The 72,089-nt window shown below is 39.6% G+C and overlaps 8 protein-coding genes across 8 annotated transcripts; 4 read left to right on the top strand and 4 right to left on the bottom strand.

Annotated features, from left to right (window-relative positions):
* Nucleotides 1-4,176: 4,176 nt before the first annotated feature.
* Nucleotides 4,177-4,431, top strand: K441DRAFT_570599 (uncharacterized protein; the record flags this gene model as incomplete). The annotated part of the gene is made up of 2 exons (XM_067643928.1): nucleotides 4,177-4,275; nucleotides 4,312-4,431. Coding segments are annotated over 2 exons (219 nt in total), but the record flags the coding sequence as incomplete, so codon positions are not given.
* A 27,766-nt stretch (nucleotides 4,432-32,197) lies between these two features.
* Nucleotides 32,198-32,356, top strand: K441DRAFT_570137 (uncharacterized protein; the record flags this gene model as incomplete). The annotated part of the gene is made up of 1 exon (XM_067643898.1): nucleotides 32,198-32,356. A coding segment is annotated over one exon (159 nt), but the record flags the coding sequence as incomplete, so codon positions are not given.
* Nucleotides 32,357-36,551: 4,195 nt separating this feature from the next.
* K441DRAFT_570538 (uncharacterized protein) lies at nucleotides 36,552-39,033 on the bottom strand (the record flags this gene model as incomplete). The annotated part of the gene is made up of 5 exons (XM_067643923.1): nucleotides 36,552-37,050; nucleotides 37,283-37,680; nucleotides 37,830-37,934; nucleotides 38,022-38,198; nucleotides 38,251-39,033. Coding segments are annotated over 5 exons (1,962 nt in total), but the record flags the coding sequence as incomplete, so codon positions are not given.
* A 3,276-nt stretch (nucleotides 39,034-42,309) lies between these two features.
* K441DRAFT_413266 (ankyrin) lies at nucleotides 42,310-42,930 on the top strand (the record flags this gene model as incomplete). Its single annotated transcript, XM_067641521.1, has 1 exon — nucleotides 42,310-42,930. A coding segment is annotated over one exon (621 nt), but the record flags the coding sequence as incomplete, so codon positions are not given.
* Nucleotides 42,931-43,430: 500 nt separating this feature from the next.
* Nucleotides 43,431-44,679, bottom strand: K441DRAFT_640011 (uncharacterized protein). The gene is made up of 2 exons (XM_067646603.1): nucleotides 44,244-44,679; nucleotides 43,431-44,144 (listed from the first exon to the last, which is right to left on the bottom strand). Exons 1-2 carry the CDS (start codon nucleotides 44,600-44,602, stop codon nucleotides 43,901-43,903), a joined length of 603 nt encoding a protein of 200 aa, XP_067501929.1. The 5' UTR covers nucleotides 44,603-44,679; the 3' UTR covers nucleotides 43,431-43,900.
* Nucleotides 44,680-46,886: 2,207 nt separating this feature from the next.
* K441DRAFT_510389 (ankyrin) lies at nucleotides 46,887-47,330 on the bottom strand (the record flags this gene model as incomplete). Its single annotated transcript, XM_067642091.1, has 1 exon — nucleotides 46,887-47,330. A coding segment is annotated over one exon (444 nt), but the record flags the coding sequence as incomplete, so codon positions are not given.
* An 820-nt stretch (nucleotides 47,331-48,150) lies between these two features.
* On the bottom strand, nucleotides 48,151-50,564 carry K441DRAFT_181760 (uncharacterized protein). Its single transcript, XM_067640379.1, has 6 exons — nucleotides 49,862-50,564; nucleotides 49,411-49,782; nucleotides 49,296-49,361; nucleotides 49,123-49,240; nucleotides 48,399-49,069; nucleotides 48,151-48,322 (listed from the first exon to the last, which is right to left on the bottom strand). The coding sequence occupies exons 1-6, from the start codon at nucleotides 50,378-50,380 to the stop codon at nucleotides 48,290-48,292; spliced, it is 1,779 nt and encodes a 592-aa protein (XP_067501927.1). The 5' UTR covers nucleotides 50,381-50,564; the 3' UTR covers nucleotides 48,151-48,289.
* An 8,392-nt stretch (nucleotides 50,565-58,956) lies between these two features.
* K441DRAFT_663061 (uncharacterized protein) lies at nucleotides 58,957-59,539 on the top strand (the record flags this gene model as incomplete). The annotated part of the gene is made up of 2 exons (XM_067649141.1): nucleotides 58,957-59,115; nucleotides 59,288-59,539. A coding segment is annotated over one exon (252 nt), but the record flags the coding sequence as incomplete, so codon positions are not given.
* Between the last annotated feature and the right edge of the window lie 12,550 nt (nucleotides 59,540-72,089).

Below are 72,089 nucleotides of genomic sequence, written 5' to 3'. Positions count from 1 at the left end.
AACTATATATTAAAGCCGCTGCAATATAAAGGGCGTAAAATAAACGCAACTCTAATATTATAAAGTATATTAAGATACGCCTAAATAAACTATAGAGGGACCCTAGGGCGCCCTGCAGGAGAATAAACTAATAACCCTAAAGTAGGGAAGATATATTAGAGAGGCAGGTAAAAAAAGCAGAAGAAGAATGGTGCTGCTTTAGGGCCTAGGCCTATATAGAGGAGAAAGGGAGACGCGTAAGAGGCTAGCAAAGACAATAGTAAGAGAGAGAAAGGAGCTAAAGTAGAGTACGGAAGAATGCCGGGAAACCATCTACCGCAATGCAATACTGGTTGGACTAACGCTGGAGAGGCGTATAGGAGTTAAAGGTTTAGAGGCTAACCTAGGTAAGAGAAACCCAAGCTATAGCATGGTTAACGCCATAGGGGGTAAATACTTAAGGGCTCTGTAAAGGCCTAATAAAGGCAGAAAATATAATAGTAATACTTATAAGAACAGGAGTAATAGGACTAAAAGATTGGCTCTACTAGGTGGGTGTCCCAGTAGGTAGCCTAAGATGTAAATATAGCTGGCCAAGACAGACACTAAAACACGTAATACTGTTATGCCCCTTACACACCAACTAAGAGGTAATACTCTTAGTAGCTAGCATAGAGAACTATAATACACTGCTCTTAATATAAAAAGGTCTTAAGGCGGTTACCTAGTGGCTTATTAGCCAAAATATGCTAAATTAGTTCTGGGTTGCAAAGGAAATAGTAATAGAAGGTAAAGGGGCGAGCAGTAGGCGCCCCCTAATAACTCTACAGTGGTAGAGTAAAGTGTGTAATACTAGCGCGTTTGTAGGCTTATTACGGCAGCAGTGGTTCCCAAGGAGGTTAAAAAGTAAGGCAGTAGAGCACCACAGGCGACTTATAGGCGCTAAGTTGTTAAGTCCTAAAAGGCGGGGAAATGGATTACGGGGTTTTCTTATTTTCTTAAATAGAGTTTTCTCCCCATATGTAAATAAGGAGTAGTCCGCGTGGGCCCAATAGGGATCCGTATCGGACGTTAAGCAATGAATTATTATTATTATTATTATTATTAACTATTCTATACCTATTTACCCAGCCCATTAATAAGTTTACCGGGGCTCGATGAAATCGGCCTTTGCACCTCCACGCGGTGAAGCCCGGGAACCTAGCAGTTACTATTGATGTTCCGTTTAGATCGTGTTAATAGACTACTAGAGCAAACGCAGAGACGTATGTACGGCTGCGCAGCGCCTGCGCAGCGACGTAGTGGTGGTGGTGTAAAAAAATTTCACTGGGGGGTAAGCCCTAGCAAAAAGTTTGAACATAGCTACCACGTTTATTATATACGTTCGGTTATTCGAATTAACAAGCAATTATCCCTCCGGCGTACCCCCTCCCTCCTATAAATACTATATACACCGCATAGCAACCACATATATATGCAAATAATCCGCGCCCTAAGCGTAGTAGAGGCCCCCTATTTTAACATTACCTAGTAACCTAGGTATCTAGTTATAGGGACTGGTCCCCCCTATTAAATACTAGAGCGTCCTCCTATACCTTATAAATAGGTGTAAGGGCCTAGGTTTAGGCCCTAGGGTAAAAGCAATACCAAGTTATATACACCCCGTTGTAGAAACCTTTTAGTAAAGAAATAGGTAAGAGACCTTAGCATGCAGGCCCAGGCGGAGCGCAAGCGTTATTATTAGGAGATATTTATAGGAGACTTGGAAAAGGAGCTAGGGATAGGTATATAACTTTATATAGGCAATACACAGACGTAGTAAAAATGGTTTAAGTGGCAGATAGGGCAAGATAGGCATTTTAGACACTCCTGTGTAAGGGGGTCTCAAAGCAGTAACCTGATGGTGTTTTTCTCCTCCCGTTAATGTAATACGGATGCTATCTGGAAGTATTACCTCTTACGTTTCCCCTGGAGGTTTTTTGTTTACCTAAAATGGGTTTTCTTAATATAATATAAGCTTTTCCTATAGGAATTAGTCTGCGTGGACCCATTAGGGGGACCGGGTCGGACGGTAAATTGAATCTACTACTAATAAGTTTACCGTAGTTCCTACTATAAGGCTTTATTATATATTTACTACTAAGGTTACAGTAAAAGAAGTTAAATAATATACCACTAAAAGCAGTAGCTATGATAGCGTTAACAGCGGCGACTACTTTAGGATTAGGTAATAACACTAGTATAGTAGATACTAACTCGTAACTAGTTACTGTTGGATAGCTATAGGAAATAGTTAATTAATTAATAGATAATAATAGGATACTTAAAGAAAGTATTAACGGGATTAGAGCGGCTAAGGTTAAGTTACCCTTAATTAAGCGATTCTTAGAAGAGAAGTTAAAGCTTAAAGGATTCCTTATATAAATGCACTTTAAGGTTATATAGGAAGGAGTTAAACTAGGAACGCCTATAAATTAAGTCGCTTACGTAGGATTATTCTTAACGGGAAGGGCACTTAAGTAGTTTAAGCCTTACCTTATAGAGGTATAAGAGCACGGTATAACGACTACTAATTAGGAGGTATAATATATATTTATAAGTTGGAATAGGTTCGCAGAATAATTAACGTAAATATTTAGAGACCTAGAGGTAACTATAACGGTAGAAAAAAAGCTTCAAAACCTAGTATAAAGAACTTTAGTAATTAAGTACACGACGTAGTTTTAAATGTTAGTAATATAGGTTAAATGGAATAATAAAGTGCTTATAGCACAGTATAAGTAAGGACTTAAGGCAAAAGTCTAAGATATAATTATCCTAATAGAAGATACGGATACTCTTAGGGAGTTAATTAATTAAGTAATTAAGATTAATAATAGGATCTACTAAAGAGAGTAAACTAAGAAGGGTTAGAATAGAGTTCTATAGTTATATAAGGCGTAGGGCACGCAATAATAAAGTTAAAGTTAAAAATTATAGTATGGCGTAGAGCTAATGGACCTAAGTAGTATTAAAGAAAATAAGAAATAGAATAAATGACTATAAAAACCTAGAGGATAAGGATTAAGTAATTAAAGGTCTAAGAAGCAAAGGCTAAATTAGGGATTTTAGTAGCAGAAGACGTTTAGGCGGACTCTATAGTAAGAAAAATAGTTTAAAGAAGGAGCTTATATAAATTGCGGAAAATAGGGTTACTATATTAAAGACTATAGAAGTAGTTAGAGTTACTATATAGTAAAAGGAATAAGACTAGTAGATAACACACACGTATAGAGGGATAATAGTATACTATAAGGAATAAAAGAGTGTTTAATTAATAGTTTTATATTTTGTTATAATAACGTATACCAAATTTATAAAGACGCTAAGTATAGCGTAAGCTATTGGCTATAGGAGCTAAAATTATTAGAGTTTAGAGGAACTAACGAACCAGTTTATAGATTGGACATTAAGGATGATAAATTTAATATAGGCAAAACATTCTGTAATAACGAGGCAATAAAGGCAGCTTACTAGGAGTATATAGACCTCGGAGATGTTAACCTAAGGATTAATTGGATTATAGGTTAAGTTAATATTAAGGATACTTAACGCCGTAAGATGCGATAATAAACTAAGTTAGTATAGTACTAAGTAGGAGCAATATATAAAGAGACTAAGCAAAGCTTAAGTTATATACTAAAAAGATACCATAAATATAGCAAGAAACTATAGAGTCTAGAAAGTAAAAAGCTAGTAGATTATATAGCATAGGACTATAAGATAAAGTTAGAACTAGGAATAAGTCTAAGGTTCTTTCTAACCTATAAGCTTACTAAAGAAGAGTCTAGAGCACTTAAAGAGTTTATCTAAGAGAACTTATAAAAGAGATATATTAGACCATTACAGTTATTAGTAGGTTATCTAGTACTATTTATACTAAAGAAAAACGAAAAACTTAGGCTATACATTAACTATAGATAGTTAAATAGCATCACTTAAAAGGATAGGTATCCTTTACCCTTAATTAGCGAAATTTAGAACCAGATAGGTAATGCGCAAATTTTTATAAAGATAGATTAAAGATGGGCGTACTATTAGATTAGAATTAAGGAAGGCAATAAATAGAAAGTAGCCTTTAGGTTAAGAGAAGGACTATATAAGCTATTAGTAATGCAATTTAGATTAATAAATACACCTATAATATTCTAAAAGAGAATTAATAGTATATTAGGAGAACACCTTAATAAGTTTATTATGGCATACCTTAACGATATTATTATCTACTTAATAACTAAGGAAGAGTACGAGGAATACGTTAAATAGGTTTTAAAGAGACTATAAGAAGAGTAGATGCTAGTAGCAATTAAGAAATACGAGTTCTTTATAAAGAAGACCGATTTTATTAGATTTATTATTAAATTAGGTTATATTAGTATAGACCTAAAGAAAATTAAAGCTATAGTAAGTTAGCAAGAACTAGAGAATATAATATAGTTAAGGTTATTTTTAGGGTTTTGCAACTACTATAGAAGGTTTATAGCATAATAGTTAAAGAATATTAAACCATTTACCAGGCTTATAAAGAAAGAAAAAACTATAGGCATAGAGAGACAAATAAAAGAAGTTATTTAAGAAACTTAAGGAGTTGTTTACCTAGGAGCCAATCCTTAAGATCTACTAACTAGGACTAGACACGGTTGTAGAAATGGATATATTAAACTACGCGCTAGAAGTATACTTGCTATAAAAGCATAAGGATATATAGCACCCAGTATTATACTATAGTAGAAAGATAACACTACTAAAGTTAAACTATAACGTCTATAACAAAGAGTTGTTAGGTATAGTTGCAGCACTTAAGGAATAAAGAGCATTCTTATAAGGCGTAGAAAAATTATTTATAGTTAAGACGGATTATAAGAACCTAACGGGGTTCCTAATAATAAAAGAACTTAATCGCAGATAAGTTAGATGGGTAGAAATACTTACAGAATACTATTTTAAGATTTAGTATATTAAAGGAACTAAAAATATAAGGGCAGATGTACTTAGTAGAAAAGCTAAATTATAGAATAACAAAAAGCTATTAGAAGTAATGCTACGTAGAGATAAGGATAGATGGATTAGATATAATTACCCTAAACTAGTAGCAACTTAAGAGGATAATAAACTAAAAAGAGTCTATAAGATACTAGAAAGCTTTTAGGTATAAATAATTCTAAAAGTATAGCTAAAAGATTTATAGATAGATATATACAAAAATTAAAAAGTGAAGTATATCCTAAAGAGTATAGTAGAGTATTTTATAAAAGACTTCTATAAGGGAATAACTTAAGGACACAACGGAGTAATAAGCTTAGTGTTAAGACTTTAGGAGGAATATATTATTAATAAAATCTAAAATATTGCAAGAAAAGTAATAAAAGAGTGTCTAAATTACTAAAGGAATAAACTAATAAGGTATAAGCTATATAGAGGGCTATAACCTATTAAAATACTAAAGAGACTGTCGGTATAACTCTCTTTATCAACGTGCACGAATATCACTTGTAGTGGTACGTATGCGGTGTTGAAGTTGGTAGTTGATTGTTGTCTAGAAGAAAGGGGTTGCTCCAAGGTCAGACAGTTAGTCTCGCTTCGTAGTCCCGTGACTACGTCACGTGATTAATGTTCCGACAGAGACCATAGGAGGTTATATTATGGGACTTTATTGTTAAGTTACTAAAGTGAAAAAACCCTATTACTAGATAAGAGTATAATATAATCCTAGTAATAGTAAATAAGTTAACTAAATAGGGCTACTTTATAGTATGTACAGAAGAAATCTTAGCGGAAGATATTGCTAGAATCTATATTAAAGAAGTATTTATAAGATATAGAGCACTAAGTAAGATTATATTAGATAGAGATCTAAGATTTATAGTAGTATTTTAGAAGGTATTCTTAGCAGAGTAGGGAGTTAGAGTAGTAACTTCTACCGCATATTATCTACAGACAGATGGTTAAATAGAAAGATTAAATTAAACGCTAGAATAGTATCTAAGACATTATATTAACTATGCATAGAATAATTAGGTATTGCTATTACTAGTTATATAGTTTATATATAACGCGACACCACAAGAAGGAATAGGCATATTACTATTTAAGGTAAATTATAGATACAAGCTAAGAATATCATTATTACTAAAATAAGTAAAGAAAATAAGTAGTATAGCTAAGGAAAGAATAAAGATATTAATAAATCTTTATATAGATGTATAATTACAGCACCTGTTATACCAAACGCGTGCTTACGCGTTCGGTATACCAGGTACGCGTTTACGCGTTTAGTGCACCAACCACTCGCTTACGCGTCTGGTGCACTTATAAAGCACTAACTAATTAGGGGGGAGGTGTATTAGTATATAGACTACGTAGTCTGCTTTATATAATTGACAGTTACTATCTAAATAAGTATATAATACTATATGTATTTCGTGCCCGTAGATACAACTCACTTATACTATTAAGTTAGTATAAACACTAATCAGTAAGCGCGCATAGATTAGCAATTACTTAATACCTCCCCCTAAGCGATATATACAACAGCGACCACCTATTTAAACTCCTAGTACGACCTACTAAAAGGTTGGAAGTCGGGGATTACGGACTTATCTCTAACTCTATATACTTATTTAAGTCTTAGTACGGTTTACTAGAAGTTATAAATATAAATATAGACCTATACGGAACCCCTATTCTTAACCCCCTTAAACCTTAAACCTTTTTAGACCTTTTACGGAAACCCCCTACCCTCCTACAAACCATTATAGACCTATTAATTGATTTTACGGACCGTTATAAGACCTCCCCCACCTTTTATAAGCTGCTACCACCTACTACGCACTATACTATACTATAGTATAGCAGACATCAGCAAGTAAGTCAGCGAAGGTTAAAAAAAGTAAAGATAAGGAGTTAACATTACGTCTATAAACAACGTTAACAACTATATTAGTTTTAAAATCCTTAAATATAAATACTTTAAGCTTATAAATAATAACCTGTAGGAGTAATACTAGGAAGACTTTACGGACTTTACAGAAGCTATTCTTAAGGCCTATAACCCTATTACTATCCGTAAACTATAAACCCTTTTACGTAACTAAGGTATATAGGTTAAAAGGAATAAATAAGTCACTATTATATAGTCCTTATATAACATAATATATAAGAAGGACCAAACGGAATGGACTAAAGAGAAAATCCTAGACTAGTTCCAAGAAACTAAGGAACTCTTTACTTCTTTTAAACTTAATATAATTGCTAGCCTTATACCTAACCTACTTAACCAAATTCGTCCTATAAACCTAAGCGGCTTTAGACTTAACCTTATTAGCTAAAATATACCCTACTCTTAAGTTACGGATTATAATACCCCTATAAACCAAAATACGGACTAAATTACCCCCGCTATTTAAGTTACAGATCTATAAGCCATATATCCGCAAGCTATAAATCCGCAAGTTATAGATCTATAACCCACCTAAGTAAAGACCTATAGTAAGGAGCTAGCTAACCTAGCTAAGCTCTATACCAACAAATCTAAGTATAGCGGTGAAAATAATAATTTTAACTTTAAACTAACTATCTTTATAGACCTCTGCTAGAAGGCTAATATTTCTAAATAAGAGTTTAGCTAAGCCTACTCTACTATACTACGCGGCCTAGTACTTAACTACTATTATACTAACCTTAAGAGCAACCCCCTTAGTATCCCCTTTAATAAGCTATATAAAGCTACCCGTAACTACTTTAAAGAACTAAAATATAAGCGTAATATCCTTACCTAATAGAATGCAACCAAGCTACGGACCGTAATTAATAAGAATACCAAAAAATCGACTATAGAGTGTCTATAAATCCTTATTAAAGACCTCTAGCACCTATAGCACGGCCTTAACGCCAAGCTTTAAATAGACGACTTCCTATATAATAAACTTATTACAGCTTGCTAGGAAGTAGAGCCCTATAAATACGCCTATTATAAGCCTATAAACACCTTAGCTAGCCTTATTAATAACCTACGCTCCTTTATTATAACGTACAAAGTCTTAAACCCACTAAGCAGTACTTAAGCCTTCGCTACGGATATTTAATATCCGTAGACAGACTTAGACGTCCACTTTATAGACCGCCGTTACCGCTAGCAGCACCTATACTAACTAAGTCCTACCCATAACCCCCATAGCAACTCCCATATAAAAGCATACCCCTATAGACAAATAAGCTAAAAATGCTTCGTATATAGCAAGGAAGGATATTAGTCTATAAGGCATACCTAAAAAGAACGTAATAGGTCTAAGAAGAGATTTAATAAACGGATTAGCCAGTTTATCTTAGAATACAAAGAAAAGGAAGAAAAGGAGCCCCCTAATAAGTTAATAGAAGCCCTTATAATTAACTTTAACTTAAATAACTAGAAATAAGAGACCCCAGAAACATTCCTAACTACTTTTAGACCTTTTACAGACAGCCAAGCCTTTAATATTACAACTATATTAGCCGACCGTTCCTTTATACACTTAGTTACGCCCAAAAACCATTCTATAAGCACCCCTATTATAAACGTTATAGATTATAAGCAGGACCCATTTGCATATATTACTACAGAACACTATACCCCCAAGGAATTCTACGGTATTATAATCAACATAGGCGCCTCTAAGAAGTCTACTATAGGCTACGGACAATACCTCGTATATAGGACCACCGCAAATAACAATACGGATATTAATATTACGCAAACTAGGGCCATAAACGTCTAATTCGGCATTAGCTTAACTGCATTAATTAAATTAGTTACAGTTAAGACCCCAATTAGCCTAGTTAACTTCTATATAGTAAAAGCAAACACCCCTTTCTTACTTTACCTTACGGACATAAATAGGTTATAGGTTTACTATAATAATATTACGGACACCTTAATCGGCCCTACAACTGCCCCAGGAAGTAAGTATATTACCCTACTAATTATACAACAATTTAGACACCCGTTCCTTATATAGGGAGAGACTTTATAAACCTATATTTAGGAATCTTTTAACTATAACCCATACTACCTTACTAGTACGGAGATCCACCGTCTATACCGCCATTTCGGCCACCTATTAGCTAAAAGGCTATATAGAGTCCTTAAACACTCTAGACACAACAACGTTAATAAAAAGGCAGTTAATTACCTAACTAAATACTACTCCTTTTGCTAGAAATACGGACGTTCCCTAGGCTAATTTAAGTTTACCCTTTATAAGGACCTTAACTTTAACCACTTAGTATACGTAGACATTATGTATATTAACGGTAGCCTAGTATTATATATAATTAATAAGGCAACCCACTACTAAGCCGCCTGTTAGTTGTAAAATATATTTATAAAGCATACTTAGGATATTTTACGGACCTACTAGATTAACACGTATATTAGACCTCCTAAGTATATTACCCACAACGCTAGTAAGAACTTTATTAGTAAGGAATTCTAGTAGTATACTATGGCCATAGCTATATTAACAAAAGCTATTCCAGTTAAGGCGTATTAATCCATTAGGCTTATTAAGTAAGCTTACCCAGCTCTATAAAGAGCTTATTAGATTATTATAGATAAGTATAAGGATATCTAAAAGGAACTAGCTTTATAGATGGCCGTAAAAGCTATTAATAATACCGCTGGCCCTAACGGACTAGTATGGTGGGGTAAAATGGGCCACTGCTTAGTGCCTTGGCATTTTCCTGTATATATCGAGCCTTCGGCTTCTCTCCTTCTCTCTACCACGACCGACCGGGAATACATTCTTTCCTTTCTTCTTACTGACTGCTTTCCTACTGATTGATTACGACTAACTGACCGACTGACCGACCGACCGACCGACCGACCGACCGACCGACCGACCGACCGACAGACAGACAGCACTGTGACTTTCCTATCTGAGAGTGGTCGTACCCTCCCACATATTTTATGGCATTCCACGTAGGGACAACGGCAAGCTCTTTGGATTAAAAGTCTGGCACTCTACATATAACTATATACGCGCAGGAACATACCAGCTGTAGAAGAATAACCAGCTGCAGAAGAACCGCCAGCTAGATAGATAAGACGAAAACAGAGAACCAGGCAGTATCGGACAGTAAGGGGAACCAGGTAGTCCCTAAACAGAAAGATAGCGGAAAAGACGGACATTAGACTTAACGCACAGGCTAAAGAGTGGCAAAAAGGAGTGGCAAAGGTCTTGGAAAGTTACGTGTAAGGACGTCCAGCAAACAGGCGAGCCAATTAGACGACTTTGACCGGTTGGAATTACCCGATATTTCTACTACCCGCGCACGAGCATGGCCAGAGCTTTATTAAAGATGCAGAGACGACAAGTAGCTAAGGGCCAACAAGATCTAAGGTATTTGGCGGCGAAGGAAGTTAGCGCTACCCTTTAGGAACAGAAGAGAGAATACTAAGAAAGGCCGCAAGCATATGAGATTGGATCTGTCCTTAAAAGCTTCCTATTCTGGCTCAGCTTTATCTTCTTTTAAGTTATTTGGATTGTATTAGTGGTGGCTATAGAGGCGTTCCATAAAGACGTAGATATAAGTAGAAGCCCGAGGCTTAGTAGTACCCTACCGCGCGGAGCAACGGCAGGCTAAAACAGACGGACGTATTGAGACCCGGCAGTAGTAGAAGATGGTAATTCTGTGCTCTCCTAGGAAGACCGACCTCTAGGCGTTAAGAAGCATTTAGAAGGAACCGAAGCCTATACTTCTTTTACTAAGTATAAACTAATACTAGGATAGTTATCTAGGACACCCTTACCCCAAGCAGCAATGCAAGTAGATCAGCCGTAGCATTTACCTGTTTAGGCAGCAAGGGAAGTACGCTACGTGTTTGTTCTAACGGTAGCAATGCCAGATCCTTTTGGGTAAGGGGTTCCACGGTTTAACGGAAAGAATATCTCTAGGTTTATTAAGGACTATAAGGGCATATATTGAAGGTACTACGTAGGTAAAGACCGCAGGCTCGCGTGTTTCCCTGACTATTGCGAGGACGCGTACGCGGAAGTCATTCAGATGATGCCGGAATTTAAATAGGACGACTGGAGCCGACTGGTGACTAAACTCTGAGCCGAATATTGAGCTGAGGACTACTACCGACGCATGGAGATAAGAGATTTTGTGGAAGCATTTATTAGGAAGTCAGCGGAGCAGCTAGGCGAATTACGTCACTATATACAGGACTTCACTACTATCTCAGCCAAAGCAGTAGCCGTAGGAAACCTTACTAAGCAAGAGAAGGGGCAATGGTTTGTACGAGGACTCCCGATTGAATACCGCAGGCACGCAATAGAAAAGACAGGGGCCGTAGCAGACGAGCCTAGAACCCTTATTTTTGAAAGACTGAAGGAGGCCGTAGAGTCAAGGATAGTGGCTGTAGAGGGCGCCAAGCGAATAGATGTCCTTCCGGAAGAAGACGCCCTGAATATCCAGCTTATACAGGAGCTACGGCAGCAAAGGGATGGGCTCGACCCCAGGAGAGAAGGAAGGCTTCTAGACTTAGGTGTATATAGAGGAGCCCTAATGCAGCAGCAGTCACCCGCTATAGATCAGGCTGCAGTTTAAGGCCTAGCATAAGGATACAAGCCAGCACCAGGACACAAAGACTGGCAGAACAGCGCCCGAGCTCCCTTTGCTCCGCAAGACTTTCGATATCCGCACAATTTTCAATATCCGTAAGACTGTCGACCTCCGCAGGGCTCTCAATATCCACAAGATTCTACTGCCTTTAGACAGCCACAGTAGAACGTACGAGGTCAGCAAGGTACGCGAGGACAAGGCCGGCAGACCTGTTTTAGGTGCGGAGGAAGTCACCGTTTCACTAAGTATGAATGTTAAGGTTTAAAGGATCTTATTTAGCAAGGACTTGTACACCTGTCTAATTAAGGAAGACTAGTAGCTAGGATACGCGAACGGCCTGGACCTGAACTACCGTGGCTCGGCAATAAAGGACAACTAAAAGGTATTAAGAACTGGCTCTGTATGTACTAAGGAGTAGACCTAGACAGACCGAAGAAAGAATAGACGCAGTAGCGGGCCTTTCATGATAGAGCAGCGCTAAAGATCAGTGATGAGAAAAGTATGAACTTAGGGGACTACTATTAGAATTACCTGACCCTTAAAGATAGCCGTGTAACTAGGACAGCTATAAAGCCGTAGAAGAACAATATACGACCAGGAGATTACGTCTAGATTAGGTTACGGCCTACGGATAAGGTAGCTAAAGCTAGGGAAGACTATTATTAAGTGGTACCTATAGATGGATTGTCTAACCCTTGGCCGCGACCTTAGAGATGACTGTGTAACTAGGCTCCGTAGTAAGCTCCGCAATAGGCTCTGCTAAGGGGTAGGATGTTTAACTAGGGGACAGTTAAGTTCTAAGGTGGGGGAGGGGACGTAGGTGATGGCCGTAAAAAGATTTCTATTTTTCTGCTTAATTACTGTATTTCCTAAAGCTCCCTTATTTACTTTCTTAATCGCAACGTGTTAGGACGCGTTAGTCACGACGACCTACTGCTGTAAGGATGTTAGCTTAGCTTACCGCCTGTTACTAAGCCAATAGCAATTTTCTATCCCGGGGATGGAAAATCCTAATTGGTCTATTCAGCAGTAGAACCGGCAGAACTCTACACCGCCCCTAGAATTCGATGATGCGCCAGCTGTACGACGAGAACGGCACCAAGAGCCTCAATTGATTGCACGGATACAGAGCCGATTATATGAGCCAGATGCAGAGCTATACGCAGAGCCTTGATCGAACGACTGTACGGAAGCCTTGGTCTCGAATAACCGCACAGAAGCTATGGTCAGTCAAAGGATCGAATCAAGCAAGAGCCTCAATATCAGCACGTCGCCGTCACTGAATCGAATCAGTCGAATGTCGTCAAATTAGAGCCTTCGACCGGGCCGACTTTATTCCTTATTTGAACGACAGCTAATTGCAGCTCTGCCCTGCTACCTGAATTTAGTACTGCACTGGCTGCACGATAAGAACGGATACCGCGATAAGGAAGGGACTTATACAAAGGCAGCAGCATAATATCAGTGATAAAGTACCGCGTGCTTAAGCCATTTTTATGCGACTAAAGACAGGATAAAGCCGTATCTGGTTAAGCTAGTAAAGGACCTTGTCGAGGATTATAAGGGAAACAGGAATTGGATGTATAGGAGCCAGCACTTCTTAGAGATTGTCTTGATGAAAGGACTGTATTATGGACGTAAGGGTAAGGGATATGCGATGGAGGTAGTTATAGTAGCTGAGAAGCTGCCACCGGATGACAAAGAGACTGGAAGCAGAAGATAGTCCCTAGAAGGTTCTTAAGCTAGAAGAAGATTAAGGATACGCGAGCGTACTGCTAGTAGCGGGAATAAAGAAGCAGCCGTAAAAAGCCTAAGGATGCACTGAAGAAGCTAAGAGTAAGGATGGTTTAGGAAAGGAAGAAAGCAGCTGTTAGGGACGTCCTATAAAAGCGCTAGGCCTGTTGTAGTGGTTCAGAGGAAGCTACCGTTAGTGCTCGTAAAGGAGGAAGTCTTAAGACAGGTCTCTAGATTGGACGTCTAGTGGATGCCGAGAGCCTTGATTATATAATGCGAAGCCTTAATCAACTGCATGGATATAGAAGCTTTAATAGAACGACTATACAGCTAGAGTCCCGATCGATTGTCTGCAGATATAGGGCCTACAGATGCAGAGCCCAGGTCGTACGTATAGTAGAAGACGCCTTAAGTCAAGCTAAAGCCTTAGTTAAATCCTGAGTAGTTGAACGCTGCCTCTATAGTCAAGTTGTTAAATTAGAGCCTTCGGTCGGGCCGACCTAATACCTTATTTAAACGTCAGTTGATTGTACGTTGTCATAGTTAAATTGAATCAGTTACCGTCGCCATTAGACGTCTTTGATTGGCAGTTAAAGATGCATCACCGCAGGCACACGGGCACGCAGGCACTAGACCTAATTAGGAAACTAGTATACGGCCGGAAGAACGTCGGAAATATGGTTAATTAACGTTTTGGAGCCTCTGCGAGAGCCTCTTCCCTTGGCTGTCCCCCCCTTATTGATTAATTGCCGCCCGTCTCGACGCTTACGGATTGGTTAACTAGAATGATCTTTCCTGTAGATATAGATACGGAGCTTTATATGGAGTCTCACACGGAGTTATATAGGGAGTCTGTGGATATGGAGCATACAGGTGCAGAGCCTTGATTGGATAATAGTACGGCAGCTTAACTGGACGCCGATATATGCGAAGCCTTGATTGACGACAGATGCGGAGCCTTAATCGATGATAGATGCGGAGCCTTAACCGACGTACGTCTACACGGAAGCTTTGATCAACTGTCTACGGATGCAAAGCCCCAGTCGTACATGTAGTAGAAGACACCTTAAGTCAAGCCGGGGCCTTATTAAATCTTGATCAGCTGAACGCCGTCTCCGCATTTAAATCAGGACAAGCAGAGCCTTTAACTGGGCCGACTTTCTACCTTAATTAAATGACCGAATGATTAGTTGCAGCACGTTGTCGCCGACTAATTAGATAGTCTTTGGCTAGTAGTTAACGTAGGTATATAGGCACGCACGTAGACATGGACGCAGAATATGGAATGTAGAGCTACTAATGCACGGCCAGATGCACAGCCAGATGTACAGCTAGATGTAGGGCCTGATGTAAAGCCACGGATAGAGCCTAACTAAGAAGTCGTGTATAATGTAGACTAAGGCAGACCGAGGCAGAGCTAGATGCAGAGTCTTAATATTAAAAGGCTAACCGAACAATTAAACCAAGCCGGAGTCTCTGCTATCTTGATTGACCGTCCTGCCACCGCCGCTGCTGCCGCTATCCCGTCTAGCTATTTCGTCCTTGCTGTCTTAACTGACTGCTGTCTCTACCGTCCTAGATCTATACCGCTGCTAGGTCTATTTACTGCTGGATCTGCTAGGTCCGTTATGCCGTTCTATACTGCTATTCTAACTAATCTATTCTACTGCTGCCGACCAGCTGTTCTACCGCTGCCACTACTGCTATTGCTATTCTGACTGTTCCGTTCTATTATTCTGATTGTTCTATTGCTACTAACTAACTGCTACTAACTAACTGCTACTAACTGACTGCTACCGACTGTCTGCCGCTACCGAGATTTCTGCTACTAAAAGTTCTGCTGCTAGATGTCCTATTGTTTACTAACTGTTACCGAATTCTTCTACCGAGTATTCTACCGCGCTGACTGTCTGCCGTATTACTATTGCTACTACCGTTACTGTTGCTGCTGTTACTGCTATTACTGCTATTACTGCTGTTGCTACTGTTACTGCTACCGTTATTGTTTCTAGTTTACTGCTGTCCTAGTTACTAGGTTGGATCTTAGCTATGGGTAATAGAGGGGCACTATAGAACAGTTCTATAGGAGAGCTAAGGATAGGGTTATCTGAGTTCTTTTAGGGGTGTACTTTCCTTTTTTCTATTCTGCTTTTGCTTTACTTTTGTTTAGCTATTCTTCTATAGTATAGAACGTTAGGGGACAACGTTCTTAGTGGGGGAGGTATATGGTGGGGTAAAATGGGCCACTGCTTAGCGCCTTGGCATTTTCCTGTATATATCGAGCCTTCGGCTTCTCTCCTTCTCTTTACCACGACTGACCGGGAATACATTCTTTCCTTTCTTCTTACTGACTGCTTTCCTACTAATTGATTACGACTGACTGACCGACCGACTGACCGACTGACCGACCGACCGACCGACCGACCGACAGACAGACAGCACTGTGACTTTCCTATCTGAGAGTGGTCGTACCCTCCTACACTAGTACCTACCCTTTTAGTTTACGGAGCCTATCTAAGGATAAGTAACCTAGGCCCCCCTATTCTATCTATTACGGAATAAGCAGCTATAATATAGAAGGCAATAACTAAAATAGTCAAATTATGGGCTAAATAAACTATTAATAATGCCCTATACTACCGCAACGGACCTAATACAACCTTAGTATACAACCTCCGCCTAACTCTAAAGTCCTTATATAGCGTAAAAGCGGTAGTTAAAATAGACCTTACCGTCTACTAGCTATAGAAAATAAGACATACTATATATAGCTTCCTAGCGGGCTAACTAGCTTTAAAAGCACGTCCGTAAAACCCTACTTTTGGCCTAAAAATACCTATAATGTTAAGCTAGACAAACTAGAAGCAACCGCTAAACTAGATAAACTAAAAACGACTGCCGAATTAAACAAACTGGAGGCACTCTTGCCTACCCTAGAGGTCCTTTAGAAACCTACTAAACTTATTAAACCTGCTGTAAAGCATGGCCGAGGACGCCCCTATAAGAATCCCGTAATAAAGAACTACCTAACCTCTATAGGCACATCCGCAAAGCAATCTCCACCTATAGATATATTAGTTCTAGTATAGGAAACCCCTTTTACGGACTTATGGCGTAAAGAGATTAACGAACTACTTAAAAAGGGTGTCTTTATAATTATAATGGAGAGAGACGTTCCGTAAGGCGTCCGTATATTTAACTTACGCTTTATTAATAAGATTAAGCACCCTAATACTAATAAAGCCTTTAAGAAATTAAGGCTTATTATATAAGCTTATAATAACTAGGGAAAGGACCTAGTCCTTATATAATTGCCTATAATTTAACGGGTTAGTTAATGGATTATACTCGCACTTATACCTAGACTATAGCAAACTAAATCTATAGCCCTTTACTTACGGGATATCTTATAAGCCTATATATAGTCTAATACCTACCTAAGTAGGGATATCTTTATACAACCACCCTATAAGCTTAACCTATAACTAGGAATAATTTTATAGGTTATAAAACCTCTTTATAGAGTACTAGAAGCTAGAAACTATTAGTTTAAAATATACCACTAGCACCACGTTAGTAAACTTAAAATAGAACAGTTAACCTATAACCCCTACCTCCTATACAGCCTATTAAACGGCCTTAGTATTATTAGACTCTAAATAGATAATACCCTCTTCTTAGCAGACTAGATATTTATGGATACTAAAGAGACTAAACTGTAAGAAGCTAAGTTTCTGGTAAAGCCGTAAGAGCAGTTAACTAAGTAAACTCTAATTAAGTTTAACGGAGGCTTAATTATATAAAAGGGCAATTTAATCTAGCTAACCTAGGAACGCTAAGCTTAAAACCTAAAGCTTATTATAGTAAAGCCTACGGACCTTACTAGTTCCCGTAAAGAGACTTATAAAACTATAAATATAAAGGACTAATACGCTATATAGCGTATAAGAGGCGCCTATATTACTATAGTCTACCAACCCAAATCTGCCTATGACTTATCCTTTACGGCCTAGGCAGTAGATCTATAAGAAGAAAATATTAAGCAGCTTAATAAGCGCATTTAGTGGCAAATTAATAATATAGTAAGGGGACTTACTTTCGTACCACTAGACCTAAGTTCCCTTAGCTTACTGGCATTTATAGATACCTCCTTTACTAATAATAAAGACCTATTATTATAAATCGGCTTTATAATTATACTTATAGACTATAATTAGGACGTAAATATACTGTACTAGTCTTTAATTAAGTGTAAATAAGTAACCCGTAGTGTACTAGCTTCTAAACTATATACACTAGCTTATGGATTTAATATAGCAGCCGCAATTAAATTAACGGTTCAGAAGATTCTATAACTAGAGCAGTTACCCCTGGTTTTATACACTAATTTAAAGTCCCTTTATAACTACCTAGTTAAACTAGGTACGGTATAAGAGAAGAGGCTTATAGTCGACCTAATATAATTATATTAGGCCTATAAATAATATAAAATTACAGAGGTTAAATGGATTAGCAGCGGAGATAACCTAATAGACGCCATAACTAAGGCAAAGCCGTATTAAGCCCTTAAAACCCTAATTAACACGAATAAGCTTAACCTAAAAGTTATAGAATGGGTAAAATGGGACTAACGGAGTACCTATGGTACGCCTACGGCCCATTAAAAGGCCGTACGGCTTATTATATAGCCTATTCTACGGACCGTAAGCTATTAAGTAGAAAAACGGTAAAAAGCTGTAATAGAACTTAGTGGACTTACGTAACCTACCGAATTCTGCTATATTCTACTATAGTGGTTAAATTAACTAATTACAATTTTCCATACTAGACATGGAAAATTGCTATTGGCTTACTTAGCACTAGCGCCTTAACGGCCCTTAAAATCTAACTTATAGCTTATCTACTGCCCGTTAAAAGGCCGTATAGTTTATTTTACGGACCGTAAGCAGGACTTACGGCCAGCTTAAGGTACCGTTTAGAAGGCAGCCTAGACGGCACCTTAGGGGAGATTTCCTATATATTTTCCTTTATGTTTTATAGTTTTATTAAAGCAATTACAGAGGCTGTATACAGGTGGTTTTATTTTTTAAGTACTGCTAGTATATAATTACAGCACCTGTTATACTAAACGCGTGCTTACGCGTTCGGTACACTAGGTACGCGTTTACGCGTTTAGTGCACTAACCACTCGCTTACGCGTCTGGTGCACTCATAAAGCACTAACTAATTAGGGGGGAGGTGTATCAGTATATAGACTACGTAGTCTACTTTATATAATTGACAGTCACCATCTAAACAAGCATACGATACTATATGTATTTCGTGCCCGTGGATACGACTCACTTATGCTATTAAGTTAGTACGAACAATAGACCTTATAGAATTAATAAAGAAAGTATAAGAAAGAATAAAAAGGTACTATAATGCTAAGAGATCTAAGGGACTAGAACTTAAGGAGGGAGATAAAGTATAGCTACTATATAAAAATTTTAAAAGTTAATAACTAAGCAAGAAATTAGACTACGTTAGACTAGGACCTTTTAAGATTATTTAAAGGATTTTACCGGTTACGTTTAAGTTAAACCTACTAGCTAAAATAAGGATCTACCCTATATAGTATATCGCAATACTAGAGCTAGTATATAGAGATATTAAGCCACTAGTCTACAAAGCAGACACGTATAGAGAATAGGAAAAAAATTAATGGCAAGTTTTAAAGATTGTTGCTTATAAGGATATTAATAATAAAATATAGTATAAGGTTAAGTAGATAGGCTATAATTAAACTACCTAGGAACTACTATAGAATTTAAAGAATGCTATAGAAAAGGTATAGGAGTATTAGAAGAAAATAGGTTAGGTAATATTAAGAAGGAGCCAAAGATAAAGGAATTAGTTAAAGGCGATAAACGAGCTAAGTTATTTAGAGGATCCACCACTAGCGTATTAGTTGTTTCCGCCTCTTCTTAATTAGAACCCCTTTTAGCCTTCTTAGCCTTAAGCTTAAATAGACCTTACTCTACTAGATAAAGCCCTTTTAAGCGCACCTTTTTATATACCTTTATTAGATAGCTTAAGCGAGTATAAGTATTTAGTTAAGCTTTTAGAGCCTAAGACGCCTTATTAAAATAACGCTACACTTTAACTAGGGCCTTGGCTAGCTTACTCTCTAGTTTTTTAGCCGCTACTAATACGCGCAACCCTAGGGGAGATTAGATAAGGAACTAGACGGATATAAAGAATAATAAGACGCGTATACTTAGCGTTAGAGACGGATTAAACATTATAGGAAGACTGTATGTTTGCTTATATATACTTAGTATAAGAGGAAGGTTAGCGACTAGATGGAGACGTAATCGTAATATATACTAACTTCTTCTCTATATAATAAGAATAAGATAGTATAATTTTACTAAGTAATAGGATAAACGTCACTAGCTAGTTACGACGATTAGACGTAGAAGATTTAATAGGAGGTATTAAGAATAATAAAGGTTATTAAATTAAAGACGGGAATGCCATACCTCTAATAGACGACTTAGAGATAGGAGATATCTTTAAAAATAAAGATAGAGAGGAGGGAGATGGTGTTACGGACCTTATATTAGTAGTAGTGTAACTACTAGGGACAGATATAAATAGGTTAGTTAAGATAGTACGGGAGGTACTGGAACTAATTAAGCTATAGGATAAGGGGTAGCTAAGTTATATAGCTAGTTACGTTACGAGTTCGGAACGTGGGAATGTGGGAATATAGAAATGTAGCGTACTAACGTACTAACGTACCGATATACTTAACCTTTACTATAGGGAGGAGTTATATATTTAAGGACGTACGGTCTTTATAGATGGTTTCCTTCTCTTTATAGTAAATCTTAAAATATAATTGGAGTTAATCTATTAGGCAACTACTCCACTAGTTATGTTTACGTTATTAACTATTTTATATCTATATACCTAGCCTATTAACAAGTCTACCGTAGTTCCTGCTATAAGGCTTCGTTATATAAGGACCCTTTTAGGGTATAAAACGCCTGCCTTAGCTATAAAAGTCTAAATATAAAAACAGCGGAGACCTTTTTAGCCTTCTAAACCCGCTTTCTATACCTAGCCGGATAGGCCTAAATCTCCTAGGAAGACCTACTACTAAACCTCTTTAATAAGCTTACCCTAGACTTATAGCGGGCCGTATTACTAGCTTATACTATAGTATAGACGTTAAAAAAACTTATAGATTATTGCCTAGCTATTAACTAAGGCCTTTATTAAATTAAGGCACGCGCCAATTAGCTAAAAACTAGAAACCTCGTAAATCAGGCTATAAGTACTACAAGAATAGCCTATAGTGCCCTAGTATAATCGCCAACCCCTATAGCACCGGCCGCTTAGCCTATAGTTAACCTAGTAGCTAGCCGCGTAGCTACCCTAGCTGCGGGTCCGGTGTATACCCGGCCTATATATAGCGACCCCTATATATAGGCCCTTAGCAATTAAGGAGCTTACTTCTCGTATAGTTAACCTAGCCACCCTATAAGGAACTATTTAATAAAAGTAAAGATAAATAAGGTCCTATTAATTTAGAAGAATAGTATAAAGTTAGAAAAAGAGAAACCCTATGGAAAGACTCCTCCCTAGGGTTAAAAGAAATCGACATATTATATATTAATCTAGGTTAGCTAGTTAGTAGAAAAGGCTACACTATCCCTTATACTTTATTCCGTAATAGATATTAAGTTTTAACCTCTACTTTAGCTAACTTAGGAGTAAATACCTTTACCTTAATTAATATAAAGTATGCTACAAAACTAGCTAACTTTTTAAATACGCCTTTAGAAGAACTGCCTAAGCTAATTCCTATTTATGGGTATAACGGACAGGTAGGACTACCCATTATAACTATATTACAAATTTACCTTCGTATTAACAGATAAAGGTAGTATAATGTCCCCTTCCTTATTATAGACTTAAGAAGCTATAATATAATCTTAGGGAGAAAATAGCTAGCCTATTTAGGCTTATAGCTAAACGTATAGAATAAACGGCTTATCTAGCCTAAAACCCTACCCCTAACTCCTTTCTTTATAAAAGAAATTAGTATTATAATAGAAAATCTTATACGGCCCTAGATTAATACTATTTACTAAGCCAATGCTATACGTAGGGACTAGGCCTTTAAGAAAGATATATAGCTTAATTCGCAACAGATCCGTATACTACGCCGCCCCCAAACTACCTACACTACGCTACCCGCATTAAAGACCTAGGAAGTTAATAATGACCTAAAAAAGCCCCCTATAGAGAGCTTAGGCCCTATATAGCCACGAAGAATAATAAGGAATGTTAGACGCTATACTAAACTAATAAACTAAAGGGATAACTTATAGAAGATAAAATAGGAGCTAAGAAAGATTATAAACCCTAAACCGTAAAATACGGTCTAGTAAATAGCTATAAGGAAACCTACAGACCTCCTACCAGTCAATATTTACTATATTAGCGCTATAGGATTTTACCAAAACTTAGTCCAGCCTAATACTATTGCTTTTACAACTAGCTTATATAAAATTAACTAAATACTTAAGGAAAAGAAAAGTAAGCTTAGTAGATAGGAAAGCGAGCTTATGGATAAGGAGCTAGTAGAATAGAAATTACCCTATTAATACCGAAAGTTTAAGGACGTATTCTCCAAGGTAGTATTTAATATACTTCCACCGCACCAACCGTATAACTATAAGATTAAGATTAAGTCAGATAAGGAAAACGCCCTTAGCTATACCCCCCTCTATAAATAATCCATTGCTAAGTTATAGGCCACTAAGTAGTACCTTATTAATAACCTAGTTGTCTAAACGAGGTTGTCTATAACTAATTGGGTTAGTTACGTAAGCTAAGCGAGCTTAGGAAATCCACTAAATTCCACCTATAGAATAGGAGAATTAATAAGCATTAATTAAAATCAGTTACCACCCCATACTATTGCAATAGCATTACGTATCACCAGAAGTAATACTGACACTAATTAGTAATCACAGATTAGGAGACGTACCACCTACAAAGAGAGACGAGCTTAATTAGTCCCTGCTTACAGGCCTCTACCGAACCCATTTGCTAAGAAGTATCAGTTAACGTGTATCTAAAGAACTAACCCCCTAATAGGCCCTTAATTCTTTATATATAGTCCTTAGGTACTTAAAGAACCGACCCCTTAATAGGCCCTTAGTTCGCGTCTATTACGCACTCTAAAAGGCGTTAGGTATTTAAGGAACCAACCCCCTAATAGGCCCTTAGTTTTATATTTATTACACATTTTAGAACCTAAAAATTAAAACTTAATAAGACAAAGAACCTTAGTTCGCGTCTATTACGCGTTTTAAACCCTATAACCATTACACGAACTTACCCGTTATTACAAAAACTACTATAACGAATATTAGGCAATAAGTTAGAGAAGGATAGAAGAAGTAGGGCAGAGGAATCGATATAGACTCTAATGACATTAATATTACAGATATTGATGACTTTATATAGTTTAAGACCTTAGAATATAAGGTCTATGACTTTAAAGACGATGAACTATAGGAAGCCTATAAGGATGATTTCTAGAACTTTATAGTATAAATCTTTAAAAACTACAACCAGATATATATTAGAAAGCTTTAATTACTCCTATAGACTAACGGCGTATAGGTAAGGAAGTATAGGAACGCTATAGTTCCCGAATCGCTATTTAACACCCTATAAGAATAAGAACCTACAGAGTAGACTAAGCTTGAGATTAAAGAGTACATAGCAGCTAGAGGGAAGTTTAATTTAGGATGAATTAACTACCTCCTTAAGAACAACTTCGCCAGTGCCAGTACTAGTACTAGTACTACCAAAAATCTAATCTTATAAACTACTATTAAAACCCTAACCTTAACCTTACTAACCCTATAACCTATCTCGTTAATATAACCTACCTTATTAAACTAGGGTTTTGATAAGGAGTTAATAAACCTTGTAAAGATGTATACGGAAGACAATAAGTATAGTAAAGAAGATAATAACTTTAACTTTAAACTTACTATCTTTTATAACCTCTATAGCAGAGCTAATATACCCTAAGAAGCCAAGGTTAAAGCCTACCCTATAATGCTACGCGGCTTAGCACTTAACCGTTACTACACTAACCTTAAGAACGTTACTATGACCCTCTTATTTAACCAAATCTGCGACGCTATACGTAATTACTTTAAGGGACCTAAGTATAGGTATAGTATACTAGGGCAATAGAACTTAACAACCTTAAGGTCTATAATGAGCAAAGGTAAGAATACTAGAAAATTAACCCTAGACTACCTATAGTTGCTTATTAAAGAACTAAGATACCTTTAGCACGGTCTTAACCCAGATTTATATATAGATAAGTTTCTTTATAATAAGCTTATTAACGCCTACTAGGAGTTACTAGTGTATTAATATACCTGCTTTAAACCCTCTAACAGCTTAACTAGCCTAATTAATAACTTATAATCCTCTATTATAACTGTTGGGAATAAGGCAAGTTGCCGCCACGTACGGCAAACTGCCGTCACGTAATGGCAAGTTGCTATCACGTGTCGCCGCGGTACTAGCGTGGCGAGGAGCCTTAAGTTCCTCGCCCTCCCTTATTCCAATTAATAAGCTTTATTAACTAACATTACTGTAACCCTACTCAAGTAGTTATTATTAGTAAGTTACCCTATGTAACTAATACTAATTAGTAGTTAAATATACAGTTAACTATAAAGCAGCTAGGTTTTTAAATAGAAGAGATAGTCTTATATAGGGGTGCTATATGCGCTTATATGGAATGGATCCCGGCGATACTATACTACCTTAAACTTACGGAAAACTAGTAATAGAAGTGTTACTAAGTACTAGGAGATACTAAGTTGCGTCTATTATATAGAACAACCGCGTTTATAAAGATTTAGTTAAGTACTTTAGGTTAGAAGTATTACTAAACCTAGGGTCCTAAGTTAATATCTAAAACGCGTTAAATAACGTCTAAAACGCGTTAAACAATATCTTAAATTGCCTACCTCTTAATAGTAAACCTACGAGATCCTATAAAACCGAAAATCTTACCTACCTTTAATATACGACACCCCGTTAATTCTATACCTACTATAGCGTTAACCTACCTAAAGAAGTATAAGGAAGATATTAACCTAAAGATATAGAATAAAGCTATAATTAANCTTNNAAACGCTAATNAANAAGACTTANATNNATTTTTATTANACNNTATANNATATTATAAGGATAGTAAATATAATAATACCGCGCTATAGGAATATATAAAGGAGGACTTTATTAGATAGATAAAGGAAATATAGGCCCCTATAAATAAGGATATTATATAGAACTTCTGTAACTTCCTTTAGGAGAATAGAGTATTTATCCCTAAGGATAGGGGTACTATTAGAGATAATATTTAGGAGCAGGTTATTAACGTAAAAGAAGAGTATAAATGGACTCTATAAGAGATTAAGCACCAACTACGCACTATAAGGAAGCTTAACTTATAATAAAACCTAAGTAATATACCTCTAGAGACGAACCTACCTCTACCTTTAACTTCTCTGTATCTAATTTAACCTATAACCTTAATATTAGATACTATACCCCAATAAGAGTAGGTATAGGATCCTATTACTTTATAATTTAATAACCTTTAGACTCCACCAACTAGACCTGCGTCCCTACTATAGCCTATAATATAACTCCTACCTTCTTTACCTTAATCTTAAATCGGAGGTAGTTTAAAATTACTTATAGAGCTTATAAAGCTCTACTTAGATTAGGAGAAGAAGTTTAGCGGGGAATTATATAATATTTTTAATTTAAAACTACGTATCTTCTATAACTATTACTAAAAGGTAGGAATAGAGTTTAATTAATACTATAATGCCTATTCTGTTATGCTTAAGGGCCAAACTAGTACCTTTTATTATAATTATTTAGTAGGAAAAGGATATAATTTTAACCGCATAATATATATATTAAGATACTACTTTAAAATAAAAGAGAATAAGTAGTAGTATATATTAGAATAGAGAGAGACTACCTTTTTAAGGATTATTGCTATAAACCTAGGTGTCTCTTAGCTTAATTATCTTTAAAAGCTTTTTAATTAACTTTAGATAATTTAGCGTGGTTTATCTAAATTATATTAAGAGGATTTTAGCCTATATAATTAAGTTATTAGTGTATGCTAAGGCGTTAAAGAATATAACCTTACTCTTTTTAATCCTGTAAATACTTATAAAGGAGTGTATACTTAATTAAGATCTTCTATTAGCACTGCTCTACGCTCTTAAGAAATATAATAATTTAACGCCTAACTTTAACCTACTTTAATTAACCCGCCCGGCTAATATAATTATAATTAGACTAATTAAATATATAGTGGCCGTAGTAGGTAATATAGTAGAGGGTATAATTAATAACTATAAGGTAAAGGTGGAGGTCCTTATAGAGGTTTATTTTGAAGTAATTACTAGAAGAAGTGCTATATTTGTAAGAAACCGAATTGCTAGTTAACTAGGTATTCTCTTAATAAGTAAAAGGAGGTATATAATAAGTTTCGCTAGAGTATAAGAAATATTAGAAATTATAAGGCTATTATGGCTTACTTTTAAAGCTTCCTAGTTTAATATAAAGGCATAGAAGATCTTAAGAGTAAGGTTAATAAGGCCGAATAGCTCCTTATAGATATAAAAATTAAGGACTACTCTCCTAACTAATACTTTACTAAGTATAGTAAGGTAAATGGTATATAAACCGTCACTGTTCTTAATAACCAATCTATGCTCCATTCTATTATAAAGTTAAATATCTTTAATAAGCTAAGGGAGAGTTCCGCGTTCTCCTTTAATAATAAATACTTAGCGAATATTTTTTATAGTATTATACCAGATATTAGAGCCGCAAGAGTATCTATAGTAGGAGAACCTTAAGTTTAAGCCCTTTAGCAGCTTAATAGCTCTATCTAGATTAACTATTTAATGGTAGGCCAATACACAATTTATTTTAGCAAGGGTACTATAATCTCTCTTAGCATAATTAGGGTCTAAACCCCCCTAGGGTATATTACTTTCTATATTATCCCTATAAACACCCTATTTCTATTTTACATTAAAGATATAGATAAATTAGGCATTAAGCTTAATAACCTTAAGAATATACTTATTTAGGGAGATAATTGGGTACCTGTTATGCGTAAGTAGGGTCACCCCTAATTACTCCTTTATTAACTAGAAAAGAGTATTACTTAAAGCTACCTAACTAAGTTAGAGTTACGTTAACTATACTGTCGTTTTAGTTACCTATCCGTTTATTAATTACTTAGGGTTCTTTAGTAAGTAGGCTATAAAGTTAAGGTTAAGGCAATTAAGCACCTTATAAAGTACTGCTATAACTACTAAATAAACTAGAAGTCCCCTAGCCGATTTAAGTTTACCCTTAAAGATAACTATAACTTTAACTTCTATATTATTGTTAATGTTATATATCTTAGCGGTAAGCTAGTACTTTAAGTTATTAACTTTTTAACCTCCTTTTAAGCCGCACGTTTTTTAAAGGATATATTAACTAGGAACGTATAGGATACCCTTTAACTATACTAGATTAATATCTACCTAGGACCCCTTAATTAAATCGTCTATAATATAGGAAAGAACTTTTTATCTATAGAGTTTCGATAATAAATAAAGGTAATAGCAATTAAGGTTAAGGAAGTCCCTATTAAGGTATATAATAGTATTAGAAAAGTAAAATAATATTATACGCTATTACGCCGCGTATATAAGATTATCTCTTTAAAACTAGAGGACGCTAGTAAAGAACTTACCTTATAAATAGCTGTTAAAGCTATTAACAATTCCGCTAGCCTAGATGGACTTATACCTATATTGCTAGTTTTTAGCGCCTACTCTTAAATAACTAATAATTCTCTACTATCTCCCTCTATTATATAATAAGCTAAGGCTATTTATAAGGCAATAAAGAAGGTATAACGTCTCTATGCTACACGCTAGGTTAACAACGCACTAGGAATAAAAAATAGCCTAAATACCTTAACTACGCTTAACCTACTACTCCAGTCTAAGATACGCATATAGTGTAAAAAGGGAGGATAGTTAGGCCTATATTAACTTATTATAATTAATAGTTAGACTTATACTATTTAGATACCTTATAGACCTACTTAATTCCGTTTAACCGTTATTAAGCNTTACTATAAAGATAATAGTTCTAAGCCTTTATAGGATACCATAAAAAATTCCCTAGAGGAAAGCTATAATTAATATGCTCTAAAAGGCGACAATAATTTTAATATAATTATAGTAGATATACCGTAACTATAACGCGGTAGAGGTCGCCTAAAGGGATTATAAAACCGCTAATATCTTATTAATTTTAAAGAGTAATTTGTTATTGCTATTAAGAACGGAATTAAGCTATTAATGGCCTTTATAACAACTAAGGAGAAGGCTAACTTTAAGCTTATAAAATAGCTTTAAAAGAAAGGTTATATTATAACTCTAGGAGCTCCTTTCTAAGCATCTAATAAGTAAGAGATTGATAGTCTTATTATAAGAGAAGTCTTTAAATTTAAGAAGTATAACTATACTAAGTTTGATAGAGTTTATATCTTTAAGTTAAGAATAGTTAATGAGATTAAGGGTAAAGCTACTAACGCCCTATTTAAGAAATTAAGGCTTATTATTTAAGGCTATAATAATAATAGTAAGGAGGTAATCCTTACGCAATCTCCTATAATTTAACGAGCTAATTAGCGAGTTATTGTTGCGCTAGCTCCCTCCTTAATAAAGAATAGAATGGCGGTTTATTTATAAGATATTACTTAGGCCTATACCTAATTAGAGACGTACCTTTAGCGCTTAATATTAGCATACCTTTTAGAGTAAATTTGCCACTAATATCCCAAGAATATAATTATGGTTGTACTTAAGCCATTATATAGAATCGCAGAGGTAGGAACCTATTAGTGGGCTACCTATAGCAAGCACTATAAAGAGAAACTTTTAATAACTACTTCTATATTTAATTTATGCTTCCTTATTATAACTATAGGAACCCTATTTAGAATTATCGGCATATAAACTAATAATATAATTATCTTAGGAGATAACCGATTCTTAGCCCTTAAAGAAGATAAGCTAGTAAGGGCAAATCTTATAGTAAAGCTAAAAAAAAAGCTTAATTTAATAACACTATTACTTTTTAATAGATGTATCCTCTCCCTAAATAAGGANNNTATTGCTTTACGCNAGAAGGGTTAAGGTAANAANATTAACGTTATTAATGTTAATTCCCTAAAGCAAGGATATATAGAGCAACGCGCTTATAGAGCTTATATTACTTCTATCTATTAACCTAAGGCTTTATTTAATTTCTTTATTGCTACCTAATACTAAGAACTAACTAAGAACAACGTTCTTACCCTAAATAAACGTCTTTCCTAGTAAATAAACTATCTTAATTAGGGACTACTCTATATACCTATTAGTCTTCCTACTACTAAGCTCTTTATATTTATTAATAGATTATTTATAAATAATAAAGATTTTAGCTCCTAGTTAGGATATAAGATTATTATNANAAANNAATNTACTAGAGANAANAACTTTATAATNTANGGCAACCTTATNTATTANAGNTTAACTAANAGTAANNGCGTTACTTAAAGCGTTCTAGCGTTAGAGATATATAGAATAGTTAGCGGAGTTAATATAGCAATTGTAATTGGAACTACCCTAAAGATAATTATAGATTAACTTAAACTTCCCGTTATCCCTATAATCGTATATACTAACTTATACTCCCTTTATAAGTGTTTAGTTAAGCTTAATACTATAAAGGAGAAGCGCCTTATAATTAATATTATAGCACTTTATTAATCCTATAAATGTTAAAAACTCTTTAAGATTTAATAGATTAATAGCTAAGATAACCTAGTAGATATAATAACGAAGGCAAACCTAAATAAGGCACTAGAGACGTTTATTAATATAAATACTCTATATATACGAGTTAAAGGTTAGGTAAAAAGGGAGTCCTTAGAAATATCTTAGTTACGTAAGGCCTTAAAATATCTAGGAACTTTAACCGGCGGTTAAAGTTATCTAATTAGTTAGATTCTGCAGACCCTAACTTAAACTAGCTAATTAGGATTTTCTATCCCTAGGATAGAAAATTGCTATTGGCTTACTTATAGCTAGCGCCTTAGCGGCCCTAACGGCCCTAATATAATATCTACCTATAACTCCTTAGTAAGAAAGCACCGCGTGCTAAGAGGCAAATTTTAGAATAGTAAGACTTATACTATAATAGCAATAGTAAGCGAGGAGGGTTTATATTTGTTATAATAGTTAAGCAGTATTTATATATAGATAGCAACCATAAAAGAAGAGTTGCTAGTGTTAGGAATAAGGTAAGTTGCCACTACGTACGGCAAACTGCCGTTACGTAATGGCAAGTTGCTATTATGTGTCGCCGTGGTACTAGCGTGGCGAGGAGCCTTAAGTTCCTTGCCCTCCCTTATTCTAATTAATAAGCTTTATCAACTAACATCACTGTAACCCTACTCGAGTAGTTGTTATTGGTGAGTCACCCTGTGTGACCAATAATAACATTCAAAAAGTTAAATAGTAAAAACCCCTAAGCCTACTTTACTAACCGCCGCTACTATAGATAATACCTTTAATTACCTTATAGAACACAATTATCCTTATCTAGCCGATATATATTATTAAAGAAGCGCTGCTTTATCTGCCATAAGGAAGGCTACTAGTTATTTAAATACTTAAGAGAAAAACATAACGAATTAAGAAAAAAGTTTAAGGATAGACTTAACCGCCGCTTTAATAGGTACGCTAAGTAATATATTACTAAGTACAAGGGAACAGATTATAATAATAAACTTAACTTAAAATCTACTAATAACATAATGGAAGCCCTTATAATTAATATTAAGTTACTACTAGTATCTCTGGCTTAGGAATAAACTAAACTATTTCTTACCTCTTTCGGAATAATATAGCACAAAGGAGCTATTAATACTGTAACTGACTTAGCGGACCGATTATTTACCTATATAATTACCGGCACTAACCTAACTACTTACTACAATGACCTAGACCTATTTGCCTATGTTGCTACTAGCTAATATACCTCCGACAAGTTCTATAAAGTAATAATTAACACTAAAGCTTTAAAGAGATTAATAGTAGGTTATAGATAATACCTTATATATAGGAAGACCTATAACACTGTTATTGATACCTTAAAGGCCGGCGCTATTAACGTCTAGTTTGGCATTGGCTCTACCTCTTCTATTGGCTCCGTTATAACTAATACACTAGTTGGCAATATTAAATTTTATATTATAAAGGCTAACACACCCTTCCTACTATATCTCGCAGATATAGATATACTAAATGTCTATTATAACAACCTTAAGAACGTCCTAGTTACCCCAACAAAATTGGTGCTAGTGGTTTACTAATTTAGTTACCCCTTCCTATTATAGGAAGAGTTATTATAGTTATTTATAACCTACTCGTTTAACTAAAACCCTTGCTACCTAACTACTACTAAACTCCGCTGACTCTATCGCCGCTTTAGATATCTATCGGCAGATAAGCTATATAAGGTACTAGAACGCTCTAGCCACGATAATATTAATAAGCAGGTTATTAACTACCTTACTAAGTACTACTCCTACTGCTAGAAACACGGCAAATCCCTTAAATGGTTTAAGTTTACATTATAAAAAGACTAAGATTCCGATTTTAACTATTCTATTTTTATTAATATTATATATATTAATAGAAGCCCTATCCTCTATATAATTAATAAAGCTACTAGATTTTAAGCCGCGAGATAGCTATATAATATCTCCGTAAAATATACCTAGGACATCCTACGACTCTGCTAGATTGACACCTATATTAGACCACCTAACTATATTACCCACAACGCTAGGAAGAACTTCGTAAGCAAGGAATTTTAATAGCACGCTATAGCAATAGCTATATTAACTAAGAGCGTCTTAGTAAAAGCTTACTAGTCTATTAGAATGGTAGAAAAAGCTTATTTAACCCTATGCTAAGCATACCAGATAATTATAAAGGAGCTATAGGACTTGGGAATAACTAAAGAACTAGCTTTATAAATGGTGGTAAAGGCTGCTAATAATATAGCTGGCCCAGATGGCTTAGTCCTAATACTTCTTATCTTTAGTGCCTACCCTTAAATAAGTAAACTTGACCTACTAGTACCCTCTATTATATAGCGAGCGGTAGCTATAAAGAAGGCAATAGAGGAGATTATAAGGATTAGGGTAAAGAAGTAAGTTAATAATGCACTAAACTAACAAAACGGTCCATCTGTTACTATAATCTACAACCTCCCCCTTAACTTAGATATACTCGTATAATATAAAGGCAATACTAAATAAAGCGGCAGATAGACTAGCCTATTTAAGTTACTTAGAATTAACGGAGAGATATATAAGGTATAGCTCCCTAGTAGACCTACCAACTTTAGGACTATAGTAGTAAAACTATACCTATAACCCGAACTAGAAGAACTAACTAAGGAACTAACTAAGGAACTAACTAAGGAACTAGTAGCTACTATACCCCTCTAAAGATTAAAACGAATATAATGATCGCTAACAAAGTCCTAGTAAAACATTATAGACGTATTAATATTTATTAACGACAGCCTAACAAAATCTAATACTATAACCTCTAAGTGTACCTTACCGTTATTTATAGAGTCTTAACGTAAGGAGATAAACGGTTTACTTAAGAAAGGCGTTTTTAAGTTTATTAATACAGTAGACGTCCTAAAAGGAGTTAGAATCTTTAACTCCCAATTTATTAATAAGATTAAGAACGCCGGAACAGACAAGGCCTTTAAGAAGTTTAGACTAGTTATATAAGCCTATAACAACTATAGCAAAGATCTAGTTCTAATATAGTTACTACCCATTTAACGTGTTAGCTAGAGAATTATTCTAGTACTTATAGCAACCCTATAAGGAAATAAAAGAAAACTAGCCTCTTTATACCTGCGCGATATCTTATAAGCCTATATATAGTCTAGTACCTACCTAAATAAAGACTTCTTTATACGCCCGCTACTAGAACTTAAACTAAAAGATAGATTAATTCTAAGAGTTATTAAACCACTATACGGTGTCCCGGAAGCTGGTAACCACTAATTTAATATATACTACCGCCACTACCTTAATAAGCTATAGATGAACCAATTAATATATAACCCCTGCTTGTTATACACAAATAGCGACGGCTTTAGAATTATAGGATTATAGACTAATAATATACTATTTCTTACTAATAAAACCTTTGTAGAGGCTAAAGAAGCTAAACTTTAGGAGGTAAAGTTCCTAGTAAAAGAGAGAGAGAAGCTTACGCTAAATACCCCAATTAAGTTTAATAGAGGCTATATTAAGTAAGAAAAAGATTTAATAGCCCTTACTTAAGAATGTTAATGCTAGAACCTAAAGCTGGTTACTATAAAGGCTATAGACCTAACTAGCTTTAGAGGGGAAGTCTGTAAGGCAGTTACACTAAAGGACTAGTACGTTGCTTAAAGAGCAAGAGGAGCCTATATCGCTATAGTCTGTTAACTAAAAGCTACCTTTAACCTCTCCTTTACGGCATAAGTTATTAACCTAAAGGAAGAATATATAAAGCAGCTTAATAAGCGGCTGTAATAGCAAATTAATAATCCCTCCTAAGGACTTTATTTTGTATAACTTAATATAAGCACTCTTAAACTAATAATATTTACGGACTTATCCTTTGCTAATAACTACAACCTCTCCTCTTAGATTGGCTTTATTATTATACTTACGGATAAGGATAATAGGGCTAATATCCTCTATTAGTTATCTATTAAGTATAAGCGAGTTATATAAAGTGTCTTAATATCTAAACTATATAATATAGCCTATGGATTTAACACCGGAGCTGTAATTAAAGCAACTATTAAGAAGATCCTATAACTTAAACAACTACCGCTTACCCTTTATACCGATTTAAAATCTCTATATAACTGCCTAGTTAAACTTAAGATAATATAAGAGAAATAACTTATAGTTAACCTAATGTGTTTACAATAATTGTATAAGAGAAGAGAAATAGTAGAGATTAAATAGATTAATGGAGGTAGTAACCCTATAGACGCTATAATAAAATTAAAGCCTTACCAGGCGTTAAAGGACCTAATTAATATAAATATAATTAAGCTATAGGTTACCAAGTGGGTAGAGAGAGAAGACGTTAAAGTAGGAATAAAGTGTGCGAAGATATTAAGCTAGCCGCTAAGGCGCTAGTACTAAGCGAGCTAATAGCGACTTTCCATCCCGGGGATGGAAAATTGTGATTAGTTACTTTAACTACTTAGCAGAATTTGGTAGAATCTAAGTGGAATATAGCAGAATTTAGTAGAACTTAATGGAATTTAATGGAATATAGCGGAATTTAGTAGAACTTAATGGAATTTAGTGGAATATGGCAGAACTTAACAGAATTTAGCAGGAGGCGTGCTTAAGCACTATTAAAAACTAAATACTCCTAGTGTCTAAACGAGGTTGTCTGTAACTAATTAGGTTAGTTATATAAGCTAAGCGAGCTTAGGAAATCCACCAAATTCCACCTATAGAATAGGAGAATTAATAAGCATTAATTAAAATCAGTTACTACCCTATACTATTACAATAGCATTACGTATTACCGGAAGTGATACCGACACTAGTAAAGGGGTTTATTAAGCCTAGCTAGGTCCCTTTTACCTCCCCTATTCTCTTTATAAAAAAGCTAAATAGAGGACTTTATTTCTATATTAACTACTATAAGCTTAATAATATAACCCGCAAAGACCGTTATCCGCTACCCCTACTTAATAAGACACTGGCCCAAATAAATAAAGCTAAGGTATTTATAAAGCTTAATATCCGTTAGGCTTTCTACTAAATTAAAATAAACCCTAGATTTATAGATCTTACTACATTTTAGACTTAATATAGATTATATAAATATAAAGTACTTCCTTTTAAACTAACTAACGGACCGGCTACGTACTAATAATATATAAATAATATACTCTTTAACTACCTTAATAACTTCTATACGGCCTACCTAGATAATATTATAATTTACTTTAAGAACGAGTTAAAATACAAGGAGCACGTCTATAAGGTCCTATAACAACTCTATAAGGCTAGCCTCCAGGCCGATATTAAGAAGTTAGAATTTAGTATAAAGCGTATAAAGTATCTAAGGTTTATTATTAGTATAGATAAAATCGAGGCTAACCTAGAAAAGACGGCCGTAATTAATTAATAGGAACTACTATAGACTATAAAAGGGATACAGTTATTCTTAGGCTTTTGTAACTTCTACTAACGCTTTATTAAAAACTATAGTAGGATTACTTAGCCCCTTAGCCGCCTTACTATAAAGGACCGGCCCTTTTACTTTAACACCGTATATAAGCAGGCCCTTAATAAGCTTAAGAAACGACTAGTCTCCGCTCCCTTACTCGCCCACTTTAACCTAGAATGGCCCTTAATACTAGAAACGGATACCTTAGATAGTGTTATTACTAGCGTTTATTCCTAGAAGTAGACGGAGAATAGCACCTTATTGCTTACTACTTAAAGACTATAATAGATGCTAAGCTAAACTACCCAATCCATAATAAAGAAATGTTAGCTATTATCTCTAGCTTTTAGCACTAGTAAGTATAGCTAGAAGGGACCCCTAAGCCTATTTAGGTAGTTTTAGATTATAAGGCCCTAGAATACTTTATAATAACTAAGGCCCTTACGGCCCGGCAAGCGCGCTAGGTAGATATTCTATCTTAGTTTAACTTCCTAATTATATATAGGCTAGGCGCCACTAACTATGCAAACGCTTTTATAAGACGTAAACAGGACCTAAATAACTAGATAGCCGTAAAGATCTTATTATAAACCCAGACGCTACTATAACCAGAGTACCTTAACCCCCAAATATAAGAAGAACTAAGTACTAAATCTCTAAGCGCTAAGATATGTCCTATTAACCCTATGGAATTCGACCTTATTAATAAACTACTATAAGTAAACTATATGGACCCTTCTCTACAGGAATACCGCGAAAAGGCAAAGGATATTACTAGCCTGAGTCTGCTTTAGAAGCCATAGTTCATATAATACTTTATTAAAAGTAGAGAATTTTTTCTAAGTGGGGTATGCTAAGAAATTATTGAAATAAAAGCGATAAATACCGATAAGCGAAAATCATGATAATTTATCGATCTTATCAGATAAGATTTTATTTTCGCCCACCCTGCCGGAAGGAGTTTTGGGAATAAATTGGTCTAGTAACCTCTGGCCCCATTGCGCCGATGTCGTTGCTGAGTAGTTCATTTTGCTCGTCATCGAGCGCATTTTCGGTCATCTCAACCAGATATGTAACGAGGAGTTTAGGCTTCTGGAACTGATTGAAAATTTCGGAGTAATGTTCCCACGCTCTAGCCCCCTCTAAGGAGAAGTAACTCGGTACTTCCTGACGATGCCGAGGATGTCGTGCTGTGCCGCAACATTATATATGGGGCAGTTCGTTAATTGGTTGGTTGGTTCAAGCTGTGCAGCCACCGTCTGAATTGGGTGACTGGGTCCTCGAAAAGCCAGGGTCCACTGCGATTAAATATGTTTTAAAACGAGTCGGGAAAAAAAAATTGTTAACCAAGGTTGAAGTAATTCAGTTTGAAAAGACGACGGTTTGTAAATAATGTCAAGAAAGAACGGCGAGCGTCGACTTGTAACATTTCTCTTATGTCAAGACTCGCCGACTCGCCGATCTTCCCTGTTGATAAAGGCGCCTACGTGGAAAGCCGTTGGTTAGTACTCTCTACTCTATGTAGAATTCGTATAAGGATCCGAAGCACTTCAGGGCTAATATAAAAAGAGGCTTGTTTAGCATTCTCTAGTATTCAATGCTGTGTACCGTGGAGCAAAAAAACCTTTCAACAAGGCTCCGAAAAAAAAGCCAAAGGTATATTCCCAGTATTTGCTCGAGGCAAGAAAATAATACAGAACCTATTAGACTCCAGTTTTTCCGCAATTAACCCCTCGAGATATCAAGAGACCCACCTGGCCCTCCAATCGGCGTTCCACCCAACCTTCGTTCTTCCTGCGATATCCTCTCCTGTGCCTGCCTCGGTCGCTCTCTTCGTTGTTGCTCCTCCTGGCTCCTAACCCAGTTATACAGTTGTTCCGGACTATCTTGCCTCCTATCCTCTTCCCCCCTCCATATATAGTATTTCCAAGCCCACGGCACTACCGTCTTAACCTGATACGCCATGTGTTTCCTCGTCCTGACGCTGAAAATGTAGTTCAACTCTTCGAGAGAAATGTAGTTGAGACTGCCTTCTTCCTTGCCGAGAGTCGCGCCAGCTGTCTCGGGGACGAAGAAGAAAATGAGGATTAAAGCAAAGATGTTGAGACCCGCAAAGATAGCGAGCGTCCGGCTTTGACCGGTTGGGTTCTGGTTGTGGTTGTTTCCGAGTGCTTTTGTGAGCGAAGGGACGAAAAGGGTTAAAATACCGGCTCCGAATAGGTTGCTAATGGTGTAACTTAGCTTTAATGTATCGGACGTTGAAACAGTGATCTTTTTGGACTGGACTGGAGTGGATTTGAGCTCAAATCCACTCCAGTCCAAATTACTTGTAGTTTAGCTCGTTCCTAAACAGGGCTAGCGCTTGCCTATTAAGGCTGGCAATCCACTCCACTCCACTCCACTCCAACTTTGGTCCAGTCCAAAAAGATCACTGCGTTGAAAGAAAGAGGACCTACCAGAATACAGCGAATGACATGCCCACCTCTCGATTGAGCAGCGGGAAAACCTCCGATGAATAAGCAAAGGCGACAGGACCTTCGGACCAGGAGTAGAAGAAAATGAAGGCAAAAATAAAGAAGATGATAAAGCCATCTCTCAAGCCACTAGAATGGATATTGAAAGAAAGGCAGGCGGCTAGCATCGAGATGGCCATGGCAGGAAACCCGAGAAGCAGGAGAAAACGACGACCGCGTTTATCAATGAGGTAATAAGTTGGGAAGGTAAAGAGGAAGTTCGCAAGCCCTATACCCCAGCTGAGCCATAATGCTCGCATTATTTCATTGTCGGTTGGGCGCCCGGAATCACTATTGTAATCCCTAAAAAAAGTGGAGCTGTAGAATACAAGGACATTAACCTATGTCCCGTTAGCCGGTCTTAACCCAAATGTGAATCGATCGGGTTTTAGAGAGAAATGCGGGTAGTGGCAAACGACTCTCTAGGAGAAATACTGTTTTGCTCCACACAGCAATTAGACAATAAACTTAAGGAAGACAAAACACTCACTCCACATAATTGCTGTGCAGTCATAACAACTGCTGCTGCAACCGTAGCTCGTCGAGTGCGTTTATTCCAGAATAACTGCGCGAATCTTGTCCAATAGCTTGTTTGCTGCACTTTGCGCTGAAAAGGATCAAACGTGTTCTGATCCCCACGGATGCGGAAGTCTTTGAAGAATTGAACCAGACTTCTCCAGACCGAGTCACTACCGCTACTGTTAGTGACGCTGGAAGCTGAATCATGGTCATCTTCTGCTTCGTTTACGTCGTCTGAGGGGTCGCTAATTGATCCCATCTCGATTTCTGTGGTCCGGGATGCGATGAGTTCCGTTTCGGCTTGAATTTGGCAGTTCATGTAGTAAAGCTCTTTTGCTGCCTACGAATAGTTAGCATGACGGGGTAACCTGAGAGCAGACAGACATATGTACTTGCAGAGGAATTTCCCGGAGCTGAAGAAGACTTTGGTAAGCTTCCCGATAGCGGCCTCTTTTTAATAGAAAACGAGGACTTTCAGGGCACACGAATACCAGTGCCATCAGAGGTACTGTTGGGAGAAAAGCGGAGGCAAATTGAAATCGCCAGCTAAGTGGACCAATTCGACTCACGACTAGATTTGACGAGAAGCCGAAAAATATGCCCGCTGTATCTAGTAACTGCCAATTCATAACAAGCGATCCTCTGAGATGGGCAGGAGAAACCTCAGCACCCCAGATCGGTGTCACACTAGCCTTCGCGCCCATTCCTATGCCTAACAGGAACCGGCAGGCGAATAATTGCTTCCATGAATGTGTGCAAGCTCCTCCGATGACGCTAGCGAAGCAGAAGATTGCACTCAGGAAGATTGCGCCTCTCCTTCCATAAACGAATTCATTAAGCGGATCAGAAAGCCAGCAGCCGAATACTCCAGCAGCGAGATAGGTTATAGCGTTCACACTAGCAAATATCCATGTCTCGCGCGTGCCTTTTAGGGTTCCATCTGGGTATGCTAGGCCGAACTCTGCGGGCCATGTCAAGTTAGAGCCATTCATATTCGTTTGGATCCATCCTTGAACGACTGCTGACAACCCCAAAGCAACGATCGTAATGCGTAGTGCTTTAGACTGAGACCAGAATGATGTGGTAGATTCTCGTGCTAAGACATTGCATTCTTTCCTCGTTAATCCAGGAACGCTCCTAAAATTGAGCGGATCTCGAGCCACCAAGGCTGCCTTTTCAAATAAACCAGCCAAGCCTTCTCCAGCGAAGTGTCGGCGAGCAAATCTGCGTGCTCCTCTGCGTATCTCTGGTGGTGGTAAATGTGCTAATGGATTATCGATTTCCTGATTTTGGTTGTCTTCCAAGCTAACATAGTGAGGCTCAGAGTAGTTCGGAGCAGTCTAGCAGTAATTTTGTTAGAAAGTACGGTTATCAATGTTGAGGTGCGTTGGGATAATGGTACCTCAAGGTTCCTCTGGGCTGATCCTGGAAGGTCTGGTTGAGCGTGTCCGTTCATGTCTTAGCAACGCTCGCGTCATAAAGCTTGGTAGGTATGTGAGAGGTTTTAGAGGACAGTGATAAATGTTCAGGCGAGGCCGCAAGGAGGGACCATGGCAATAATAAGTGGCCATATGAGGCTCTCGTTCTGCTCCCATAACCGCGCCTTTGCATTTCATTTCACCCGGCGGCACAGGGGTGGGCTGGCCTCAAGAAGACTGGGGCTGAGCATTTACTGCGTTGAGGTGGCGTGCAAACTCCATCTCCGCCACACATTAGCTTTGATACGTAGGCCGTTGCCTTGTTGCCTGCTACATGTACTTGAAGTGAGGTTGTTTTCTTTTGTCATAAATTAAACCGGAAATGGGGAAGTGAGTCTTAACTCATTCGCTATCCCTTTACAGCCCGTGCGCAAGCCTTTGGAACACCAAACAAACCTAGCCTTCTAATTGGCTAGTTCCTTATCGATAGCCGTAGGACGTAAACCACCGAGTCAAGGATACGTCTACCGCTTCCATCAACTTTCATTACGATCACTATACCTGAATCTAAATTGGTAGGTTTGAAGCCATGCTGCAAGCTCGGAACTTGATACCATTCTGAGGGCACCAAGCTTCTCCTTTCGCAACACTGGTTATTTCTTTTGCGCAGCTAATGACACCTGACAGGCCTCTCGCATCCCGCCATTAGCGACAACCAGCTTAACAAACCGTGTCGGAGCTGATCGGGATACAAGTTTCATAGCCACAAAAGGAAGGCTTGCTGCCCAGAAATTCTCCTGTACATGAACTACGAGACACGCAAAGGAGCTGTACTGTACCCTAGTTGCTCACCTCTGCGACCATAATGACTACTCTACCGGAATCATCTAGCTGACATATCTCTTGGGGAAGCCGGATCGCGACAGGCAGCCTCGGAAGGCCTGCTAACTTGACTTCTGCCTACGCCTTCTCTTTACAGCCACTTCAACAGCGCCTTTCTCTGGGGTCCGAAACCTCAACTGAAGCCACAAATTTTAAATGGGAATTATTCTATACATCCTTGCTGTTAAGGAGATTCAGCGAATATGCTGCCCCCCCCACGCCCCAGGGGTAGGGGTAAGAGTTCACTTGAACCGCGTGAATTTCCTCTTAGATTGCATTTCCCCCAGCCTTGTGACGCAGCTTTCCAATTACCCTATCGAATTAGTCGCCTAGCTGCCCTGGACATTGGTCGCCCTGCCTTTTTCAGCTTCCGGGCGCGTTAACCCTGGGTTAGCACGAGAACGGACCGGCTTGCCAGCGGTGCATTTTCTGACGACTTCTATAGAGTATGTATGCCAACTACCCTAGCTCAACACCTCCCGACCCACCCCCTTCTTCCCCTCACCCTCACACCCCTTCACTACTATGGGACTGAACAATAACATGGCCACAGAACTTCAAACTTTCACTTCGGCCGTGCAGGTAGTACAACTGTCCATAGAAGTTTACAGATTCTTCAGAAGCGTCAGCAAAGCGAGTATTGAAGCACGCAGCACCTACAAGAAGATCAAGCGGCTGCACGATGTCATCCAGAACGTGGAGCTGGTTCTTCGGCGCAGAGAAACTGAAGCAAACTCACAACCGTCCATGAAGGACGAAGCGCGGGTTGAAGCTAGTATTCGTGTGTCACTAGATGCCTGCCGTCGCATTCTGCTTGACATGGGCCGCGAAATCCAGAGATTAACGGGAGAAGAGTCTCTGAGCCTGGCCTCCAGAGCGCGGGAATCCCTACGATATACCGTTTGCACCAGTCGGAAAATACAAGAAAATGGACAGAGCCTTGATACTCACCTGCAAACTTTACGCACCTCTCTACAACTCCTTCAATGGTAAGTAGTCGTTTTAACTCATTACTTAATACTAGCGGTATGCTGATCCTATTTGGTTTATAGTTTCGAACACTTCCGAACCCGGAATCAAATGGATATGCATCATGACGAGTTGTTGGCTCGCCTTAGCCGCTTGGAGAGAGCTATGGGTCGCGCTGGCTCACATCTTACTTTGCTATCTCAAAGGAACCACAGCTCTCATGCACAACCGAGCAATGGGTGTACAAGTATAGAGTCTAATGTTGATACAACTCTCACCAACCATGACCCGGAGTTAGATTTAACGGGCATACGGACCCTCCGACAGACGCTCCATGTAGCGAAGAGTGTTCGTTCGGAATATTCCACCTGGGAACCTGACGCGGAGTCTATTCGGCGAGTTAGACACTCGGACAGCTCCGATCTTATGTTCGAGCATGATAGCAGCAGCGATGAGGACAGCGAGAGTGATCAGGAGCTTTCAGGTGACGAAGCTGGTAGGCGTCCTTCTACTACAACAGCAGTTAATGAATCGCTCCACCCTGATGTTCGCGGCTTATCACTTAAAACCCCGCTGCCAATGCTCATTAGTCTAATCGAAACATTTCAAATGAAAGCCCAAAAGGAATTCAAGGAGGGAAATTTCCAGCGAGCTGAAACGAACCAGATAGAGGCCATTACCCATCTTGAGGAGCGTGAGGCTAGTTACGGTGTCCCTTTCGATAATCGAGTGCACATGCAACAGTTCCTGGCCGAAATATATATTAAACAACATAGCCTTGAACAAGCTCTATCCATTATGCTGGAACTTGCGAATAGCGGATCGGATCCTACGAATGAGGAAGATCAGGCAGTCCTCTTAGTCCAAGCCAAACAACATCAGCTACTAGCTGAGATCTATCACAAGAGGTACCTAAGCAATGACAACACCGCCGATCTGCAGCGTGCCGAAAAATTGGCGCGATCTGCTTTTAATAAGATAACTTTATCGGCTCCCAGTGATCCCCAAAGCCTAGTTTCCTGCCAACTTCTCGTACACGTATATCAAGCTCAAAGACGTACCGGTCTCGCTGAATTTTTCCAAAGCCTCACTACTTCAGGATCCCATCCCTCGCCAACATCTCCAGTGGTGCCACCACAGATCGAAGCGCCTCAGCCATCTCAGGCTGAAATAATAATCGATGTCAACGCGAAAGACAGTAACGGAAGGACACCACTTATATCCGCAATCCGATCTCGTGATGAGCCACGCATCCAGGCCGTCTTAGACCTAAACCCTGACATCCATCTAAGATGTACTAAAGATCGGACGCCTTTGATGCATGCCATCGAGGTTGAATTCGAGATCGCAGTCCGAAGGCTTGTTGATCGAGGAGCAGAAGTGAACGCAAAAACACCAGGCCAATCTACCGCTCTCCACCAGGCCGCTTCTCGAGGTAGCACTGAAATGATCGAGCTGCTAATCAGCCTTGATGCCACAATCGAATGTCGAAATAGGGATGGAGCAACACCTCTTCTGAAAGCAAGTGAGGCAAACCAGTCAACCACGGTCAGCATTCTCCTCCGCAAAGGTGCAGACGTATCGGTCAAGGATAACAGTGGATGGGGTGTGCTACATTATGCGGTTCACAGCTCAGCCGTAGACGTCTTGAGGGTGTTGTTCTTCCAAAACGAAGGGGCACGGATAGACCCGAATAGCAGATGTCCGGCCGGAAAGACAGCTCTCCATTTCGCCGCGGAGAATGCGTCGCTTGAGCCTGCAGAAATTCTCCTCGACCATGGAGCAGACATCGAGGCACGAGATTTCTCGATGCGAAAGAGAACCCCTTTGCACCTAGCAGTAAGCAAAACGCCAACGGAACAACGCATAACCTTTGTCAGGTTCCTTCTCTCCCGCCACACCTATGTGGATATGTCACAATTGTCACCCCAAGAGCGACGGCGGTATGGCCATCTGCTCCATGGACCCTCTCTTGCCAGATCGGACAGCGGTTTCTCGTCGCTCGGGAGTTCGAATTCAAATAATTCTGTGATCTCGTTTTCTAGAAGGGTTTTCTCGGGAAGGAGGCGCGGATGAACGACGTACATTTTCTTGTTGAGTGTTTCCTTTTGGACTTAGTTTAGGTTTCGGTTGACAAGGCGTTTTGTTGGTCTCGTTGCTGTTAAGCCCTATACCCTTTCGCTTCAATTTTCTTGAAGATTGTGTTAGTTTGTTAGCATTATGCTGAAATGACCAAAGTTCCATTATTCCCTTGCCTCTTGTTGATTAACGGAGTGCCTCTATCAACACCGTTATGAACATTAGTCTGTCAGGTATTGTTCATGATACAAAATAAGCCTGCGGAATCACGATTACAAAAAGGGTGGTGATTTAAGATTTACTCTCCGGACAAGTGACTGACGCTGCACCCTAAATTGCTCTTTCAATATTGCAAGTATCCAATGTGGGTTTGAATGAGTGTTGCTGAACTCCGTCACATCCAATAAGGAAACTCCGTTCTCGACTCCTGGTATCCATGGTATAAACAATCATTAACAAGGTAAACATCGCCGTTCCTCATCTCAATGTTACCTAGCCGTTCATTCTGAAAAGAGAAACATTCAAGCGAGTTGCAAACAATGGTATCGAGCAATCACTAAACCACCAGACTCCAAATTCAATTTAGCACCAAAAGACAAGCAAAACGAGTCATCCAAGCATCTTTCTATATCACGATTCCTTTCAATTCAACACAGGGCATGCGCACGTATTGTGGAGTCGGAGGGCGACGACCCTACACAATTGACCCTCTAGCAGCGGCCTCGCTCCTCGACGCAGCACTCGCCTCGCCCTCCTCGTCATCGTGATATTCGCCACCCTCAGCCACAAGCAGCGAGTAGTTCGTCTTAGAGTTTCCATGTCTGCGTGTGCGCTTCGGCGAGTCGCGAAGGCTATGGTTGCAATGCGGGCAGACGTCGAGGGTGGGGCGGTACAGGAGGGCCGCAACGGCACGGAAGACCTCGAAAGTGTGGATGGAGCTAAACGGGGACACGGGTCAGCAGACGCTAGCAAATCCCAAGCTTGAACACGAAAATCCCCCCAATTGAGGATAGCCAGGGAAAATATAGGCTGCGTACAGATTCGCGAGCAGCGGAAACGTCCCGTAGGTAGCAAGCATGACCCAGTTGCCGCGTCCCCACTCGCCCGGCACGATCAGCCAGGTGAATATTAGCACCGTGATGATGCATGCGGCAAGGAAGGCATCGATGGCGAGAATGATGCTGGGGCGCAGGACCGGGGCGTCGTCGGACTCCCGCCGCTTTTCTTTGTACAACAGGAACGCGCTGAAGGCCGCGGAGCCCGCGAGTGGCACGATACCTACGGCGGGGACGACTTCCCCGCTAACGATGCCGTGGGCGAGTAGCAGGGGGAAGGCGGGGACAAAGGTGAAGATTGTGAGGATGTGGAGGGGGTAGGCGGGGTCTTCGGAAGGCATGGTTAAGTTGTAGGATGTTACACTGAAAATCTGATACTTGAGAGAGACTTTAAGGCGCGTGTGAAAATGCGGTCGCGATGGGCGACTAGGCAACGAAAGAAGACCCCTCAACGCTGACAGCAGCTCGCTTATGAATACCGCACATCATATCTTTCTCCGCACTACCGGCATGCAGAACGTCTTAGCTTTCCCGATTTTAATTTCTGCCATTCTTAGAGAATTAAGAAAGGGTGACATGTAGGCGCTTAAAATTTAAAGGAATACCACCCTTATCCTAAAGTACCTACCCAACGGTAGAGGTAATGTGTACACCTCTTGGACATGGATTTGCAAAAAGTGGGGAATATACACAGACTCATGGAGCATGTTGACCACTGGTGTTTATCTAATTCTTTGCTAGATATATTATGATGATTCCTTAGCTCCCCACGGATTCAACTCATCAATGGAAACGCTCCGCCGTACATTCCTAATCACAGAACTCTCCTTCCAGAAGAGTTGTTGCTAACGATGCTTGCTCCCTAATCTTAATTTCTCATACTCTCATTTTTCATATGCAACAGCTTTAGACCTCCCAAGCCCAAGCCGCCTCGGATAGCACAACCGTTGAGCCTAGATGGAACCGGAATGCTTTTAGATTCTTGAGCGCAAAGCTCGTCTAAGACGTATATTAGCTCCAATAGGAGTGCTTCTACTTAGGTCGGCCCACGTGCTGTACACACCTAGCCACCAGTACGTATTCAAAAAAAAACCCAGGAGCGAGCAATAGCTCATCTCCGTAACGCACAAGTGGATCCACCCTTATTCAAGATAATCAAGCGCAGGGTTGATATACTCATCGAGGAGGGTGTCTGACTCTGCAGGTTCTGGGCTGGTCCAAAGGGGTGGATTGATCTGTTCGGGGTGGTCCGGTACTTGAGGTTGGTGTCCTACATACGAAATATCAGATGCATCGTATCCGTGCGCAGAATTTTGACGTTGGTGTTCACCGATTCCCAGATTGTGTTGCTCGTGCACAGCAGTTGTAGGGGTATGTCGAGAAGTGGAATCAAACCCAGAATCGGTCATTTGGCGATCATATGGAAATGGATGAGTTTCAGTACCGAAAAAACCAGGCCCAAACATTTCCATTAAGGGCGCTTGTTCCCTGGACGTGGGCATATTACAATTTATCGGGCTACCTCCTTCGGGCCGAGGAGCTTCAGGCTCGGCAGCACGGCCAAGCGGTGCAGGATATAATGGCTCTCTTGGTCCTTGGCTCTGTAGGTATTGTTCCCGTATACTTGGTTGCTGGGTGCTTACGATGTTGAGTATCTCGGTGATTTGGTCTGGCCGAGAGAGCGAATTGTCAACGAGCACACGTTCGATTTCAGACCTTAACTGCTCGTTTTGCGCGCGTTCGCGGCATGTATATTCATCGTACTGCTCAAAGGTCTGGCCCTCCTGGTCGACGACTGCCAAATAGTTAGCACTCAATGACACTCATATACATGATTCTCTCTTACATGGGGAAGGAATATTAGGCTCTTCCACTTCCGGGAAACACGTTCGGTAAATCTCTCGCCAAAAGTCTTCCTGGGATTGAAATCGTCGTAGGTTAAGCCCTCTTAATTTCTTTTCTTGTTCAGCATCATAGCCAAGGGAGTAATCTCGTACATCTAGTCGCGCATCGCAGGCAGTGATCGCAGTGTGATGGGCCTTCAACTCAGCGTCATCCTTAAATTCATGCCTACATCTCGGGCAGTGTATAGGGAGAGCGTGCTTCCGGTTCAAGTGCTCTCTACACGAAATCAGCTTCCGTAAGTTTTTCCTCAGGCTGAGTAGAAAATGGGAGTGGGGAGTAATAACGTTAAGTACCAATTACTTACTTGATTCGATGGCAGCCTGGATACCCTTTTGGGTCAGTGCATGTCCTTGTCATGCCATGTTTTGCAGGATCAAATTTGTAAAAAGGGCATGCTAGTCCGAGCTTAGATTTCTTCGCATCTGGGTCTTTTCTTGGATCAAGGCGCCGACGTTTGTTTGGTCTGTCCTCTTGCTCCTCATCAGATGATTCTTTCTCTTTTCGAGCGCGCCTTCGAGCCGTAGATGAGGGTTTAGTTTCGGGTGAAGCGTTATTAATATTACCACCGTCTGGGGAAGAAGCGGAACTATTGTTGCCTGGGCAGGCCCTATAGCCAGCCTTCGAGTCATAATCAATCACAGCAGTCAAGCCTCTCATAACTCGACCAACCCATGGGGTAATACCTTGGTCAGAAATAGAGATAAGAGCTCCCCGGGCAATGAGGATTTTTACAACTGGAATGTGCCTGTGCCAGATAGCATGAGACAGAGGCGCCCAGCCAAGACAAGAGTCTTTCATGTTAGGATCGACACCGCCTCTTAGTAATACTGATACCACAGCTCCGTGTCCATGAGCAGCAGCGATATGTAATGGCGATAGGCCTCGCAGAGTATTCATTGATGCAGGATTAGCACCGTGCCTAATAAGAAACTCGATCATCGTTCTATTTCCTGCCGCCGCAGCCCAAGACAGAGGCGAATACCCTAGGGAATCCCTAATGTTCGGCTCCGCGCCTGCGTGAAGGAGCAACTCGGCGATAGATAGATGGCCTCCGGCAGCAGCTAATGAAAGTGCTGACTGACTCCCTTTATAATTCGTGTCGGCACCGGAGTCCAGGAGCAGTCTAACTACGGCTTTGTGACCACGCTTGGCTGCCCACATCAGTGGAGACGTTCCTAGCGGGAAATCCTTGGAGTTTGCGCTCGCGCCTTGTCGGAGTAAAAGCTTTACCAAGTTTTCGTGACCTTCCGAGGCTGCTAGAGATAATGGTGTTCGACCTTGGTCATTCCTCAGGTTAGGGAGGTTAATGGCAGCATCGGCCTCAAAAAGAGCATTAGCCATTTTGAGCAGGCCGTACTCGGAGGCTAGGTGCAAAAAAGAAGTTTTCAGTGTTACTGAGTTGTCAGAGTTGTCGTACAGTTTTCGGCGAAAATAGGTCCAGTGCTGCAAAGATTGGTGTGACGGCCAATGAAAAGAATGCAAGAGGTTCAATTGGGAAACACCTTTGCTCTCTGAGAATTGTGCATGATGTATCCAGAATTCAACAGCATAGTGCAAAAAAGGGTATCTCAACGCTAGGACTGAGGCTTCTTTTTCCGAACTGACAGAGTCCACCGAGCTGAAGTATAAGATGCAAGTTAATGCGAGATTAGAATGGCAATGCCCAACAGCATCATTTATCGAGGAGGAATCAGGATCGAGGGCCGTCAGTCCACTTCGGAATAAGAATTCTTTTACGGTAAGATGGACGAGACGAACGACGTTGCGACGTTCCACGCGGGGTTTCCGCCCATCTGCCAAAACAGTTTGCTCAATGCTTCTCACTACCACTAGGCCATAGCACATGCTTTCCAGGGTGCGGCGCGTTGTCTCGGTTTTGTCGAGAGTATAAAGATCGTTTCGAACTAGACCTGTTCTAACAGACAACGCGTGTTGAAGTTCGTTAAGTGAAAGCGGCCTCGCAGCACAAGCAACCCATCGTATTATTTGACGAGCCAAGAGTGATTGGTCATTTTCTGCGATTTTCCAAAGAATATGGTCGTATAAATCATCTAGATCTTTAGGTATAGCGTGGATCAGTCCCTCTAGATCCTGGAAGCCTCTCTCGCTGCAGATGAGCGAGATCACGAGACTTGCCCAGAGAAATCCGCCTTCGGCTTTTTCAATGACCGCATCAGTAATCATAGTTGCGAGCTTCTGGTCAGAAGTATCGTGATAGACCTTGTGACGCACATAATTGGCTATATCCCTACGATTTTCGTAGTCCACGAAAATTTCCACTTCTTTCGCTTGAGGAGGCAAACGCACTTGCCGAGAGAAAATGCAAACTTTGATAGTCGTGGATGGGAAGCGTTGCCAATAGTCGACCACATCAATACGCGCATGCTCCTCGCATTCATCCAAAGCATCAATGAGGATAATCAACTCGAAATGTCGGGATGCATGCACCAGTGAGTACTCAAGAAGATCCTCTATCTCAGAAGGATTCCAATGCCAGTCTTTACCTGGCCTACCAACCACCTCGCATTTTGCGTTAAAAGTATTCGTGACATTGACCAGAGACGCGGGGACTTGAGGAAAAACCTGGTATAGAAGTGACTGAAAAAGGCCTGACGCACTACGTCGCATGAAGTGACCACCACTATGGAAGAGAAAAGTAGCTACTAAGACCGGTTTGTAATGCCGTGGGGTTTTCTGTTGGAATTCACGGACCAAATAGGTTTTGAGCGTGGTTTTTCCAGAACCTGGTTTGCCTTTGATCCAGAGAGGTGTGGAACCGGATTGAGTAAGCCATTGTCTATATTTTGGATGTTCAGAAAGCCAGACACATGTACCGTCGGCTACCAGATCGTCTACTTTGACAGCTTCCTCCATTTCTGGAAATGACAAAGATTCAAGGAACTCTGCCTAGTAGATTAATATTACGGATAGGGGTTACCAAATCTTTGCTGCTAACCTCTATCTTCTCGTCTTAATTCCAGGGCTAATAAGCTGAGAGGTTGAATCATTTTTTTAATTTCACCAAGTATGCGCTTGTATGCAACGTCGTTGGGGCTCGCGAATTTGACGAGTTCCTTAATTGTTTTATTTTAGCACCAGAGTCTCCACAAAAATACTAGCCTGACATACTGAGCAGGTTTTACGGAGCGGCAAGCGTGGGAACTCATCCTCAATCATCCAAGAATCAGCCTGAATCTGTGTTATATTAGAAAATCCTTGCGAAATCCTTGCTTGGTGGTCCTACCTTCATGATTTCCGGGAGGCGCAGTTCTTCATAAAAATATGCGACGTTCATTCCGTGCCCTTTCTCAGATATCAAGCGTCTGAAATCGCTCTGAACTTCTTCGAGCAGATAGTTGATGCGCTGAAGCAATGAATCGCGCTTTTTCTGCACTAACATGTTGCTTTCAATGTGGTGGTCTTCAGCGCCATGAGAAGTTCCGCCAGCGCCAGTCTCGCCATCAGGAATTCTGAGAACGGTGGCTCCGAGAAATATAATGCCTACTGTGGAGCTGTAAATACCGTGATTATGGTAGTCTCCTTTAGACAAGGAAAGAGCTTTCTTTACGACGAGACCACCAAAATTATGGGCAATAAAAAGGATATTTCTCTTTTCCTAGTATCCCCGAACAAGTCAGCGAAGCTAGAATGAAGCGTTGACAGAATAACGAGGCAGGAAGCGGACAAATCCTTACCGAGTTAGAGTGCCCTCTTAGAGCAACTAGGTGGCTGAGCAAGAACTGTGCAGCTAATTGTAAAGTAGCCACAATAGTGTTGCGCCAAGTATTCTTTCGTTCGGTATCATACCCGTACGTCAAAATACGGCTGCGAGGAACGTCGCGACTAAGAAAAGCAGCCGGCCAAAAAGTAGTGGCTACTCCATCAAAGCCACACCATGACCAGGAGGCGCGGGGGTGGCCGTTCAAGCCGTGCACAAAGACGATATCTGAAATCGGGCCGGAGATATCGCGTGACTCATAGACGGTCTCCAAATTCGATGATCTGGTCCAACGCAGCTCGTAATCCATGGATGGGTTTGTCTGGTTAGATATTGGAGATGCTTGTACGATCCGGGCTTCGGAATTCGACGTACGGTCTGGCTCTGCACTATTTTCCTTGGAAGCTTGTTCAGACACTGCGGTATGGGCATTTCGAGATTTTAACTGCCTTGGTCGACACGATTGAGCTTCCAGCGTGCCTTTTATACCAGACATTGAAGCCTCTTTGAGTTAGTGTGAGGTTTTCGTCTCACTTCCACAATTCGTGATGAGTGAACGTTGTCCAGACGTTTGTAGACGTTTCCGCGACCAGAGCTTGCAGTGTGGCAGTGTAGACGGCTCGACTCAACAATTCCTCGAAATTTGCGGGCTAATGAGCAACGCAATCGTTCTGGGAGAGTGTGATTAGTAGCATCGAAACCTCCAGACTTGTAGTAGACGCAGGACGGATCAAAAAGAGGCAAGAACAATGAGAGACAATAGCAACCTCACAATAAAGCTCTTGTATTCATTTTGCCCCACATGTTCCAGCGCACTGCACATTTGCGCAATGTCCGCTCCCGCGCGCCCGTTAGTGGCTAACCTTTAAATCTGCCTTACCGCTGCGCAACTTGGGCAGATAGGCCCAGCTCTAGACAAGAAAAAGTGAGGCGCGAGCGGGGAAACCCCCTCGACCCTGCGCCCGTAGGCCCACCAACGCTTTACGTCGCTGTCATCACAAAATAACTCGACTTGTGGCAATCCGCGAAGTTTACTAACGTAGTAGCAGGGCGCACAAGGAGGAGGCTTTAAAAGGAGTAAATTTGATCCGAGTCCGTTACCGTGCTACCTATGCAGGTGCTGCATACGTAGACCGTTGGTACGTGCACTAACCGTCGCCCGATTGATCGTCCAAATTTTAGCTGCCCAATTCAGTCAGTCCATGAGGTTATCCGTCTTAACCCAGACTGGATCCGACTGATAGAGCTCTTAGTACCTCTATATACGCATGAAAGAGGGGTAGAAGGACGCGTTCGCGTTGTTTTGCGTCTATGCATTCACTATTTCCCCCCAACTCCCCCTAAACTATACCTAAAAAGACTTAAAGCTAAGCTATACAGCCCTATCCGCCGTCTATAGACGTTTGCAACCGGGCCTTATTAATCAGGCCAATCCGACGGCTCTAATTTAAGAGGCCAATCTGGCCGTAAAACCTTAACGATCTAGACGTCAGGCAACTAACCACGCTCGTGCAGAAGACAGGATGGTATTCTCTATGAGTAGAACTAATTCCTGAGGGTCCTCTCCCCTCTTTGCTTCCTTTTTATCAGGCGAAGTGAGACGTTTAGTAAGCGACAACATCACGATACTCAGATCACGGATCACAATGTACATCCTTACAATTCTACCTAAATATTTTAAAGTACTATATACCCTCTATATTGTCACGGAGCCGTTAGAAGCAGTTGTAATAAGCTTAGTTAAGCAGCTAGTAGCTGTGCTATCTACAATAATTAGTAGGTAAGAAATTAAGACGTTGCGCGAGTAGAGGGAAAGGAAGAGTCGGGAGCAGGCTTGCTAATCAATCACCCAGGTTTCAATATTGAATTGAATTGAATGCCAAGATTCAATCAATTCAATCAACTGAGAGCTCGCTGGCTTAGCAACTCAATCAATATAGAGGTTCTAGCAGTGTGGCCAACAGGCAGCGTTCAGCGAGCGATAACGCCTTCCGCTGACTAACTGTGGCCAATCAAGTCGCTCGCTAGACGCTCGCTGGTAATATGTATATGCTAACTGTAAAGCTGACAGCGCGCTTATCCTAATTAGGTAATTTATATAGATCTAATAGAGTTATAGAGTTAGATTTTAGATTTTTGGCAGCACTTCTGTATATACAAATATTAACGTTATCCGATCTTAGATCTACCTAAATTAACCTTAATAGTATCCAAATATTGTTAGATTTAACTAGCACGCCGTACGGGCTTTAAAGTAGGTATTTGTACTGGTAGTAACGTTAGGGGTAAGGATCTGGGTTAGGTGGTTAAGCGGGCTCTATTTTAAAGTTAGACTCTATTAAGGAACGAGCTTTAGTAAACCTACCTATCTTAGCTAGTGTTTCTACCGCTATATTTAACTTATAGCCAGTTAGGTCGGTGTTTAAATTCATTAGCTAAGGTATAGTTAAGGCACCGTTAGAGCTAATACAGTTAATTAAGCTACTTAGTAGGAGGCCTTTAAGAAGCCACCACTTTTAACATTAATCTGCTTTAATTGTGTTAGCTATAAGCTTATTACGCTTATTAGTAACAACCTTCTTAGCTTAACTAAAAGCTTATTTATAAGCAGAGCTTATTACTAGTATAGAAAATAGATCTAGGGCAATCTTAGCGAGGATTAGATAGAGTACTTAACTAGTTATAAGCCACTAGTTAAGAGGATCTGAAGGACGTTATTTACCTTACTGCTGTTTTTATTATGGATCTTAATAAGTTTAAGGCCTGCGTCGTAGTAGCAATTAAGCTTAGTAGTAAGCTTAATTCACTTCTATAAACGTAAGGAAGTAAGGTCTTTATTAACCAGTAGAGACTATAAATACTTATTACCTAAGTCGCCGCTAGATATGCAAGGAACCTTCCTATATTATAACTTAACTACCTCCTTATCTTCCTTATCTACTTACTTATTAATATAGTTAGGCCGTCGAAAACGGACTCTGCACCTGTACGTGGTGACGGCTACGAACCTGGTCTTCGAAGTTCAGATCCAGAGCCAACGCAGAGACGTCGCACAGCGTGCGGACAGGACCTGGTGGTGGTTGTGGGCGTTAAGGGCGGTGGTGAAAAGTTTTCGGATGGTGAGATCTTAAAAACCACTACTATTGGCCCTCTACAATACGACGACCACTACTGTTCTCCTATCTAGGGCACCTATACGATCCAACATGGATATACAGTATTCGATAGCATCCCCCGACCCCTAACAGAAAGCATCGACAACCTCTTATATTAATAAACGAGTGAATGTAAACGAGTAAACGAACGAGCAAATATACGGCCCCTTCTAACCCCTAGGGCGATCGCCCGCGGAGCATGCGGTCACTCGCCGTACTGCCGTAATACTACTAAAGCGACAGCCGGATATAACCCCGTATAGTTTTCCTTGTCTCCTCTTAATGGAGTGGTGCCCCTAGAGAGGGCCTAGTGACTAGGGCCTAGGCATAAAAGATACCTAGGTATACATATCCCGCTTTCGGCTTTTAGTATTAGGATAGTAGAACGGATAAATCCCCCTTACGCCTTCGATAGGCCCTAAAGGGGGGAAGGCATGGCGTATATGGCAATAGTTAAACAAGAGATAGCATATAGGGGATAGCCAAGATATAGGAAACAACAATAATACAGCAATTAATTAGCAAGGCCTAGCTAGGACATAGTAAACCCTAGCTTGGATAAGCTAGAGAAGGAAGTAGTAGTTCCCAAAGAGTTCGAACATCTAAGGAGGATAGGATGTAGCCGTAGGCCCGTAGGGCCGCCGCTACAGACGGACATGGCAAATCGGGGTTTTTTATCCTACTAAGGTGGCTTATAGGGTTTTTCCTCCCCCTAGCAGCAAGGGTTTTTTCCCGTTAATATTACTTTTCCCTTATATACGGAGTAGTCTACGTAGGGCTAAATAGCATCTATATCAGACGTTAATCAAAGAAGAATTATTATTATTATTATTATTAATATAGTTATTAAATACTATTTCTATACACCGCTCGGCGTGCTTCCACTACTATAGCTACCATTTCCACTTATTATAAAAGTAGGCGCGTTTAAGAGAGTGATAGAGGATAACTGTAATAAAGTAGTGCGGGCTCTTAAGCCTTATCTTATTAAAATACTTATTAAGCTTCTGTAGAGCTATATTAACGCCAGATTTAATAAAGAAATTGTTTTTATTCTTAAGGCTCTACTAAGTTTGTATAAGGACCTAGTAAAGAAGTTCTATATTTATAAATAACTCCTATAAAGCTCTATATAAGCCCTTAAGCCTAGGGTTATTAGTGTTACCTTTTATACATTTAGTAGCTAATATAAAGGGCTTTAAGATCTTAATAAGCTGCTTAACTTTCGCCTAATCCTCTATAATAAGAAAGTCCTGCGTAAGGTTATAGCTGTCGTTAGCGGGCTTTCTCTAAAAAAGCAAATATTTGTTAATTCCTTTCTTAAGAAGTGTAACGGCGCTGGGGCACCGCCCTATGCGACGTCTACATGCAGCCTAGTTAGGGGCTCGCTTGGAGACTTGGCTCGTGTATATAGACGTATCCTTTCCTCNACCTTCTTCTGCTCCTTAGCTTAGTATCTTNNTAATACAGCATTCTACAAGCTTNGGTTNAGAGGCATTTNTANNAGCCGTAACATTATACTAAGCTCACCCACCCGGGGGGGACTTCATTTGTTTGGAGCTCCCTCTTTACCTCGCCTGGGAAGGCCTAGATAATCTCCCACCCCCGTCCCGCGTGTTCTTGCGGAGAACACGCGTCGAACACCCCTAGCTGCGCGTCGTCGACGCGTCGAGTCGCTATTATTGAACCGGGAGCCGGTATTCAAGCAGCTAGAAGGTCTCCTATGGTTACGATCGATGGCCAAGGACACGATGGCTTGCATCCTACTGCTACCCTACTAGATCGAGCGCGGCTCTCTAGAACCCCCCCGACCTTTTCGACTGATACGGAGTTGTACGAGCTTTAGAGACGACCTCGGTTGAGACTTACCCTAGGGCTGCGAGAACGAAATCAATTGAGACTTAGCCGTAACGCTGCGATGAACGACATTGATGGATACACAGACTACGCTACGATAACCACCCCGATTGATACTGAGCTGTACGAGGAGAGACGAAATCGACTAGGAAGGACTTGCTAGCACCGTACTGCCACCCCAAACCCCCAAACCCGATTACCGACTGTGCCGATATGCCTACAGTCTGATTGACTAACGATCGCGCCGATACGCCTGCGATACGCCTGCGATCTGAAGGCGATCCGAATGTGATTTGAATGCGGCCCGAACGCGATTCGAAAGCAAACCCGATAACCTGTCGCGCCGATATGCCTGCGACACGACTCTCCGACTTGTCTATAAACGCCCTTATAGACACCCGTCGAGTTCTCATTAATAACCACCGTACGCGATCGACCCGAACCTTACTATCGACCTAGGTAGTCCCTCGATCTTACGGCCGAATATATCTGCATCCTATGTACAGGGGTACTAGGAACCTAGGGGAGAATTTGAGTGATTTATGGCACTCTTAATCAGGAGAACAGATTAGGAGAATTATTCCGATTTATGGCACTCTCCAACAGCTCTGCAGATGAGCCTATTTATCTCTACGACCTTATACGAACTATCGACGCTTTCCTCTTAATAGCTATTCGTACGACCTTTACGAATAAGACAGCTCGCCATTACGAAAGCATGTCCTGCTATTCGTTAACTACTCTCAAATATCAAAGCGCACCCTTTCTTCGATACCTTCGAATATTAACAACGTCTCAAACTACTTACCGATTGACGGTAGACCCCGAGAAACCGACCGCATGATAGCACCGATACGCCTGCTATTACGACTTTAACAACGACCGTATGAGTTCGTTAACGATCGACTACCTCCCTTACTAATTTAATCGTCTTCTTCTCCGCCTACGGTAATCCTTTTTGACTAACACTAGGCTACGTATACTAAGGAACAACTACGGTTAATACTAAGTTATACAAGCTTTACCTTAAGCATTTGTATACTTCAACAACGAGGTTAATACTGAGCTGTGTAAGCTTTAACAACGAAATCAATTTAGATAAACTGGATAATAATTGTGCCGATACGCCTGCAATCCAAATGCGATTCGAATACAACCCGAATGCGATTTAAATGCATACCTAACTAATAAGAGCTCGTGCCAATACATATACGAGCTATAATTTTTTTTTCTATGGCTTGGGGCGCGCCATATTAAAGGAGGGGGTAGTAGAGCTAAGGAGGTACTAGAGTTCTAAGAGGAACGACGACCATAGAGGGCTCCTAGCGATATATACCCCTTATAGTAGTAGGACGGCTGCATGCCCTATACCAACCTAATAACGACTGTGCCGCTACGCCTATAGTTTAACGACCGAACGATCGCGCTAATACGCCCGTAATCTATAAATAAGATAATCGTGCCGATATAACTGCTATCGTATACTACTATAACAATAATTGCGCCGTTACGCCTGTAATCCATTAACCAACAATTATACTACTACGCCTATGATCTATTAACTAGCTAATAGACCGAGCTCCAAATATTTAACCGACTATTATTACTTAACGCTTGCACCATACTGCTATTACGATAAACCACCTACTGCTTTACCTATAGTAACCTAATTAACCTTCTACTACTCTGCCTATAGCATTACTATTAATACCTACTACTCCGCCTATAGCTAACCAATACCTTACTGCCTTACTCGCAGCACTATGATTAACTCTAGCTGCTCTACCTGCAGCTAATACTAATTTAACCTTCGCTGCTCCGCCTATAGCGAACTATCTTCTACTACCTTACTTGCAGTACTATAATAGACTATTACTGCTCTACCTACAGCACTACTACCGACTTTAACTGCTCTACCTATAGTCTACAACCGACTTCTACTACCCCGCCTATAGTAATAACTATATATAAGAGAGAGCTTTACCCCTTAGAATACGACCCCGCCGCTAGCACCGTACTACTACTTAAATTAATAAGCTTCGCGCTAATACGCCTGTAGAACTATAACCTATTAATAGACGAGCTTTATACTCGACCTACTATTACTACCTAACGCTGGCACTACACTGCTATAAGAACTAACACCTTACTACTCTACCTATAGCCAACTAATTAAATAATTACGCCGATACGCCTATAATCTAAATGTGATTTAAATGCAACCTAAATATAATTTAAATGCATACCTAACCGACTAATTATGCTAATATACCTGCAATCTACTAGCTAACTGATAGATTAAGCTCCAAATATTTAACCTACTATTACTACCTAACGCTAATACCGTACTACTACCTAACTAGATAATACCTTACTACTCTACCTATAGCTAACTAACTAGACAACAATAGCGCCAATATACCTGCTATTACAACCTAATAACAACTATGCTGCTACGCCTATAGTCTAACCGACAGACTAATTATGCCGTTACGCCTATAATCCGCCTGCAACCTAAATGCGATTTAAATGCTACCCGAATATAATTTAAATATAAACCCGACCGAATAATAGCGCTAATATGCCTACTATTATAATAGACCCTTACTACTCTACTTGCAGCTAACTAACCCTTACTGCTTTATTAGTAGCTAGCTAACCCTTACTACTCTGCCTATAGCTAACCGACTTTTACTACTCCGCCTATGGTAACACCTGTATATAAGGTAGAGCTTTACTCCCTAAAATACGGCCTATTACTAGCACCGTACTGCTATAATCCTAATAAGTTACCACGCTAATACGCCTGCGAACCATTATTAATAAAACACCGTGCTAATATACTTGCGGAACTATACCCTAACAACCTATTACGCTAATACGCCTGCGACCTAAATATAACTAGGTAGAGCTTTACTCCCTAGAATATAACCCTATTACTAGTATTATACTACTACCTAAACGACCTGTTGCTGGCACTGTACTGCTACTAAACGGATAAGAACTCGTACTAATATGCATGCGAGTAACTCCCTAACCCTCCCACTTTTATTAAACCTTTACGCCTACTTTTCTAAGAGGGGGACTAGGGGGGCTTTTTTATGGCTTAGGGCGCGCTATAATAAAAGGGGGGAGAGTATAGCTAGGAGGTACTGGAGTTCTAGGAGGAGGGAGAAGGAATAATAACTAACAGAGGGCTCTTAGCAATAGACCCCTCGCTACAGCAGGAGCTGTAGGACGGCTACCTGCCCTATATTAACTAGGTATAGTAATATACCTCGCAGCAGCAGGAGCTGCAGGACTGCTATAAGTCCTATGTTAACTAGTATCGCGATTAAGCGCCAGATATAAGATTTTTTTTCTTTTCTCTTTCTTCTCTACGAGGGGCTAAAGCCTAAGGGCAGGCTTTTTTGGAAGAGGGGGGTGATATAACGGCGCTGGGGCACCGCCCTATACGACGTCTATATGCAACCTAGTAGGGGCTCGCTTAGAGACTTGGCTTATATATATAGACGTATCCTTTTCTCGACCTTCTTCTGCTCCTTAGCTTAGTATCTTTATAATATAGCATTCTACAAGCTTTGGTTTAGAGGCATTTATATAAGCCGTAATAAGAAGTAGCGCCTGGTAAAGTATATAGTAGGTAGAGTTCTATTAAACGCCTCTATCTTTAATAAGTATAAGTTTAGCTTAATTAAAGAGCTTATCCTCTATATAGGCTTAGGTTTAATTCTTAGTAAAGTCCTTATAGTAAGCCGTAGATTATATAATATATTTAATGATATTATAAACCTTACTAACGGCGCCTCTCTGTCACGGGACTCACACGTTCTCACGTCTCTGCGCGTTTTGACGTTCTTGACCCGTGCTCACGTTCGTCCCGAGACACCTACGCACGTTCCCCTACAACCCCTATTTATACCCGTACCTGACCTGTTCTGTTTCTGCATCCAAATGTCTTTGTATCAACCACGCATAGTTACGCGTACGTAGCCTTCTTCAATTACTACCCTGTTTAGTACATTGTATTCCAGCTCGTGCCCACTTCCGTGACACTACATTTAGATCCCTTTTCAACGTACCTGGCGCGGCCTGTGGGCTACTGGTCGCGGAGCATGCCTTTCTACGCCTAATACGAGGGTAGATACAGGAGCTACTGGCTGCGGGTAGACTAGGACCGCTGGGGTTCTGAACTAGTACCACAAGACACCACGCCGATACGCCTGTGGAATCACAACCTGCCGACAAGACATCGCGCCCGATACGCCTGCGACCTCGGATGGCTTGCATCCTACTGCTATTACGAACAGGCACGTTACTGGCCCCTCGGTTTGACCTGATCGCTCGCATCCTACTGGCTACGTACAGCAACACGAACACGAACACGGAAGCTGGTATACTTTACTACTGTCCTACCGACCTGCACGCCACTGCCCTACGTACCGACAAGACCCTCGCGGCCGATACGCCTGCGAAACGACCCCGATAACCCGTCGTGCCGATACGCCTACGACCCTGAGTCGCTTGCATCGTACTGCTGCCCCGAACACGTCGCTTGCATCGTACTGCTACCTGAACCTGACAAGCCTCGTGCGATACGCCTACGAGCGCGAACACGACTAGGTAGAAGCCTCGCTCCCTAGGACCCCCAACCGTCGCTTGCATCGTACTGCCGCCATGAACCGATAAGCCTTGCGCGCGATATGCCTACGAGCCGAACACGACTAGGTAGAGCCTCGCCTCCCTAGACCCCTGAACCCGTCGCTTGCATCGTACTGCTACCCGAACACGACTAGTAGAGCCTTGCTCCCTAGACCCCCGAACCCGTCGCTTGCATCGTACTGCTGCCCGAACACGTCGCTGGCATCGTACTGCTACCTACCCGAACCGATAAGCCTCGTGCCGATACGCCTACGAGACGACCGTGCGCTGGCACCGCTACTTGCTACCGTCCGAGAACCTGCCGCCGAAGCTCTCTGTATCTGATACCCGAATTATCCTTAAGCCGCCCGAACCTGTCGCTAGCATCGTACTGCCGCCGCCGAAGCTATTCGCATCCGATACCCAGACTGTCTTAAGCCGCCCGTCGCTGGCATCGTACTGCTACCTACCCGAACCGACAAGCCTCGTGCCGATATGCCTACGAGACGACCCCGTCGCTGGCACCGTACTGCTACCATATGAACTGATAAGCTCCGTGCCGATTCGCCTACGGAACCCGAACACGTCGCTAGCACCGTACTGCTACCCGAATCTGATAAGATCCCGTGCCGATATGCCTACGGAACCCGAACCTGACGCTAGCACCGTACTGCTACCGATAAGAACCTGCCTACGATACGAATACTGCACCGCATCGACAAGAACCTGCTAAGAATATGCCTTNCCANNACCACGAACACCGTACTATACTGCCGTTTAGGCCGATAAATACTGCCTAAAACGCCCATTTTGGACCAAAAATTGGGGTAATTTTTTAGGGGGACCTGGAGTATAGGAAGGGAGGCCGTAGAGCTACTAGAAGCGAGAAAGGGACTATACGAGCTTTAGTAATGCGTCTCTAAGCGGCGAGGACAGGAGTATAGCTGGCGACAGAAGCTGGGTTATGCTTTGGGCCTAATAAGTCAGTAGCCTAACGATTAAATATGGAAGGACTGAACTGGAGGAGCCTGTGCAACGGAGGACGTAGAAGGGAGGAGAAGGCTGACGAAATTTTTTTTTCCCGTATTGGGTTTTTTTTGGTATACACGATACGCCTCGCAGGAGCTCGGAAGTAAGGGGGGGGTACTATTACGGGACTTACACGTTCTCACGTCTTTGCGCGTTTTGACGTTCTTAACCCGTGCTCACGTTTGTCCCAAGACACCTACGCACGTTCCCCTACAACCCCTATTTATACCCGTACCTGACCTATTCTGTTTCTGCATCCAAATGTCTTTGTATTAACCACGCATAGTTACGCGTACGTAGCCTTCTTCAATTACTACCCTGTTTAGTACATTGTATTCCAGCTCGTGCCCACTTCCGTAACACTCTCTGCCATATAAGGTTAAATTTAGCTTTGTCGCTTATACTAATTAATAAGCGTTTAAGCTTGCTAACGCCTTTACTGTATATTAGGGCCTTAACGGTAAGGTTTAGAATATGGCCAATATATTGGAGTCGTTCCCTTTTTAGTATAAAGAGGCTTTTAAAAAGGTGCTTATAGAGCTTATCGTTATTAGTAGCGTTATTAGCCATTAAGCAGCTAAGCTTATATTTAAATTAATACTTCTAAATAACTACTGCTAAAGCTATTGCTATATTCTTAGCGGTATATAAGCCTTATATCTAGGGGAGTCCTATAAGGATTAATTAAAGCTTGCTACCTTTATTAATTAAGTAAGCTACTACGCTAAGTAGTAATATGCCGTTCGTTAACGTCTAGATATCGCAGCTAAAGTAGATTTTGCTTTATAAAACAATAAGGAGGTCTTTAATATTAAGGCTTTAGCGTTTAAAGGTAGACTTTATTTAGCTGCTTAGTAATATATATAAGCTTACCAGACATTCCTATATATAAAAATGGTTAAATATTAGCAACGCGCGAGTATAAGTACTTATAGCTTGCTAAAATGTAATATCCTATAGGACCGTCTAATTAACGTAGGCTTATATATAGCCAGCTGCCTAGAACGGCTGCTATTCGCTACTACTAGGTATAGAAGAGGCTTAAGTATTAATTAGGCCCAGGGTGGCTAATTAACATAGAGTACCTGTTACGGCACTGGCAGAAAATGTCACAGTACGTGCGGACTGTCAAGGTACGATGTACGAGGTAACTGTATATGATTAACAAACGATGTCGTGTGAGGATCTATGTAGGAGGTGAGGTGGTATATATACACGTCGCTTAGGGGTCAGGTCTATGCTCGTGTCATAACAATACTAAGTCATAACAACGTGTCAGGTCAGTGCCGTAACAAAAAACGGCAGAACTTGGTGGTAGAACTTGGTAGAACTTTGCGGTCACGTGACTAAAGGACCATATAAAAGAACCCTACTTCGACCGGCGCTGCTTTTCTTCTCCTTTCCTTTCTCTAGCTTTAGATTCTCGTTTATAGACAATCCAATTATACAGGCTTACGCGACCCCCGTACTGTGCTTATATCTCAATTAACTAAGTCGCTAACATTATCTAAAGCTCTAACCACCCTTTCTTCCTAAAAAGGAACTTAAAAAATATCTATAGGACTATAAATAGGACAAGGATATAGAATAGGACCCTAAGGATATTACTAGAACTATAAGAACAGAACTAAAAGGAAAAGGATAGAACCCTAAGGAAAGGACCTATAAGATATACACAGACCAGAACCCCTAAAGAAATTTACCCGGAATTACCTAATACCCCTACTACTATGCCATAAAATACAGTAGCAGGTAAAGCAGCTATAGGACCTGCAAACGCCTTAGACGAAGAAATAATTAACGTTTTAACCCCTTAGGCGGAGCTTGCTGTAGCTAATGCTAAAATTAAACGGCTGCGAGAACTGCTCGAAACTAGAGACACCCCTATATCTAGCGTTGACCCATTAAATAGACTTGCTATGGTCCTTAAGGCCCTAGCCTAATATACCGCATTAGCATCGTCGTGGTCCGCGAAGGTCGTAGACCCCCCGTTGCTTATAAATGGGACTAACCCTATATTTAACAATTAGAAGCTTTAATTATAGGATAAGCTTAAAGTTAATGCGGACTACTTCCCTACTACTTAAGCTAAAATGGCCTACGTCTTTAGCCGTACCGGCGGAGACGTATAGACGCACCTACGTCTGTAATACGCCTAGGACTTAGCAGAACCCTTCCTCTCTAAGGAAGAAATAACTAACTACCTATCCTTTATTTATAAGGACCCTTTTAGGGTATAGAACGCCCGCCTTAGCTATAAAAGTCTAAATATAAAAATAACGGAGACCTTTTTGGCCTTTTAGACCCGCTTCTTATACCTAGCTAGATAAGCCTAGATTTCCTAAAAAGACCTATTACTAGACCTCTTTAATAAGCTTACCCTAGACCTATAGCGGGCCGTACTACTAGCTTTTACTACTATATAGACGTTAAAAGAACTTATGGATTATTACCTAGCTATTAACTAAGGCCTCTATTAAATTAAGGCATAAGCTAACTAGATAAAGGCTAGGAATCCCTTAAATTAAGCTATAAGTAATATAAGAACAGCCTATAATACCCTAGTATAACCCGTAACGCCTACTATACCGGCCGCCAATCTAGCAACTAGCTGTATAGCTAGCCCTACCGCGGGCTAAGCGCTTACTTAGCCTACCTATAGCGACCCCTATATATAGGCCCTTAGCGATTAAGGGGCTTGCTTCTTATGCGGTTAAAAAGGCCACCCTATAAGAAACTGCCTAATAAAGGTAAAAGTAGATAAGGTTCTGTTAATCCAGGAGGATAGTATAGAGTTGGAAAAAGAGGAACTTTAGAGAAAGACTCCTCTCTAGGGTTAAAAGGGATTAATATATTATATATTAATCTAGGTTAGCTAGTTAGTAAAAAAAGCTATACTATCCCTTATACTTTATTCCGCAATAGATATTAAGTTTTAACTTTTGCCTTAGCTAACTCTAGAGTAAATACCTTTACCCTAATTAACACCTAATATGCTATAAAGCTGGCTGACTTTCTTAATACACCTATAGAAGAACTGCCTAAACTAATTCCTATTTATGGGTATAACGGACGGATAGGGCCACCTATTAAGACTATCTTGTGGATTTACCTCCGCGTTAATAAATAAAGGCAGTATAACATCCCCTTTCTTATTACGGACTTAGGAAGCTATAATATAATCTTAGGAAGAAAATAGCTAGCCTATTTAGGCTTATAGCTTAAAGTACGGAGTAGACGGCTTATCTAGCCCAAAATTCTACCCTTAACCCCTTTCTTTATAAAAGAAATTAGCATTATAATAGAAAACCTTATACGGCCCTAGATTAATACTATTTATTAGGCTAATACTATGTGTAGAGACTAGGCCTTTAAGAAGGATATATAGCTTAACCCGTAACGGATCCGTATACTACGCCTATAACGGCGCTATCGCACATTACCTGCCAAATTCTGCCATATTCTGCCGACCTGCGATTAGCCCGCCTAAAGCTAGCGCCTTGGCGGCTTACCCTATATATTTGTTTACATTGGTCCTAGCAACCCCTTTTTCCTTCTCTTTAGCTTAGTATCTTTGTAATATAGCATTCGTTTAAGCTTCGGTTTAGAGGCATTTGTTTAAGCCGTGATATTATACTAAGCTCTCCCTACCTTACCTGGGAAGGCCTTAATAATATCCCACCCTAAAGAAACTTCGTCTGCAATAATGTATTAACATGCTATACTTAAACACTAAAACAACTCTATATTGCCTGGGAAGGCCTAGATAATATCCTACCTTATAAGCCAGATAGGACTAGACCTATACCCCTGGAATTAAAACTAAAGCGTATAATACTAACGAACCTTAGGAAGCTAATAATGGCACCTAAAGTAAGCTTATTTAAGAGAGTTACCTCTACTTAAGAGGAACCTAAGATCTAATTAGGATTAGAAATTAAAGATAATAATAATGTCGTAGACATACGCGAGCAAATTCGCGCCCTTATAGCTAGCTAGGAAGCCGATTGTCTTAAAGTAAGAAATATATAAGAGACCCTATAAGAGATCCTAGAAAGCCTTACAGCCCTACAAAATAGCCCGGCTTCCCCTTCTTAAAGCCCTAGCTAACCTATTCACTCTACTAAATATAATATACTAGGGAGTACGGATATAATAATAAAGTAATTAAAGTCCGTTAAGCTTCCTAACCCCCTACTACTATTTAACGGGATAAACCCTACCTTTAAGAATTGGAGGATTTAAGTACAAGGAAAGCTCTATATTAACTATAACTATTTCCTTTCTAAAGAAGCTAAAATACTTTACCTCTTTGGTTAAACTACTAGGGACGCCTAACGGCACCTTTAAGCCAAGTTTAAGGACGACTCCCCTATCCAATTTATATCTATTAATAAGATAATACGGCACCTAGCGGCTATTTACGTTAACCCGAACAAAGTACGGGATGCCTGTTATAACTATAATTACCTAATAATAAAACCAAACTAACCCTTTACTAAATTCTAGACTTAATTCCTACACCTTATAGGAGAAGGCTAGGTTCCCCTTAAGAACTACCAATTAGACCTATATAATAAGCTAATAATCCGGCTATAAGAAAAGATCGCTATAACCTTAGATAACCTACTAACCTATAAAAGACTTATAGCTTATTACCTATTATTAAACTCAGAACTAAAGCGGATTAACGCCCGCCCTAATTAGCAGAAGTAACTCCGTAATAATTGGAACTCGCTAGCTATACCTATAGGAGCTAGAGTAGAAAGATAAGTTATAACTGCTCTTATACTAAAGGCGGTTACAACTACGTACCGGCAAGCCTTACCCGACTAGCTATATACTACGCTATTAACTAGTATTTGCCGTAATACTCCAATTAACCCTACCTCGGCTATATACTTTAACTGTGATAAGTAAGGTTACTTTACCTTATCCTGCCTAGAGCTAAAGGATATAGGCGATATTAAGGAGATAGAGGAAGGAGAAATGTCTAATAAGTTGGGAAAAGAAGAACCCTAGGAAAAGACTTCCCCCTAAGGTACCCTATTGATCTTAAAGAGATTAATCTTAGTTAGTTAATAGGTAGAAAGTATTTCACGGTTCTATATATAGTATCTTAAAATGGATATAGAGTTAATATAACCGCCCTTATTAACACTAGAGCAAATGGCTTCGCCTTTATAAATTGTCACGGGACGGGGCAGTGGCTACAAGACGTATGTATTCGAGGAGTCTACAAGACGTTGCGCGATCGATCGTAAGGGTCGAGGGCGTAAGGAGGTGATATACCTACGCGTAGCTGACATAAGCTGTACGCGAGGTGTACGTGAGAGCACGGGGCTCTCCTATGGAGGCCCCTGCGGTGGGGTTCCGTGACATAAATACTGCCTATATAAATAATGTTGCCAAGTTTCTAAATATAGAAGCTATTTAACTAGAGAAGCCTATCTAGGTAAAGGGCTATAACGGCTAAGCCAGTCGGCCTGTTACCTACGTTTTAAAGTTATATATCGCTTTTAACAAATAACGCTAATACGGTATCCCCTTTTGCATCCTAGACCTAGGGTCCTATAATATAATCCTTAGATAAAAATAGATGTCCTATTTTAATATTTAGTTAAATATATAAAAAAGACGGTTCGTCTAGCCGGAGGATAGACTAAGGTTACCCTCCTTTATTAGGGAGATCTAAACTAACCGTAAGACACTAGCTATAAGGGGTAACCCTACCTACTAGTAGGATGTCTGGGCCCGTGACCTAGCCTTTGCCTAAGAGGACGCCCGCTATAAAGCTAGAAAAAACTCTATATTAATAAAGATACTCTTCTAAAGCGCTATATTTAAAGAGGACTCTACGTATAGAAGCGGGATAGATAATAATATAGATAACGTCTAAATTGTATAGATTTAACCGTTATAGAAAAGAACGTATTAATAGGATATAAGGGATAACCTCTAAAAGATGTAATAGGAGCTAAAAAGAGTAATAATAACGCTAGTACCCTAGAAGTCCCTAAAGTTATATACGCCCCTATTATTAGTTAATCCCCCTATTATAGATATCGCCGTAATTAGCGCTATAGTATTCTACTTTAATATATACTAGAAGGATAATAAGGTCTTTATAATAAGCCTATATAAGATTAACTAAATTATTAATAATAGAGAGGAAAGGCTAGATAAGGAAACCGATAAGGAACTAGTTAAACGCCTTCTTTCTACCATTTATATAGGCTATAAAAATGTATTCTTAAAGGCGGCTTTAGATAAGTTACCCCCCTACCAGACATATAATTATAAGATTTAATTAGAGGCCAATAACTTGCTAAGCTATAGCCCCCTCTACTATTAATTAATGGATAAGCTAAAAGTAATAAAGTAGTACTTAATTGACAACCTAGATAAAGGGTTTATTAAGCTAAGTTAAGCCCCTTTTACTTCCCCTATCCTATTCGTAAAAAAGCCTAATAGAGGCCTTTATTTTTGTATTGACTATTAGAAGCTAAATGCTATTACTTAAAAGGACCGGTATTCTATTCCTTTAATTAACAAAACCCTTGCATATTTAAGCTAGGTAAAGATCTTTACTAAACTTAATATCCGTTAAGCTTTCTACTAAATTAGGATAAACCCTATATCCGAAGATTTAATAACGTTCCGTACTTGCTATAGTTCCTATAAATATAAAGTTCTTCCTTTTAGACTAATAAACGGACTGGCTACGTACTAAAGGTATATAAATAACGTTCTTTTTAATTACTTTAATAAATTCTACATAGTATACCTAGACGATATTCTTATATACTTAGACGATAAACTTAAGTATTAAGTTTATATTAAGAAGGTTTTGGAGAGGTTACGGAATACGGGCTTATAAGTTAATATTAATAAATGCGAGTTTAGGGTAAAACGTATAAAATACTTTAGGTTTATTGTAACTATAGAAGGAATTAAGGTTAACCCTAAGAAGGTAGAGGTAATCTATAACTAGAAGCCCCCTTATACAGTAAAAGGAATTTAGTTCTTCCTTAGTTTTTGTAATTTCTATTACTAGTTTATCTATAACTACGGAATTATGGTAAAACCTCTTATATAACTAACTAGGAAGGATACGCCTTTTGTTTTTAATAATAGCTATATAGAGGCCTTTAAAGAGGTAAAGAATTGGCTTATCTCTTCCTTAATCCTTTATTACTATAACCTAGACCTTAAATTAATACTAGAAATAGACGCCTCTAATAGGGTTATAGCGGGAATCCTATTACAGTTATATCTAGACGGTAAATAGTACCCTATAGCTTTCTTTTTAAAGATAATAGACCCGGCTAAGTGTAACTATAAAGTACACAATAAAGAAATGCTAGCTATTATTTAATTACTCTTTTAATGGCGCGCAGAGCTTAAAGGTATAAACTCCTAGATTAAGATATATATAGATTATAAAGCCCTAAAGTACTTTATAACTATAAAGCAGCTTATAGGGTGATAAGCCTAGTAGGCTAAAATACTCTCTTAATTCTTCTTTACGATTATATATTATTCTAGTAAGTAAAACTCTAAGGCTAATATCCTAACCCGAAGAGAATAAGATATAGGACCCTAGGATAAGCTAAAGACCTAATATTAGACGCGTGCCCTTCTTTATCCAGAATAGCTTAACCCGCGGATTCTTAAGGAGTTAGACTCCTAGTAAAACGAGCTAGTACTAATAGAGGAGTCCTTAGATAAGCTAATAGGGCTAATTAACCGCCTCTTAACTGTAAACCGCACGGCTAACGCCCTAAGGGCCCTCTATAAATAAGCCGTAAAAGGAAACCCTAATTTTAAGATAGAGGAAGGATTGCTCCTATACTAGGAGCGGCTTATAGTCCCTAATGTTAATAATTTATGGACCGAATTAATCCGCGAAGCTTATTGCTAAGTCTTTATAGCATACCCTGGTAAGAATAAGACCCGTAAAATTATTAACTACCGCTACTACTAGCCGAGAATGGTTATAGATATTAATTAATATATATGGAACTGCGAAGACTACTAGAAAGCTATAATCCCATAGGATAAGACCCTAGGACTACTTAAGCCACTCCTAATACTAGAGCGCCCTTAGCAGTATATCTTTATAGACTTTTATAAACTACCTAGGGACCGTAATAGATATAATATAGTTATAGTTATAGTTAACCACTTTGGTAAACGCCCGTTTTTAATTCTATATTATAAGAATATTAATGCTAAAGAGGTAGCCTGGCTATATGTCTATTACGTCTACCAAATCTACGGACTACTAGATACTATTATATCCGATTATAGGCTATAGTTTATATTAGCCTTTTAGAATAAGTTTACCCGGATTCTAGGTATTAAGCTAAAGCTTTCTACGGCTTATTACCCCTAGATAGACGGTTAGATAGAGATTATAAATTAGTACCTGGACTAGAGGCTTAGGCCCTTTATTAACTATTTCTAGAACAACTAGTCTAAACTACTACCCTTAATAGACTACGCGCAAGTAACCTTACCCTATGACTCTACAGGGTTTGCCCCAATTTAGCTAAAAATAGGATACTTACCCTATATAAGCTTTAACTGGAAAAGGCTAGAAGAACCCCAGACTATATAAGAGAAGCTATCTTATACTAAGGCCTAATAGTACGCTAAACGATTAGAGGAGGCCTAGATGGTAGCCCGTAAGAACCTAGAAAAAGCTTAGAGGTTAATAGAATAGTAGGCGAATAAATACTGTTAAGAGCCCGATTTTACCCCTAGCGATATAGTCTAGGTTATAATAAGGAATTAGAGGACTAAATAACCTAGCTATAAGCTGGACTACTAGATAGTAGGACCGTATAAGGTTTTTAAAAAGATAGGTAACTTATATAAGATAAAGCTCCCAGACTTAATTAGGGTTTACCCTATTTTCTTACTAGATAAGTTACGGAAAGCTATAAATAACCTATTACCTGGATAAAAGAATAAGCCTCCTCTACTAGTTTAAGTAAACGGTAATAATAAATAGGAGGTTAACGAAATACTGGCCTATAAGATAGTATAGGGAGCGCTAAAATACCGTATTTAATAGAAGGGCTATAATTTTAACTTAACCTGGTATTCTACGTAAAACTTTATAGGCTGCCCCTAGAAGCTTAAAGAATTTTATAACTAATACCCTAATACGCCTGGACCCCTAAAGTACCTAGATAAATAGATAGAATGCTGGTATAATAAAAATAATAAGTTACTAAAAGAATATAGGGATAAAAACGCCCCAAAGCCCTAATACAGCTATCTGCTAAATTCTGCTATATTCTGCCGTTTTCTGCTAGTACTATAAAATTTTAGATATCTAGGAACTTTAACCACCGGTTAAAGTTGTCTAATTAGTTAGATCCGTGCTAAGACTTTTAGCGGCTACTTTTTCTGGCCTAGTGCTTCTACTTAGCCTATAATTGCCCTTTATACTTAGTTAGGATGGACTTGTATCCCCTTTACCTCCTTATCTTATATTTTTATAATCCTATATTTATAAGCCTAGTGCTACCCTATTTTTTCTAACTAAGCCTAAGGGCAGGCTTTCTTTTAAAGAGGGGGGTGATGTAATGGCGCTATTGTACGTTACCTGCCAAATTCTGCTATATTCTGCCGACCTGTAATTAGCCCGCCTAAAGCTAGCGCCTTAGCAGCTTACCCTATATATTTGTTTACATTAGTTCTAGCGACCCCTTTTTCCTTCTCTTTAGCTTAGTATCTTCGTAATACAGTATTCGTTTAAGCTTTGGTTTAGAGGCATTTGTTTAAGCCGTGACAACGCCGCCCTTAAACTACCTATATTACGCCACCCGCACTAAAGACCTAGGAAGTTAATAGTGACCTAGCTAAGTCCCCTATAGAGAACCCTACAAAGCTATAAAGAAAAGCTAGGGATATTAGACGCTATACTAAACTAATAAATAGGAAGGATAACTTATGGAAAATAGAACGTAAGCTAAGGAAGACTATAAACCCTATACTGTAAACTACGGCCTAACAGACGCTAAAGAAACCTACTGTTACGGAACCCCACCGTAGGGGCCTCCATAGGAGAGCCCCGTGCTCTCGCGTACACCTCGCGTACAGCTTATGTCAGCTACGCGTAGGTATATTACCTCCTTATGCCCTTAACCCTTACGATTGATCGCGTAACGTCTTGTAGACTCCTTGAATACATACGTCTTATAGCTACTGCCCCGTCCCGTGACATTACGTTGTGCCTTTTTTACTACTGATACCTAGCCTATGACTAATTCTACGTCTCTATAATACTATAGGCGCTGCTAGAAGTAGCGTGCCTATGAGTTACCTCACTTTATACTTCTAAGGAATCTATAATAGTAAGACGATATTCCTTACTAGCCACTATATTAAACCTAAAGAATAATCTAATACCTATACTTAACCTACGACGCTAATCAATCCCAGGAGAATTTGATTTATTAGCTTTAGCCTTAACCCCTAAGGAGATGGACACTGATAATATCTTATCTTTTATTAACTATATAACTATGGATAAGTAAGCGGAAGGGCTACTACCTATTAAAATCGAAATACGAGACGCCGAGATATTTGTAAAAATGGTAGCATAAGAACCTAATAAATACTACCGCCTTTTATAGAACTACTACCTAAAGCTTATATAAGCTGAGATGCGTACTGCCTAAGATCGCGATATTATCTAAGACCTATAAGCTTATAAGGCGCTCGCTAATAACACGTGTTAAGAAACTAAAGATAACCTCCGCGTGTCTGAACGCGACGTCTAATAGTTAAAGAAGGCTAAGATTGCACTTATTGCTACGGTTACTAAAAGAGAAGGCATAATTAAATACCTATAATCTTAGCTTAACGAGCACATTTGTAATAATACTAGATACCTCTCTACTGCATATAACGCCACTTAAGTTTTTATACCCCTGGCAACTTTACCTACTTAACGCTTAACGGAGGGTTAGCGCCGAGTAGCCTTACCTAACGGGAACCCCTATTAAAGTAATAATAAAAGCTATAACGACTGAACCTAAGCTGCTACTATAGGGTCTAATGTATGTTACCCTAATCCCCTAGTTTTTTAGGGAGACCGTAAAGAATACAGCTACTAGAAGATGTAAATCCGCAAGAAACTAACTTAGAGCGCCTGCCTTTTTCCTATGGAAGATACTAAGATTGGCTATATTATTGGGCGAATAAAGGGTATACTATTTAATAGACTCTTCGCCTAATGGGAGACTAATGGCCCCTAAAAGTAGCAGTTCTACTAAGAAGTCCTTGACGATCTTGACTTAATATACCGTGACTATAACCTACTGGCCACCAATTAAGCTAAACTATGTGCCCTAAAGATGAGCCCTACCAAATCATTTGATAAGTTTTATGTTAAATTCTAGGAATATACCGGAGCCCTCGCCCGAGACGATACTGAAGACTAGAAAGATCTCTTTAAAAAAGTCATTTATCGCCTTAGTTACGCAGCCGCTAGCTATAACTATA

The sequence above is a fragment of the Cenococcum geophilum genome (assembly GCF_001692895.1).
Source record: "Cenococcum geophilum 1.58 unplaced genomic scaffold K441scaffold_32, whole genome shotgun sequence".
NCBI lineage: Eukaryota > Fungi > Ascomycota > Dothideomycetes > Gloniales > Gloniaceae > Cenococcum > Cenococcum geophilum.
The sequence above is the reverse complement of the archived record's forward strand: the minus strand, read 5'-3'. Positions and strand labels throughout refer to the sequence as shown.

What these genes read in the sequence shown, in the direction of transcription:
- K441DRAFT_640011 (XM_067646603.1), bottom strand. Translation starts at nt 44,602, where the DNA reads ATGCCTTCCGAAGACCCCGCCTACCCCCTCCACATCCTCACAATCTTC. An exon ending in TTTCCGCTGCTCGCGAATCT is followed by an intron (nt 44,145 to 44,243) that starts GTACGCAGCCTA and finishes GTCCCCGTTTAG; the next exon opens with CTCCATCCACACTTTCGAGG.
- K441DRAFT_181760 (XM_067640379.1), bottom strand. Translation starts at nt 50,380, where the DNA reads ATGTCTGGTATAAAAGGCACGCTGGAAGCTCAATCGTGTCGACCAAGG. An exon ending in GCCTCCCGGAAATCATGAAG is followed by an intron (nt 49,362 to 49,410) that starts GTAGGACCACCA and finishes AATATAACACAG; the next exon opens with ATTCAGGCTGATTCTTGGAT. An exon ending in ATTAAGACGAGAAGATAGAG is followed by an intron (nt 49,070 to 49,122) that starts GTTAGCAGCAAA and finishes TCTACTAGGCAG; the next exon opens with AGTTCCTTGAATCTTTGTCA.